Consider the following 72089-nt stretch of genomic DNA (forward strand, 5'->3'; position numbering starts at 1 on the left):
TGCTTTTACGGTCACTACTAATAATTTGACCAGCTAAAACAGTACAGATTTGGTTGAATAGAAATGTCAGGCCTATTTTTTACGCGCTGTGTGACAGATATACCTTTAATCACAGAATTACACTTGTATCTGCACGGTAGCGTGTGTGTTAAGTTTTTCAGAATGACACTATCAGCACCTTGAATCTAAGATATCCTTTTTGGGATAGATTTAAAGTAGGCCTGATATAGCAGAAACTACTTAGTTATGAGAATGGCAAATTTGGGAATAGTTTTTCAACCCAGAACAAAAAACGTGCTTTTACGGTCACTACAAATAATTTGACCAGCTAAAACAGTACAGATTTGGTTGAATATAAATGTCAGGCCTATTTTTTAGGCGCTGGGTGACAGGCTCAACTTGCTTCTGATGTAGTATATGGCCAAAAAATAACCACACTATTGATGGTTAAATGCACTTGGGTGACACAGGCTCAGCCTGCACCTGATGTAGTATATGGCCAAAAAATAACCACACTGTTGATGGTTAAATGCACTTGGGTGACACAGGCTCAGCCTGCACCTGATGTAGTATATGGCCAAAAAATAACCACACTGTTGATGGTTAAATGCACTTGTGTGACACAGGCTCAGCCTGCACCTGATGTAGTATATGGCCAAAAAATAACCACACTGTTGATGGTTAAATGCACTTGGGTGACACAGGCTCAGCCTGCACCTGATGTAGTATATGGCCAAAAAATATCCACACTGTTGATGGTTAAATGCACTTGGGTGACACAGGCTCAGCCTGCACCTGATGTAGGATATAGCACAAAATAACCACACTATTGATGGTTAAATGCACTTGGTGATAGCTTGTGCTGGCGCACCACAAGCCACAAAATGGCCGCCGATCACCCCAGAAAAAAGTGATATAAAAACGCTCTGGGCAGCCTAAAAAAAGTGAGCAATTGAATATCAGCACTTCAATGATCCACAGCTGGAGATCGATCACTGAATTAAGTCTTTTGGAGGAGTTAATCTGCCTAATCTCGCCCTAACGTCGCAGCAGCAACCTCTCCCTATGCTTGAATCAGCAGAGTGACGTGCAGCGCTACGTGACCCAAGCTTATATAGAGGCTGGGTCACATGCTGCACTGGCCAATCACAGCCATGCCAATAGTAGGCAAGGCTGTGATGGCCTCTTGGGGCAAGTAGTATGACGCTTGTTGATTGGCTGCTTTGCAGCCTTTCAAAAAGCGCCAAGAAAGCGCCGAACACCGAACCCGAACCCGGACTTTTACGAAAATGTTCGGGTTCGGGTCCGTGTCACGGACACCCCAAAATTCGGTACGAACCCGAACTATACAGTTCGGGTTCGCTCATCCCTAGTGGCGATCTCCATGCAGTCATGCACACCTGACCAGTCAATCTGTCCTGGAGGCTGGTTTTAAAGTCAGTATAAAACTGAGTCTGCATATATAGCACCTACCAGTAGCCATTTGGCTCCAGGAGAAGTATATAGTGGGCTCAGCATGCATGTTGGTACTTGCATCCCTGGATCCGATGAAAGCTGTAATGGCACCGGACGGGGTTAAAAGCAGAGTGTGCTTGGCGTGCATGCTGCACCTGCATTCCCTGGACTTTGTGTGGCTGTCATGGCCCACAAACAGGTAGGAACTAGTGTTAGGGACCACTCCATAGAGGCGACCTTGACGTGGTGAGTGGCTTATTACGCTTTGGCCAAAATGTACACCAATGCCTCATCCAGCATAGAGGCAGGGCAGAATGCTGGTTGCAGAGTGCTATTGCATTTGTGTCTTTTTCTTTGTATATGTATTTCGCCATAGCGATGTGCACCTGCATATAGGGTTGTGCTGATTGAATCCCCCACATTTTATTATTTTCCCTTCTAACATGGTTATAAGGGAAAATAATAGCATTCTTAATACAGAATGCTAACTAAATTGTCCATTGAGGGGTTAAAAAATAAACTCACCTCATCCACTTGATCGCGCAGCCGGCATCGTCTTCTTTCTTCTTCCTGCAGGACCTGCAAAAGGACCTTTGATGGCGTAATCGCGCTCACCACGTGATGACATCATCGAAGGTCCTTTTATTTTATTTATTTTTCAGTGAAGAAGTCCGGGTTCGGGTCTGGGTGCCACATTCAGTTTTTTATCACGCGCTTACAAAACGCATTGCACTCACGTGGAAAAAAATGAATGACAACGCAATCGCAGACAAAACTGACTGAAATTGCGTGCCTACTCCCGCGGGTTTGCCATAATGCACCCGCAATGCATCCGGAAAAAATCTATGACGCCCGCATGAAAGAGGTCTTACAGTAGGTGATACTGGCCTAAAAGAAGTCTGGTGAGAGCAGTAATCCCTCTACTGTCTCTGGAAAGAAACCCTCCTTCTTGGCAGGAAGCAGGACTAGCCTACTCCTATTAAAAGGGGAGGAACAAGGTCATTAACTCTGTCCCTTGCCAACCATTCCATGGGAACTACAGCCAGAAGCAAATAGTAAAATATATAACTATGCAAACTACAGGTTTGTCTAGGAAAAAGTAGCCCACCTCTAATATCTCCTAATCAAACTGCCTAATAGTAAATCTGTCTTAGCTGCCCATAGCAACTAGGGTTGAGCGAACCCGAACGGTAAAGTTCGGGTTCGTACCGAACTTTAGGATTTTTGGACCCGAACCCGAACATTACAGTAAAAGTTCGAGTTCAGTGTTCGGCGAGTTAATGGCGCTATTTGAAAGGCTACAGAGCAGCCAATCAACTAGCGTTTAACTCTGTGCCCTTAGAAGCGATCACAGCCATGCCTACTAATGGCATGGCTGTAATTGGCCAGTGTAGCATGTGACCCAGCCTCTATATAAGCTGTAGTCAAGTAGCGCTGCACGTCACTCTGCTCTTAGTAGTGTAGGGAGAGGATTCTGATGCTGTGAGAGAGAGAATAGGACTGCAATTGAACTCAGCAATCTACATAGATTTTGTTGTGTGGGTGCAGTGCACAATCTTTTTACCCTGCCCTGAGCCCAGTGACAGAGAAAAATAACTTATATCCATCTGTTAGTTAGGTAGACGGCGGCGGCCATTTTATGCAAGCTCAGTGCACCAGCACTGCATATGTGCTTTTGTGACATTCAAATCCAAGCTTGAAATACTGAAATAATAATCTGGGTTTAAAAAAACACCCATTTTTGGCAATATCCTACATCTGGTGCCTTTGCAGCTTTTGTCAGTGTGCAATTTAAGCTAGAAATACAGCAATAATTTTCTGGTTTTTAAAAAACACCCTTTTTGGGCAAAATTCTCAATTTTACAGCCCTTGCTGCATCTGTCAGTGTGAAATTCAAGCGTTATATACTGCTGTCATATTCTGTTAGTAAAAAAAAAAACACCCATTTTGGGCAAAGTACTTAATATTGCAGCCTTTGCTGCATTTGTGATTGTTAAAAACAAAAACAAGCTTGAAATACTTAAATAATTTTCTGGCTTTGAAAAAACACCCATTTTTGGCAATACCCTCCATCTGGGGCCTCTGCCGCATTAGTCAGTGTGCAATTTAAGCTAGAAATATAGCTATAATTTTCTTGGTTTTAAAAAACACCCTTTTTGGGCAAAATACTAAATTTTACAGCCCTTGCTGCATCTGTCAGTGTGAAATTCAAGCGCTATATACTGCTGTCATATTCTGTTAGTAAAAAAAACACCCATTTTGGGCAAAAATCTTAATTTGCGGCCTTGTCTGCATCTGTACGTGTGAAATACACGCTTTAGATACTGCTGTGCTATTCTGGTATTTAAAAAACACCCATTTGAGGCAAAAATCTTAATTTGCGGCCTTGTCTGCATCTGTACGTGTGAAATACACCCTTTAGATACTGTTGTTCTATTCCACTATTAAAAAATAAGATCCTAAATTTGAGAAATATGAGGAGAGCGTCAAATAAGGGACGTGGCCTCGGTCGTGTTGCTGCTGGTGGAGCTTCTGTTGCAGGGAGAGGACGTGGTCGATCTGTGCCAGCTTTACTGTGCTGGCGATGATGGAAGAGGATGTGGCACAGGAGGAGGAGGAAGAGGGATAATTTCATAGGGTTTCCGGCCAGTCATTCACAAGTGGATCCGAGGGTGGGTTCCTGCACCCACAAACGCCAGGTACACAATTGTCCAGACAGAGCACAGTTCTGGAGAATGATGATGAGGAGGAACCATGTTCACAGCAGGGTGGCACCCAGACCAGCTCATAGCCATCACTGGTGCATGGCTGGGGGGATACAGATGATACACCTCCCACAGAGGACAGCTTATTATTGCCTCTGGGCAGCCTGGCACACGAGCGATTACATGCTGCAGTGTCTCTGCAATGACCGCCGAGTTGCCCACATTCTAACTTGTGCTGATTACTGGGTGGCCACACTGCTGGATCCCCGTTACAAGGACAATGTACCGTCCTTAATTCCCTCACTGGAGCGTGATCGTAAGACGTGCGACTACAATCGCACACTGGTAGACGCGCTGCTGGTGGCATTCCCACCTGACAGCGAGGGCACAGTGGAAGCACAAGGCGAAGGCAGAGGAGGAGGAAGAGGTCGCCAACGCAGCTGGGGCACCGCCAGCACCTCAGAAGGCAGGGTTAGCATGGCCGAAATGTGGAAAAGCTTTGTCAGCACGCCACAACAACCAGCACCACCAACTGATATGGAACGTCTTAGCAGGAGGCAGCATTTCAGCAAACATGGTGGAGCAGTATGTGTGCACACTCCTACACGTACTGAATGACGGGTCTGCCCCCTTCAACTTCTGGGTCTCCAAATTGGGCACATGGCCTGAGCTTGCCCATTACGCCTTGGAGGTGCTGGCCTGCACTGCAGCCAGTGTATTGTCTGAACGTGTGTTTAGCACGACTGGAGGGGGTTATTACAGGTTATGTTTCCCAATGTTTTGGGGTGTACCCTAATTTTAAAATAAATTAATTAATTTAAGACCAAAAAACAGTGTAACCTACCTCCTCCTCCTCCACCGCCGCTTACACCTACACCGCCACATCCACCGCCTCCTCAGCCTCCTACTCCATATGGACCTTGTCCTCCTCGCCTTGGAGGTGCTGGCCTGCCCTGCAGCCAGTGTATTATCTGAACGTGTGTTTAGCACGGCAGGGGGCGTCATCACAGACAAGCGCAGCCACCTGTCCACAGCCAATGTGGACAAGCTTACGTTCATTAAAATGAACCAGGCATGGATCCCACAGGACTTGTTCGTACCTTGTGCAGAATAGACATGTATTAACCAGCCATTGCTATACTACAGCGCAATTGCTCATTCTTGTATTTTGGATATTTCACACTCTTTTGGAGTGTACACTAATTTAAAAATAAATAAATAATTAAAACCGAAAACCAGTGTTGGCTACCTCGTCCTCCTCCACCGCCACTTTCATCTACACCGCTATGTCTACCGCAAACTTCTACTCCATATGGACCTCCACCTCATTTTTTGTACGTATTTTATTTTAGGTAATTTCACTAATTTGTCTGTTACATTTTCGGGTGAAATTTCCCAATTTTTGGGTGTGATATACCACTGCTCTACCTAGTAGACAGGTAAAAATAAAAATCACTAATTTGTCTGTTACATTTTTGAGTGAAATTCACCAATTTTTGGGTGTGATATACCACTGCTATACCTAGTAGACAGGTTAATAAATTTCACTAATTTTTCTGTTTCATTGTCGGGTGACATTCACCAATTTTTGGGTGTGATATACCTCTGCTCTACATAGTAGACAGGTAAAAAACAAATCACAAATTTGTCTTAAATTTTCGGGTGAAACTCACCAATTTTTAGGTGTGATATACCCCTGCTATACCTAGTAGACAGGTAAAAAAAAGGTCACTAATTTGTCTGTTACATTTTCGGGTGAAATTCACAAATTTTTGGGTGTGATATACCACTGCTCTACCTAGTAGAAAGGTAAACAAATTTCACTAATTTGTCTGTTACATTTTCGGGTGACATTCAACAATTTTTGGCTGTGATATACCCCTGCTCTACCTAGTAGACAGGTTAATAAATTTCACTAATTTTTCTGTTACATTCTTGGGTGACATTTTACAATTTTTGCCGTGAATAAACCCCTGCTCTGCATAGGTGACAGGGACCGAAATTTTTAAAAATAATCTGTTCCATTGGTGGGTGACATTAACCTATTTCTGGTGATGAAAAACCCCTGCTCTGCATAGGTGACAGGGACTTAAATTTCTAAAATTCGTCTTTAATTGGCCCTTTCATTCGATCCTTCTGCTTTAATAACTTGTCCCACATTTCCGCTCCATCCCATTGCAGCCATTGAACTCCCTTGGATGAGGTCTCCCTTTCTCACGCTCCCTCTCCGGCGTGGAACCCTGATTCGCCGATAACCGTGATCAACATGGTAAGCTCAGAAAAGAACATCGAAAGTTGATAGAGAAGATATCCAAATGGATGGTGGACGTCACAGGGACGTGCGATCAGGCAGAAGTTATCTAGAGTCAACAAAACGTTTCCAAATCCTAAATACCCCAGTGAAATTCCCTATCATTTTTTTATTAATCATTCCAATAACAGGGCATCTTAAGAGTCCTGTATTATTATTTATTGTCACTATCTCCCCGAGTTGGAAGTCGGTAATTGCAGCGTGCCTCCTCCTTTCCTTCAATTCTTCCGTTTTAATAACTTCTCCCACATTTCCGCTCGATCACAATTAAATTTCATCCATTGATCTCCCTTGGTTGTGCTATCCCTTTCTCACCCCTCCCTCTCCTTTGTGGAACCCTGATTCGCTGCTAACCGTGATCAACATGGTAGGCGCAGAAAAGAACATCGAAAGTTGATAGAGCAGATATCCAATTGGATCGTAAACATCACGGGGACGTGCGACATGGTGGGGCAGTATGTGTGCACACGCCTACATGTACTGACTGATGGCTCTGCCCCCTGCAACTTCTGGGTCTCCAAATTGGGCACATGGCCTGAGCTTGCCCTTTACACCTTGGAGGTGCTGGCCTGCCCTGCAGCCAGTATATTGTCTGAACGTGTGTTTAGCACGACTGGAGGGGGTTATCACAGGTTATATTTCCCAATGTTTTACCAAATTTAACAAAAAATAAAAATTAAAAATTAAATAAAAAACAAAACCAAAAACCAGTGTAGGCCACCTCCTCCTCCTCCACCGCTGCTTCCACCTACACCGCCACATCCACTGCCTCCTCAACCTCCTACTCCATATTGGCCTCGTCCTCCTAGATCAAGATTATTATTTTTTATTTTTATGTATTTTATGTTATTTAAAGTCCTTTCCCTATCCACATTTGTTTGCAGAGCACTTGCCATGCTCTTAACCACATTTTGCTAGCATTTGTAGCCCTCTAGCCCTTTCCATTACATTTTTAGAGCAATTTTAGTGCTCAAAAGTTCCCGGTCCCCATTGACTTCAATGGGGTTCGGTTCGGGGTCAAGTTCGGGTGCCGAACTCAAACTTTTTTGTGAAGTTCGGCCGAACCGGTCGAACCCGAACATCCAGGTGTCCGCTCAACTCTAATAGCAACCAATCAGAGCTCAGTTTTCAGCTCGTACAGTGCTGCTGCAAGTGGAGGCGGGCTACTTTTTTGTTGTCCACCCTGTATATAGAAATTGTAGTACCCCCAAGTCTACATGTCTTTCTTCACCAATATTCATCAAAAAGTGAAGAGTATCCCACAAAAAAGTGCACAAATATGTGGTCTGTCATAAGCTCTCTCCATAAGAGAAGGGTGCCCGTAAACCATTCCCATCCCTCTAAGCCGGAAGGTTCTGTGACAGAGACGTTTGGCCAACCTCAGCCAAAGGCGTCATGACCGTTGTTCTGGTCCGCAGTTTTTGCAGCTCGGGTGCGGACCTATTCACTTCAATGGGGCCGCAAAAGATGCGGACAGCACTCCGTGTGCTGTCCGTATTCGTTGCTCCGTTCCGTAGCCCCGCAAAAAAAATATAACATGTCCTATTCTTGTCCGTTTTGCGGACAAGAATAGGCATTTCTACAATGGGCCGCCTGTTCCGTTTCGCAAATTACGGAAGGCACACAGGCGGCTTCCATGTTTTGCGGATTCGCAATTTGCGGACCGCCAAAAACGGAACGGTCGTGTGCATGAGTCCAAAGACAAAGAAGAGTCTGTTATGCTCCAGCTTCCATCTAGTAGCCTTAGGCCTCATGCACACGACCGTTGTGTGTTTTGCGGTCCGCAAATTGCAGATCCGCAAAACACGGATGGTGTCTGTGTGCGTTCCGAAATTTGCGGAACGGCGTGGAAAGCCATTAATGTAACTTTTTGCGGACCACGGAACGGAGCAATGGATGCGTACAGAACACGGACTGCTGTCTGCATCTTTTGCGGCCCCATTAAAGTGAATGGGTCTGCTTCCAAGCCATAAATACTGCGGCTCGGGCCAAAACTACGGTCGTGTGCATGAGTCCTGCCTCTCCTCCCTGGAAGAGGAAGACAAGGATTTGCATAGGAGTGAGGAACCTGATGGCTACTACACATATTACCGCCTAAACCTTATGGTATCCCTTAAGGGAGATGCTTCCTGAAAGTGAACACCAAGTAAAACACAAAAAAATAAATAAAGTGAATGTGTGCCATTACAGCCAGTAGTGTTGAGCGAAGCAAGCTTCAGATGATTCATCCGAAGTTGCTTCATTCAAAACTTTGGAATAATACTGTATGGAGATTCGTCTCTGTACAGTATTAGAATATATGGGCTCCGATGAACCGAAGTAAGTTATTTGCAAAGTCAAGCGTGACTTCATTGAATAACTTCGGTAGTTGATTTTTTAAAGTGGAAAACCACTTGAAAACTTGAAACTGAACTTGGCTTTGGTTCCGACTAGTACCTTGGAACCGAAGCCTCCAGACACTAGCTGGATCATTTCTGTTAGAATCTGTAACTCCCCATGAGGGCTTGTTTTTTGTGGAACAAGTTGTAGTTTTTCATAACACCAGTTATGATTACATACAATGCATTACAAAACTGAAATAATTTTCATGGTAAAAATGATGCTGTGAAAATAGCATGGCAGCCTTATTCTGGTCAGTGCAATTAGAACAACACCAAACTCATGTAGTTTTTATTATGTTTTATGACTTTTAAACAATTAAAAACCCAGGGGGACGTTTATCAAGAATGTTTTCTGGTGTGAAAAATTTGCAAGTGATCTTACGCGTGACTTTTCCTGAAAAATCTTGTGACTTTTTGTGAGCTCCGCCACCCCATGCCACTTTGAAAAGTAGCGTGGAAAGTAGGGCTGTTTCGGCAAGTGGATAACATAAAAATGACTTTAACATGACAATAAATGATAAATTTCGGCAAGTGGATAATTTTTATGAAGAATTTATGATGTGCAACATTTTCAAATTTTTAAATGTCGCCCTAAATGTAGCAGCCAGTCACAGTGAATGGCCGGTAACCTCCTGGTGTACAATCACTAAAAATGTTCAGCCACATTGCTCTCGTGCCGAATTTAGAGCCAGCACGTGCCAATTCAGAAACGCCAGAAAAAAAATATATATATATATATATATTAAAATGACTTTAACATGACAATAAATGATAAATTCCCCCCAGTCTTTTTTCTATTTTAACTGAATAGGGCGATGCTAGGCATTGTAACTTGGTATCTCTTTGCCAGTATACTGTATATGTAGCATATACATTGTTTTTCCGTCTTTTCACTTCTCTTTAACTTTTTTTTAAAGGGCATCTGTCAGCAGATTCGTACCTATCAAACTGGCTGATCTGTTGCATGTGCACTTGGCAGTTGAAGGCAGTATTGGACTGGAGTACCTAGGGCCCACCAGTAAAATCTATTTTGGGGGCCAACTGTACGGATACATTCCAATATAATAAATAATCTAACAAGTTTTTTATATGAACATAGGCTGGTTGAGGTGCAGTAAATTGAATATATACAGTACAGACCAAAAGTTTGGACACACCTTCTCATTCAAAGAGTTTTCTTTATTTTCATGACTATGAAAATTGTAGATTCACACTGAAGGCATCAAAACTATGAATTAACACATGTGGAATTATATACATAACAAACAAGTGTGAAACAACTGAAAATATGTCATATTCTAGGTTCTTCAAAGTTGCCACCTTTTGCTTTGATTACTGCTTTGCACACTCTTGGCATTCTCTTGATGAGCTTCAAGAGGTAGTCCCCTGAAATGATTTTCACTTCACAGGTGTGCCCTGTCAGGTTTAATAAGTGGGATTTCTTGCCTTATAAATGGGGTTGGGACCATCAGTGGCGTTGAGGAGAAGTCAGGTGGATACACAGCTGATAGTCCTACTGAATAGACTGTTAGAATTTGTATTATGGCAAGAAAAAAGCAGCTAAGTAAAGAAAAACGAGTGGCCATCATTACTTTAAGAAATTAAGGTCAGTCAGTCAGCCGAAAAATTGGGAAAACTTTGAAAGTAAGGGCTATTTGACCATGAAGGAGAGTGATGGGGTGCTGCGCCAGATGACCTGGCCTCCACAGTCACCGGACCTGAACCCAATCGAGATGGTTTGGGGTGAGCTGGACCGCAGAGTGAAGGCAAAAGGGCCAACAAGTGCTAAGCATCTCTGGGAACTCCTTCAAGACTGTTGGAAGACCATTTCAGGGGACTACCTCTTGAAGCTCATCAAGAGAATGCCAAGAGTGTGCAAAGCAGTAATCAAAGCAAAAGGTGGCTACTTTGAAGAACCTAGAATATGACATATTTTCAGTTGTTTCACACTTGTTTGTTATGTATATAATTCCATATGTGTTAATTCATAGTTTTGATGCCTTCATAGTCATGAAAATAAAGAAAACTCTTTGAATGCGAAGGTGTGTCCAAACTTTTGGTCTGTACTGTATATATATATATATATATATATATATATATATATATATAGTACAGTAAATCTAATGTGTTATGTGCCACTTGTGCAGGGGGTGGGAGACTAGGGGCCCACCTTGCTCAGGGGCCCACCCGGGGATTCCCCTGTACCTCTGTGGGCCAGTCCGAGCCTGGTTGAAGGCATCTGTGTTGGTTCAGTATTCAAGTGTGTCTGTGAGCCTCTAGGCGTAATCAGAAAAAAAAAAATCATCAAACCTCCAAATTTGACCCCTAATCTTCATCAGACCTCAGATGAGGCCACCATATCAGACCCTCATATGGGACCTCGGATTAAACCCCCATATTAGACCTTAGATCAGACCCCCATATCAGACCTCAATTCAGACCCCAATATCAGACCTTAGATTAGACCTCAAATCAGACCCAGATATTAGATCCCAATATCAGACCTCAGATCAGACCCTCAATATCAGACCCCAGATCAGACCAAAAAACTCCCTGCCAGAAGGAGGCTGTACTAGGATTGAAAACATGGCATTGTCTGGAGGACTTCAGAAGGCCCCCAGCTGCAATAGTAACATCATATTGGCACCCTGTAATTGTGTTGCAGGGGCACCTATCGGTGCCCAGAGGGAGCCCTCTCACTCTGTCTAACTAACCTCTCAGATTATGTGGTCCCTATTAACTGTGGCATCTGAGGGTTTAAATGACTGGGATTTGAGTCATCTCCAATCCGTTGCTGCTGTAATACAGCTGACACCCACTATGTATGGTTGAGCCCACTCTATGCACTTCTTGAGTACCTAGTATATTCACACATTGATTTGTTATAGAAATTTCTATGGCTGAATATCTGTTCCAGACAGGAGGATTATGCGTACAGCTAGTGCATGGATTACTACAAGATTTTGATTAATTCAGATGTACTGCATGGCACAGTGGCAAAACGTACTGCAACAAATCTGATGTCTGTTATTATGCTGCAACAGAACTTCTTTTCCAGTAAAATCCTCTATTGTCTTTACCTTGGGAGTAGTTTGGATAATTAAATAGCAATTTAGATTTGATATCACATTTGTAATAATCTTTATTCACAGGCATCCCATGGTATTGTTTATTAGTTTACTTACAGTGACTCAGATTTGTCTGTAGTAAAGTGCGGATGGAAATGGTCTCTGAAGTCAGAGATGTAAGCACGGCGCCATCTGCTGGAAGCTGAACTGCATTGTTCATCTACAGAAACTGCATCCACTGAGCCTGTAGACAGTGTATGGGTAAATACAGTCCTAATCAAAAGTTTAAGACCACTTGAAAAATGGCAAAAAATCATATTTTACATTGTTGGATCTTAACAAGGTTCCAAGTAGAGCTTCAACATGCAACAAGAAGAAATGAGAGTGAGACAAAACATTTTTTGAGCATTCAATTAATTAAAGATAATGATTAAACTGAAACAGGCTGTTTTTCAGCTGATCCAAATTTTAGGACCACATGCCTTTAAAGGGATTCTGTCGCCAGGTTTCACCCCTGTCAGCTAAACATATGCTGATGTTCAGAGCCTCATCAGGATTCCTAATGTGGGCTTCTAAATGTGATCCGTAGCCTTATTTTGCTAAAAAACTGGTTTTACTAACCTGTCACTCAAAGAAATAAGGTGCCCAAGGGGATGTCAAGGGATGCAAGGTGCCGGCCGCACCCACCGCCGTTCGTGCCCAGCGCCGCCTTTCCAGACTTCTGCACCGCCTCCTAATCCTCTGTGCCGCCTCTCGCTCTCCCTCCACCCCCCCTCCTCCCTCCTCCTGCTGTATAATCTCACACGTGCGCACAGGGCTCTGCCTGATGCGCCTGTGCAGACTTCTCGATTTGGCTTCTTAAAACGAAGTGCGCATGCGCCGGCACTTCGCTCAACCCAGGTATGACCTGCGCGATATCCAGGAGGAGGGGGGATGGAGGGAGAGCGAGAGGCGGCACAGAGGATTAGGAGGCGGTGCAGAAGTCTGGAAAGGCGGCGCTGGGCACGAACGGCGGTGGGTGCGGCCGGCACCTTGCATCCCTTGACATCCCCTTGGGCACCTTATTTCTTTGAGTGACAGGTTAGTAAAACCTGTTTTTTAGCAAAATAAGGCTACAGATCACATTTAGAAGCCCACATTAGGAATCGTGATGAGGCCCTGAACATCAGCATATGTTTAGCTGACAGGGGTGAAACCTGGTGACAGAATCCCTTTAAAAGGCCAAATCTGTGAAAAGATGTGGATTCATTGTCATTTTCTGTCAGGTAGTCACACGTTGTAATGGCAAAGGCAAAGAAACTCTCCCTTTTTGAACGTGGTCGGGTTGTTGAACTGCATAAGCAGGGTCTCTCACAGCGAGCCATCGCTGCTGAGGTGGGGCGCAGTAGGACAGTCATTTGGAATTTCTTAAATGATCCTGAGGGTTATGGAACAAAAAAGTCAAAATTTCATCAGCACTGAGCCGGAGGATCCAATTGGCTGTCCGTCAAGACACTGGACGATCCTCGACCCAAATTAAGGCCCTTACTGGTGCTGACTGCAGCCCCATAACCATCAGACGGCATCTGAGGCTGAAGGGCTTCAAAAACAAAAAACTTCTTCAGACCTCGTCTCCTTGAACGCCACAGAACTGCTCGTTTGGACTTTGCAAGAAAGCACCAAACATGGGACATTCAAAGGTGGAAGAAAGTTTTATTCTCTGATGAGAAAAAATTGAACCTTTATGGTCCTTATGGTTTCCAACATTACTGGCATGACAAGCAAATCCCACCTGAGATGGTTTTATGAAGTTATCTATGCTATAATTTACATGTAATATATCCTGTAACTCCTCCTCCTCACAGAGCTCACATCCTGTGTCCTTCAGAATTTCCTGTTTGTCAGACATTCATCATAGAGCTGGATGAGGATTTTCCTTTGACCTACAGTGGATATAAAAAGTCTACACACCCCTGTTAAAATGTCAGGTTTCTGTAATGTAAAAAAAATGAGACAAAGATAAATCATTTCAGAACTTTTTCCACCTTTAATGTGACCTATAAACTGTACCACTCAATTGAAAAACAAACTGAAATCTTTTAGGTAGAGGGAAGAAAAAATATAAAAATAAAATAATATGGTTGCATAAGTGTGCACACCCTTAAACTAATACTTTGTTGAAGCACCTTTTTATTTTATTACAGCACTCAGTCTTTTTGGGTATGAGTCAGTCTTCTTTGCAAAAACACTCCAAATCTGTCAGATTGCGAGGGCATCTCCTGTGCACAGCCCTCTTCAGATCACCCCACAGATTTTCAATCGGATTTAGGTCTGGGCTCTGGCTGGGCCATTCCAAAACTTTAATCTTCTTCTGGTGAAGCCATTCCTTTGTTGATTTGGATGTATGCTTTGGGTTGTTGTCATGCTGAAAGATGAAGTTCCTCTTCATGTTCAGCTTTCTAGCAGAAGCCTGAAGGTTTTGTGCCAATATTGACAGGTATTTGGAACTGTCCATAATGCCCTCTAGCTTAACTAAGGCCCCAGTTCCAGCTGAAGAAAAACAGGCTCAAAGCATGATGCTGCCACCACCATACTTCACTGTGGGTATGGTGTTCTTTTGGTGATGTGCAGTGTTGTTTTTGCACCAAACATATCTTTTGGAATTATGGCCAAAAAGTTCAACCTTGGTTTCGTTAGACCATAACACCTTTTCCCACATGCTTTTGGGAGACTTCAGATGTGTTTTTGCAAAATATAGCCTGGCTTGGATGTTTTTCTTCGTAAGAAAAGGCTTTCGTCTTGCCACTCTACCCCATAGCCAAGACATATGAAGAATACGGGAGATTGTTGTCACATGTACCACACAGCCAGTACTTGCCAGATATTCCTGCAGCTCCTTTAATGTTGCTGTAGGCCTCTTGGTAGCCTCCCAGACCATTTTTCTTCTCGTCTTTTCATCAATTTTGGAGGGACGTCCAGTTCTTGGTAATGTCACTTTTGTGCCATATTTTGTCCACTTGATGACTGTCTTCACTGTGTTCCATGGTATATCTAATGCCTTGGAAATTCTTTTGTACCCTTCTCCTGACTGATACCTTTTAACAATGAGATACCTCTGATGCTTTGGAAGCTCTCTGTGGACCATGGCTTTTGCTGTGGGATGTGACTAAGAAAATTTCAGGAAAGACCAACTAGAGCAGCTGAACTTTATTTGGGGATAATCAGAGGCACTTTAAATGATGGCAGGTGTATGCTGACTCCTATTTAACATGATTTTGAATGTGATTGCTTAATTCTGAACACAGATACATCCCCAGTTATTAAAGGATGTGCACACTTAGGGCTGTTTCACACGAGCGAGTCCATTGCGGGAATCACGCTCCGTGTGTGAGTGTGATTCTCCGCTCTGGACTTGCAGGAGCGCACGGCATTATCATGATTTATAATGCTATGTGTCTCTGCTTGACCTTATTTCTACAGAATCATACTGACAGCTTTATGTCACTATGATTCTGTGGAAAAAAGGCCATGCAGAAACACATAGCATTATAAATCATGATAATGCCGTGCGCTCCTGCAAGTCCAGAGCGGAGCTTCACACTCACACACGGAGAGTGATTCCCGCAATGGACTCGCTCGTGTGAAACAGCCCTTATGCAACCAAATTATTTTAGTTTTTTTTTGTTTTCTTCCCTACACCTAAAATATTTCAGTTTGTTTTTCAATTGGGTGGTACAGTTTATAGGTCACATTAAAGGGTTTCTTTCACCCCACAAAACTCTTTTTTTTTTTTTTGGATAGTTATATTCCTTATAGCGCGATATAGGAGAATATAAGGGTCTTACTTACTTTCATGCGGCCGATTCTTTAGAAAACGAAGTTTTATAATATGTAAATCCGGGCTCTACCAGCAAGTAGGGAGTCTACTTGCTAGTAGCCGCAGCAGAAATCCGCCCCCTCCTCTTGTTGATTGACAGGGCCAGCCGTGATCTCCTCCTCCGGCCGGCCCTGTCAGTATTTCAAAAATCGCGCGCCTCTGTTCATTCGGCGCAGGCGCTCTGAGATGAGGAGGCTCGTCTCCTCAGAACTCCCTCAGTGCGCCTGCGCCGATGACATCACCGAAAGAGAAGACGTCATCGGCGCAGGCGCACTGAGGGAGTGCTGAGGAGACGAGCCTCCTCATCTCAGAGCGCCTGCGCCGAATGAACAGAGGCGCGCGATTTTTGAAATACTGACAGGGCCGGCCGGAGGAGGAGATCCCGGCTGGCCCTGTCAATCAACAAGAGGAGGGGGCGGATTTCTGCTGCGGCTACCAGCAAGTAGACGCCCTACTTGCTGGTAGAGCCCTGATTTACATATTATAAAACTTCGTTTTCTAAAGAATCGGCCGCATGAAAGTAAGTAAGACCATTATATTCTCCTATATCGCGCTATAAGGAATATAACTATCCAAAAAAAAAAAAAAGAGTTTTGTGGGGTGACAGAAACCCTTTAAAGGTGAAAAAATTTCTGAAATGATTTATCTTTGTCTCATTTTTTTACATCACAGAAACCTGACATTTTAACAGGGGGGTGTAGACTTTTTATATCCACTGTATTGCACTGTGTTGCATATTTATTAGGGTTGAGCGAACCCGAACTGTAAAGTTTGGGTTCGTAACGAACTTTAGGATTTTTGGACCCCGGACCCGAACCCGAACAATTCAGTAAAAGTTCGGGTTCGGTGTTGGCGCTTTTTGAAAGGCTGCAGAGCCAAGCTTTTTGAAAGGCTGCAGAGGCTGCACAGCCAATCAACAAGCGGTTAACTGTCTGACCTTAGAAGACATCACAGCCATGCCTACTAATGGCATGGCTGTGATTGGCCAGTGTAGCATGTGACCTAGCCTCTATATAAGCTGGAGTCATGTAGTGCTGCACGTCACTCTGCTGTGCTTAGGGGAGAGGATGCTGCTGGTGATTTCAGGGAGAGAATAGGACTGAATCTTTGCTCAAAATCTGAATCTAACTCAGCGATCTACATACACTGTGTTTTGTGGGTGCCGGGCACAACTTTTTTATCCTGCCCTGACCGAAAAAAAAAACTTTAATAAGTCAGTTAGGTGGGCGGCTGCGGCGGCCATTTTATGCAAGTTCAGTGCACTAGCACTGCATCTGAGCTTTTGGGACATTGAAAATCCCAATTTTTAGGGCAATTTACAACATCTGGTGCATTTGCAGGCTTAGTCAGTGTGCAATTTAAGCTAGAAATACAGCCATAATTTTCTGGGTTTTTAAAAAAACACACTTTTTGTGCCCAAAACCACTATTTTCCAGATCTGCAAGTGTTAAATTCAAGTTTAATATTTACAGCTTTCATATTCTGTTACAAAAAAAAACACTTTTTTGGGCAATATACAACATCTGGATTAGTCAGTGTGCAATTTAAGCTAGAAATACAGCCATCATTTTCTGGGGTTTTAAAAACACACTTTTTTGCCAAAAAACACAATTTTCCTGATCTGCAAATGTTAAATTCAAGTTTAATATATACAGCTTTCATATTCTGTTACCAAAAAAACACTTTTTTGGCAATATACAACATCTGGATTAGTCAGTGTGCAATTTAAGCTAGAAATACAGCCATCATTTTCTGGGGTTTTAAAAACACACTATTTTGCCAAAAAACACTATTTTCAGGCCTTGCAGCATCAGCACGTGTGAAATTACAGGGTTATATACTGCTGTCAAATTCAGTTATTAAACAAACACCCGTTTGGGCAAAAAAAAATTAGTTGGCAGCCTTTGCTGCAGATGTCATTGTGAGATACCGCCTTTACATACTGTCTTTCTATTCAGTTATTTGAAATAAAGCCATTTTGGGCACAATTCTTTGATAGCGTCCTAGTGTGGATCAGGGCGTGTGAGATACACCCTTTAAATATAGGGGTTCTATTCAGGTATTTGAAATACAGCTATTTTGGACCAACAAATTTAATTGCGGCCTAGTGTGGATCAGGGCGTGTGAGATACACCCTTTATATACAGGGGTTATAGTCAGATATTTAAAATACCGCCATTTGGTGCACAAATCTTTAATTGAGGCCTACTGTGGGTCAGGCCGTGTGAGATACACCCTGTATATACAGGGCTTATATTCTTTCATTAATAAAACACCCTTTTTGGGGCAAAATACACAATATTTCAGGCCTTGCAGCATCTTGACATTTGAAATTCCTGGGTTATATACTGCTGCCATATTCAGTTATTAAACAAACACCTGTTTGGGCAAAAAAGTTTATTTGGCAGTCTTTGCTGCATATGTCATTGTGAGATACACCCTTCATACATTTGGGTTATATTCAGATATTTGAAATACCACCATTTGGTGCACAAATCTTTAATTCAGGCCTACTGTGGGTCAGGCTGTGTGAGATACACCTTTTAAATACTGTCATTATTTTCTACTATTAATTAAACACCCATTTAGGGCAAGATCCTAAATTCGAGAAATATGCAGAGAGCGTCAAATAAGGGACGTGGCCCCGGTCGTGGTGCTGCTGGTGGAGCTCCTGTTGCAGGGAGAGGACGTGGTCGATCTGTACCAGCTACACGCACAAGTGAAAACCCTTCCTCAGGTGCGAGTAGGCGACAGAACCTGCAGCGGTATTTGGTCGGGCCTAAAGCGGCTCTACGAATGGTGAGGCCTGAACAAGTACAGGCGATAGTAGATTGGGTTGCTGACAGTGGATCCAGTTCCTTCAAATTGTCTTCCAGCCAGTCTCCTGCTGAAAGACCACAGTTGGCACCTGCAGCCGATGTCCATCAGTCTTTCACCTCACCCCTTGCAAATCAGCCAAGCAGTCTGAGCCCCAAGTCATGCAGCAGTCTCTTCTGCTTTTTGATGACTCTGTTAGCAGGGTTTCCCAGGGCCATACACATAGCCCTGCCCCAGAAGTGGAAGAGATTGAGTGCACCAATGCCCAACCACTTATCTTTCAAGATGAGTACATGGGAGGACCATCGCAGCACGTCTCGGATGATGACGAAACACAGGTGCCAACTGCTGGGGCTTTCGAAAGTGTGCAGACCGACAAGAAAGGCAGGGGTGAAGACTCGGTGGAAGATGATGTGGAGGACGATGAGGTCCTCGACCCCACATGGAATCAAGGTCATGCGAGTGACCTATGTAGTTCGGAGGAAGAGGCGGTGGTCGCACAGAGCCACCAGCACAGCAGAAGAGGGAACAGGGTGCAAAAGCGGAGTGGCCGTCCTCTAGACAGTACGCCTGCTACTGCCCACCGCAGCAAGAGACCGAGCACACCAAAGCCAGCTCCAAGGAGTTCCCTGGCGTGGCAGTTCTTCAGACAATGTGCTGACGACAAGACACGAATGGTTTGCACGCTGTGCAATCAGAGCCTGAAGCGAGGCATAAAGGTTCTCAACCTGAGCACACCCTGCATGACCAGACATTTAAGTGCAAAGCACGAGCTGCAGTGGAGTACACACCTCAAAAACCAAGAAAGGTCTCTGGCTCCTCCTACTTCCTCTTGTGCTGCAGTCTCGGCCTCTTCATCCACCTCTGGAGTGACAGTGCCACCTGCCACCCCGCAAACAGAGGATCTGCCAGCAACACCAACACCTGGGTCACCAAGCATCTCCACATTGTCCCACGGAAGCGTTCAGCTCTCCATCTCCCAAACGCTGGAGAGGAAGAGGAAGTACCCCGCTACCCACCCGCGATCCCTAGCCCTGAATGCCAGCATTTCTAAATTACTGGCCTTTGAAATGCTGTCATTCCGTCTGGTAGAGACGGATCGTTTTAAAGGACTTATGGCGGTGGCTGTCCCACAGTATGTCGTGCCTAGCCGCCACTACTTTCCCAGGAGAGCCATCTCTTCCTTGCACAACCAAATAGGGGACAAAATCAGGTGTGCACTGTGCAACGCCATCTGTGGCAAGGTGCACCTGACCACGGATACGTGGACCAGTAAGCACGGTCAGGGACATTATATCTCCATAACAGCACACTGGGTAAATGCAGTGGCGGCTGAGCCTGAGGCGGATAGCAGTTTGGCGCATGTCCTTCCACCACCGAGGATTGCAGGGTGCTTCAGTTTGTCTCCTGTTGCTTCCTCCTCCTACTCTGCTTCCTCATCCTCTACCAGCTCCTCATCCGGTCAGCGTAACACCTTTACCACCAATTGCAGCACAGCCAGGGGTAAACGACAGCAGGCAGTTTTAAAACTTATCTGTTTGGGGGACAAACCCCACACCGTGCAGGAGCTGTGGAGGGCCTTGAACAACAGACCGATGAGTGGTTTGTGCCAGTCAGCCTCAAGCCCGGCCTGGTGGTGTGCGATAATGGGCGAAATCTCGTAGCAGCTCTGGGACTAGCCGGTTTGACGCACATCCCTTGCCTGGCGCATGTGCTGAATTTGGTGGTGCAGAGATTCCTTAAAAATTACCCCAATATGTCAGAGCTGCTGCATAAAGTGCGGGCCGTCTGTGCGTGCTTTCGGTGTTCTCACCCTGCTGCTGCTCGCCTGTCAGCGCTGCAGCGTAACTTCGGCCTTCTTGTTCACCGCCTTATATGCGACGTGCCCACAAGGTGGAACTCCACCTTGCACATGCTGGCCAGACAGTGCGACCAGCAGCAGGCGATAGTGGAGTTTCAGCTGCAGCACGCACGGGTGAGTCGCTCTGCGGAACAGCACCACTTCACCACCAATGACTGGGCCTCCATGCGAGATCTGTGTTCCTTGTTGCGCTGTTTCGAGTACTCCACCAACATAGCCAGTGCCGATAACGCCGTTCTCAGCGTTACTATCCCACTTCTATGCCTCCTTGAAAAAACGCTCCTGGTGATGATGGAAGAGGATGTGGCACAGGAGGAGGAGGAGGATGAAGAGGGATCATTTCATAGGGTTTCCGGCCAGTCATTCACAAGTGGCTCCGAGGGTGGGTTCCTGCACCCACAAACGCCAGGTACACAATTGTCCAGCCAGGGCACAGTTCTGGAGGATGACGAGGTGGAGGATGAGGAGATGGAGGAGGAGGAACCATGTTCACAGCAGGGTGGCACCCAGACCAGCTCATGGCCATCACTGGTGCGTGGCTGGGGGAATACAGAGGACACAGACGATACACCTCCTACAGAGGACATCTTTTCGTTGCCTCTGGGCAGCCTGGCACAGATGAGCGATTACATGCTGCAGTGTCTCCGCAACGACCGCCGAATTGACCACATTCTAACTTGTGCTGATTACTGGGTGGCCATTACTGGGTTCCCTCACTGGAGCGTGATCGTAAGATGCGCAAGTACAAGCGCACGCTGGTAAACGCGCTGCTGGTGGCAATCCCACCTGACAGCGGGGGCACAGTGGAAGCACAAGGCGAAGACAGAGGACGAGGAAGAGGTCGCCAACGCAGCTGGGGCACCGCCAGCACCTCAGAAGGCAGGGTTAGCATGGCCGAAATGTGGAAAAGCTTTGTCAGAACGCCACAACAACTAGCACCACCAGCTGATATGGAACGTCTTAGCAGGAGGCAGCATTTCACCAACATGGTGGACCAGTATGTGTGCACACGCCTACACGTACTGAATGACGGGTCTGCCCCCTTCAACTTCTGGGTCTCCAAATTGGGCACATGGCCTGAGCTTGCCCTTTACGCCTTGGAGGTGCTGGCCTGCCCTGCAGCCAGTGTATTATCTGAACGTGTTTTTAGCACGGCAGGGGGCGTCATCACAGACAAGCGCAGCCGCCTGTCCACAGCCAATGTGGACAAGCTCACGTTCATTAAAATGAACCAGGCATGGATCCCTCAGGACTTGTCCGTACCTTGTGCAGAATAGACATGTATACCGGCACTAACCAGCCATTGTTATACTGCAGCGCAATTGCTCATTCTTGTATTTTGGATATTTCACTCTTTTAGAGTGTACCCTAATTTAAAAAAATAAAATTAAAACAAAAAATCTGTGTTGGCTACCTCGTCCTCCTCCACCGCCGATTCGACCTACACCGCTATGTCCACCGCCTCCTCAAACTTCTACTCCATATGGAACTCCACCTCATAAATCAATTTTTTTTTTTTTATTTGTACGTATTTTATTTTATATCATTTCACTACTTTGTCAGTTACATTTTCTGGTGAAATTCACCAATTTTTAAATGTATAGTACCACTGCTATACCTAGTAGACAGGTAAAAAAATAAAAAATAAATTGTCAGTTACATTTTCTGGTGAAATTCACCAATTTTTGGGTGTATAGTACTACTGCTATACCTAGTAGACAGGTTAAAAAAAAACAATTGTCATTAACATTTTCTGGTGAATTTCACAAATTTTTTGGTGTATAGAACCACCTAGTAGACCGTTAAAAAAAAAAAATTGTCAGCTACATTTTCTGGTGAAATTCACCAATTTGTGGGTGTATAGTACCACTGCTATACCTAGTAGACAGGTAAAAAAAAAAATCTATAATTTGTCTGTTTCATTTTCGGGTTAAAATTACCAATTTTTGGGTGTGATGTACCACTGCTATACCTAGTAGACAGGTAAAAAAACATCTATAATTTGTCTGTTACATTTTAGGGTGAAATTCACCAATTTTTGGGTGTGATGTACCACTGCTATACCTAGTAGGCCTTTTAAAAAAAATAAAATTATCTGTTACATTTTCAGTTGAAATTCAACAATTTTTTGGTGTGAAGTACCACTGGTATACCTAGTAGATCGGTAAAAAAAAATAAAAAATTGTCAGTTACATTTTCTGGTGAAATTCAACAATTTTTGGGTCTGAAGTATCACTGCTATACCTAGTAGACCAGTTAAAAAAAAAAAAAACATTTGTCAGTTACTTTTTAGTGTCAAATTCACCAATTTTTGGGTGTAATATACCCTTCCTCTACCAAGTTGACAGCTTAATAAATTTTAATCATTTTTATTTTACATTTTCGGGTGACAATAAACAATTTTCTTCTGTCATAGACCCCTGCTCTACCAAGTAGACAGGTTAATACATTTCTGTAATTTTTCTGTTACATTATTGGGTTGACATTATACAATTTTAGATTGAATAAACCCCTGCTCTGCATAGGTGACAGGGAATAAAATTTCTGAAATGCTTCTTTAATTGAAGCAGTTTTACCACATTTGCACTTCAATAATTTGTCCCACTTTTCCGATATACTCTTTTGGCCAACATTTTCGCCTCAATAGCTTTTCCCACATTTCCGCTTGACTCTTTTGGCCCACATTTGGGCTTCTGTAATTTGCACAACATTTGCGCCTTAATTGCTTTTCCCACATTTCCGCTTGACTCTTTTGGCCCACATTTGGGCTTCTGTAATTTGTCCCACATTTGCGCCTCAATAGCTTTTCCCGCATCTCTGCTCGATCCCAATTTTTTTAAATAAATCTATCTCCCTTAAATTTGGTCTCTTTTTCTCACGCTCCCTCTCTGCCTTGGAACCCTGATTCCCCGCCACCCGTGATCACTATGGTAGGCGCATAAAAGAACATCGAAAGTTTATAGAGCAGATATCAAATTGAACATCACGGGGATATGCGACATGGTGGGGCAGTAAGTATTGTGACAGGACCAGGGGGAAAGTAGTAGAAGGAGTCTACATTTCACCTAGGTTCCTCTCCTATACGTTCTAAAAAGCAGCCAGGGAATTGACAGCAAGGAAAACTAGGTTTTCTCTTTGCAAGGGTTTTGTTATAAAACCTGGTTAGAAGGGCCTGGCTGCTTGGAGCAGGGAGAGTTGGGTGGGTCCCTGCTCCAATTAGCCACTCCAGGTATTCAGGGTAACTGTGGCTAATCACCTTGGAACCTGAGTGTGCTATAAAAGGGCAAACAGCTCACTAGCTGATCTCTCTGCTCCTGGGAAGAACCCTGCTGGGTGAGTGAAAAACAACTGTGTGTTTTGTTGATGGAGCTGGGCACAAGGCTCAGTTTCATGTAGTTAGGGACTACTGCCTGTTTAGAAGTAGTGGCCAGACGGCCAGGTATTTCATTTGTTTTGAACTGTTTTGTTTAATTCTTTTTTGGCAAAAATCAATAAAACTGGCTGAGGCCAGTTGCACCATACTTGCTTGGACTGGACTGTGTTTTATGTGCCTATAGCACCCGTCTATCCCAGGAGACGGCGGTCCTGTGAGCTAATCCCGCTACATATGGTGGAGGCTGCGCTGGCTCAAAAATCCAGCAAGTTTTATGTCCTGGGTTAAGTCTGCTGTTCTGAAAAAAAACTAACAGTGCAGATATGGAGGAAGTGCTGAAACAGCTGATCCAGGCTAACATCCAGGCTAACCAGCAGGAAACCAATCGGTTGTTCATAGAGACTATGCAAGCTGGTTTCAGAGAACAGCAATCGCCTAATAAAAGTCTGGTGGAGCAGATAGCGGTGCTGGCTGAAAGGCCCCATGTCCAGGAGGAATCCATCTCTGTGGGGAGGAGAGTGAAAGCTTCCCTTCAAAAAATGGTAGCAGGGGATGATGTGGAGACCTACCTCACCATTTTTGAAAGAGCCGCTGAAAGAGAGAAACTCCCAGCCGAACAGTGGGTAGACACCCTTGCTCCTTTTCTGAGTGGGGAGCCACAGAAAGCCTACTATGATTTGAGTGAGCAGGATGCCAGACAGTACCCAAAACTGAAAGCAGAAATTCTCGCTCGCTTGGGTGTAACATCTGCAGTCAGAGCCCAGCGGGTGCACAACTGGACTTTCCAATTGGATAAACCAGCAAGGTCGCAAATGTATGATCTTTTTCATCTGGCTAAAAAATGGCTACAGCCAGAGGTATCTACAGCCACTCAGGTGGTGGAAAGAGTGGTCCTGGACCGGTTTGTTCGTGCTCTACCAGTTCGGATACAGCGCTGTGTGGGACAAGCAGACCCCAGGGATGTGGATCAACTCGTCGCCCTAGTGGAGCGGTATCTGAACACAGAGGAGTATCTCCAAGACCTCTCTCCTACTTGGCCGGCCCCAGGGAGCCAGAAGTCTACTGATCGCGGTAAGACTGTTCCTAATCTAAAGGGGGCGAGGGAGGGCCGTAAAGTAGGAACTGAGACTGACCTATTAGCCAGACCTCTTAAGCCAGTTAGCCCTAGACAGCCTTGGGCGATCAAAAACATTGTTTGCTGGCGATGTCAAGGACTGGGCCACGTGGCTGCCAACTGTCCTTTGGCTGATGAGCCTATGGAGTGTGACAGTGGGCGGAGGAGGTCATTGTTTGCGGGACCTGCCTACTCTGCCTTGCCGACCCCAGATATGGAGCGACAAACTTGCAGCTTGGTGATTGAAGGACACTCAGTTCAAGCTCTGTTGGACTCTGGTAGTCTAGTGACTCTTGTGCATGGCAGCCTGGTGGACACTAGGAAGCTGCAAAAGAGACAGATGGGGGTCATCTGCATACATGGGGATACAAAAGAGTACCCCACTGCTATAGTCTCTTTTGAAACCCCGTGCGGGAAAGTAACCCATGAAGTGGGGGTTGTAAACAGTCTGTTGCATACTGTCATTGTGGGGTGTGATTTTCCTCTGTTTTGGAAAATGTGGAATATGCTTGATAAGTGTTTAAGTGGGTCTGCTGTAGATCCTATTCCCCTGGCTGAGACTGAAAATGTGCAAACAGTAGGGGTGACCCAGAGTAATACCGAGAATTTTCCCTTAGCAGTGTTTGCAGGTGATACCGATGATGTCCCGGAAATTGGTCTCCCTGACTTGCCAGTCTCCAATGATAACTTTGGGACAGCTCAACTCAGGGACCCTACATTAACCCACGCATGGCAAAATGTGAAAGTGGTCAATGGGGTACCTCAAGATACTGGGGTAGAGAAAATATTTCCCCATTTTTCTGTAGAGCAAAATGGACAAGTTGTGGAGCAACTTGTGGTCCCAAAATCGCATCGCCAAAAGGTGATGGATCTAGCCCATTCACATGTGCTAGGAGGGCACTTGGCTTATGGAAAAACCAAAGACCGGATTTTGCAGAGGTTTTATTGGCCCGGGGTACATAAAGAGATAAAAGAATACTGTGATTCATGCCCAGAGTGTCAATTACACAACCCGGTAGCGACCTTTAGGAGTCCGTTAGTGCCACTCCCGATTATTGAAACTCCCTTTGAGAGGATTGCAATGGATTTGGTGGGACCTCTTGTTAAGTCTGCCAGAGGTCACCAATACATTTTGGTTGTCCTTGATTATGCTACCCGCTATCCTGAAGCAATACCTCTAAGGAAAACCTCTGCAAAAGTGATAGCCAAGGAGTTGTTCCAGATGTTTACTAGAGTGGGCATACCTAAAGAAGTACTCACTGACCAGGGGACGCCCTTTATGTCAAAGGTTACAAAAGAGTTGTGTAAACTGTTGAAAATAACTCACTTGCGTACCTCAGTTTATCACCCCCAAACGGATGGATTAGTCGAAAGGTTCAACAAAACCTTAAAAGGGATGCTCAGAAAAGTGGTGGCACAGGATGGGAAAGACTGGGATTGTCTTTTACCATATCTTATGTTTTCTGTACGGGAGGTGCCTCAAGCATCTACCGGATTTTCTCCGTTCGAGTTAGTGTATGGTGGGCACCCTCGGGGTCTTTTGGATATTGCCAAAGAGACCTGGGAGAGTGAGGCTACACCCTACAAAAGTGTGATTGAACACTTGTCCCAAATGCAGGAAAGGATTGGAAAAGTAATGCCCATTGTAAAAGAACACTTGCTGCAGGCCCAGGAGAGTCAGTCCCGGGTTTACAACAGGTCGGCTAAAGTAAGAAACTTCAACCCTGGGGATAGGGTATTAATCCTTGTCCCCACAGTAGAAAGTAAATTTTTGGCCAAATGGCAAGGACCTTATGAAATAGTTGAGAAGGTTGGAGAGGTGAATTACCGGGTTCACCAACCAGGTAGACGTAAGCCATACCAAATTTATCATGTGAACCTAATCAAACCCTGGAAGGACCGAGAGGTGTTAGCAGCTTACAGCAGTGGGAAAAAGGAATGTAGCGTTGAGATACCAGAGGTAAAAATTGCAGAAACTTTGTCGGGATCTCAAACCCAAGAGGCAAAGGAGTTTGTACAGAAAAATAAAGATGTATTTTCTGAGCTACCTGGTCGAACAGATATAATTAAACATGATATTGTAACCGAAGCAGGGGTCAGAGTCAACCAAAAGCCTTATAGAATACCTGAGGCTAGACGTAAAGCTGTCTCCCAAGAAGTCCAAACAATGCTTCAGTTAGGGGTTAGAGGAGTCCCATAGTGACTGGTCTAGTCCTATAGTCTTGGTTCCCAAACCTGATGGCACCATACGTTTCTGTAATGACTTCAGGAAACTGAACACTGTCTCAAAGTTTGATGCTTACCCAATGCCTCGAGTGGATGAGCTGATTGATAGGCTCGGTAATGCTAGGTTCTTTACCACATTAGATCTTACAAAAGGTTACTGGCAAGTACCGTTGACTGAGGGGGCCAAAGAAAAAACTGATTTTAGTGTCCCTGATGGCCATTTTCAGTATGTAGTCCTTCCCTTTGGTTTGCATGGGGCCCCGGCCACATTTCAGAGGATGATGGACAAAATTTTAAGACCACATTGTAGATACGCAGCTGCCTATTTAGACGATGTGATAATCCATAGCACGAATTGGGAAAGTCATCTACCCAGGGTAGAAGCCGTCCTGAATTCTATTAGGGAAGCAGGGTTGACAGCGAATCCCAAAAAATGTGCCATTGGGCAAGAAGAGGCAAAGTACTTGGGGTACATGATTGGGCGAGGAGTTATAAAACCTCAAATAAACAAAGTGGAAGCCATCCAGAGCTGGCCAAGGCCTTTGAACAAAAAACAAGTCAGAGCATTCCTAGGTTTAACTGGTTATTATAGGCGTTTTATTGAAAATTTTGCCAGCATTGCGAGCCCTTTAACAGACCTTACAAAAGGGAAGGATTCAACCATGGTCAAATGGACCACGGAAGCGGAACAGGCCTTTCAGAACCTGAAGCAGGCTCTATGTGCCCACCCAGTGTTAGTCACACCAGATTTTAAAAAGGAGTTCATTGTGCAAACAGATGCCTCGGATGTTGGTATAGGGGCTGTGTTGTCGCAAGTAAGGGCTGGGGAAGAGCATCCTGTAGTGTACTTGAGTAAAAAATTAAATGAACATGAAAAGAAATACTCCATTGTAGAAAAGGAGTGTTTGGCAGTTAAGTGGGCCATAGAAGCTCTCAGGTATTATTTGGTAGGGAGAACATTCAAACTGGTAACTGACCATGCCCCCCTTAAATGGATGTGCCAAAACCGTGAGGAAAAACAGGCGAGTGACCCGATGGTTCATGTCTCCAAGATTCTAGTTTTACAGTTGAACATAGGCCCGGGCGTCAGCTTGGAAACGCTGATGCCCTGTCCAGGATGTACTGTTTAAGGGCACAGAGTGTTCCTACCCCAGGTCGAAACAGGGGGGGAGGATATGTGACAGGACCAGGGGGAAAGTAGTAGAAGGAGTCTACATTTCACCTAGGTTCCTCTCCTATACGTTCTAAAAAGCAGCCAGGGAATTGACAGCAAGGAAAACTAGGTTTTCTCTTTGCAAGGGTTTTGTTATAAAACCTGGTTAGAAGGGCCTGGCTGCTTGAAGCAGGGAGAGTTGGGTGGGTCCCTGCTCCAATTAGCCACTCCAGGTATTCAGGGTAACTGTGGCTAATCACCTTGGAACCTGAGTGTGCTATAAAAGGGCAAACAGCTCACTAGCTGATCTCTCTGCTCCTGGGAAGAACCCTGCTGGGTGAGTGAAAAACAACTGTGTGTTTTGTTGATGGAGCTGGGCACAAGGCTCAGTTTCATGTAGTTAGGGACTACTGCCTGTTTAGAAGTAGTGGCCAGACGGCCAGGTATTTCATTTGTTTTGAACTGTTTTGTTTAATTCTTTTTTGGCAAAAATCAATAAAACTGGCTGAGGCCAGTTGCACCATACTTGCTTGGACTGGACTGTGTTTTATGTGCCTATAGTGCCCGTCTATCCCAGGAGACGGCGGTCCTGTGAGCTAATCCCGCTACAGTATGCACACGCCTACTGACTGACAGGGGTTAGCCCCTGCAACTTCTGGGTCTCCAAATTTGGCACATGGCCTGAGCTTGCCCTTTACCCCTTGGAGGTGCTGGCCTGCCCTGCAGCCAGTGTATTGTCTGAACGTGTGTGCACGACTGGAGGGTTATATTTCCCAATGTTTTTGGGTGTACCCTAATTTAAAAAAATAAAAATAAATTTTAAACCAAAAAGCAATGTAGGCTCCTCCACCGCCACTTCCACCTACACCGCCACATCCACCGCCTCCTCAACCTCCTACTCCATATGTCCATATACGTCCTCCTAGATCAAGATTATTTTTTATTTTTACATATTTTATGTTATTTAAAGTCATTTCCCTATCCACATTTGTTTGCAGAGCACTTGCCATGCTCTTATCCACATTTTGACGACATTTGCAGCCCCCCAGCGCTTTCCATGACATTTTTACAGCCATTTTAGTGCTCAAAAGTTTGGGTCCCTATTGACTTCAATGGGGTTCAGGGTCAAGTTCGGATCAAGTTCGTGTCCCGAACTCGAACTTTTTTCTGAAGTTCAGTCGAACCCGAACATCCAGGTGACGCTCAACTCTAATATTTATAGCTATACCTGTGAACCTGAGCCTTTGATATGTAGTGCCCTGGAGAAGGCTACTTTTGACTATGGACATTTGATTTACTGCTACTATGCAAAGCCATCAACTCCCTACTTTATTGCACTTCGAAGGGGTAACTTGCACTGTGATTTATGCTGTTGTGTGCAATTATACTGTTTCATATTGTCAAACTACATGTTATATGTTCCTTTTAATATCTTCTGTTCATTTGCACTGTTATTAAACTATATCTGCACTGTGGAAAGGGTTAATGCACAGCCAGCTAATACTGAGAGACTTTTTGACCTATGCAACATTTTGGAGAGGGAAAAAAAACAGACACACTGACCTTCTGACTGTCTGGTCTAGCTTTGTTATTTATGTCTGGAAAAACTGCTTATTCATTCCCATAGACTTGCATTGAAGCTCTATACAAGTCTATGATAGACAGAAATTGTAGCACTGTTTCTGTTTAATCTGTGCCTCTCCAGTCCACCCCTCCCACTAGAAAGTTCTAGTTCAGCTAGAAACTGCATATCAGTAGAGCAGTCAGAGATTTCTGTAAATAGGGACCAGTTTTCAGTAATAGAGACTCTATCAGGCTGCAAGATTGACCAGAAGAATATGCTGAGATTAGGATGCTGAGTCACAGAATCTGGGTTACCAGCCCGTTGACCAGGGAACCAGCCGGGCGACTGGTCCACAGACTCTGGGCCACAATACTTTGGCCAGGCTACAAGCCTTCTGAGAGAGAGAGGGACAGCTAGCTCAGTCTTTCCTCAGCACAAAACCTTATTTTGCCCGATAGGATACTGGAAAAGCCAGCCTGTATTGTTTTTCACTTGAGTTCCTTCAGTAAAGAAACACTCTGGTTAATGCAGACCCTGACTCTCTAGACTTATTTCCCATTGGAGAGCACCACACCTTACCATCCCTTCTCGAGGGCAGCAACATGTGGTGGCAACTGAAGGTGTCCAGGGTACTCAGTGTAGCATTGGGCCTCCCCCCAAACCTGGCCACTGCAGATACAATTTTCCACATGCTCCTTTTAAAAAAGAAAGGAAAGAGGATAATTCTTCTGTGTATAATATCTGAAGTTTTATTATTAATATGACGGACTACATTAGTAAAAGTGTGATTATTTATAATGGTAAACTATTGTTGTTGCAATGTACTCTGTGTGGCCACCCAGTGGTTGTCTTGTGGAATGCAGCCTGTTGAAAGATATGTATTTTGCAAGGTGTTTCATGAGAGTCCTTAAATTTGATCTAAGGTAATTATGATGATGCCCTTTGACTATTATGGAACATGCCCCAATCAGATATAAAATGCTTGAAATATTTCTTGATGATCTGTAAAAAAATATTCTGTCGTCACCTGGATAAGCTGCTACTGACAACTGATTGACAAGAAAGTTGCTAATAATATATTACAAACAATCTAGACTGAAGAGCCAAAATCTTCAATGTATTTTTTCTATTTGTAGTGAGCGACTGTTGGTGTGTGAGGTATAAGGGTCGTCCTTATGTATTGTCCATTTGCTATGGTATAGGGATTTCATTCCTTTCTTCTGGAACTGAGGCAAGAGAGGGAAGTTTGTGAGTGCTCTGGGCGACAGTGAATCTACTCATGCGCAGGGCCTCCTCGTAACATGGTGGGGTCTCCGGTCCAGTAGAATGGAACTGAGGTGGAGGACCATGGGAGTGAGACACAGCGAATATCCTCCGTGCAGCCGGGCCAAGCACTGACTGAAGAGCTGTTAGGAGAAGAATAGAATATTGACTTAAGAGTTCAGGAAAGAACATTATGCATTTATCATGTTACAATCAATGGGATTTCAATTGTGCTTCTGTATTTTTTATAGAAGTTCCTGCCAAAAAACTGCATATAGATTTCTATTTAAGATGACGGAGCCAGGCATTTATAAGAAGTCCAAGCCTATGAGAAAATAACTGAATTACTGACCCATTACTTTTGTATCTTTCTCTCTCTAAAATGTTACAATTCACACTAAAAATGCTAAGCAGTTTTACAATATTAAGGGCTCTTTCACACTTGCGTTATTGTCTTCCGGCATAGAGTTCCGTCGTCGGGGCTCTATGCCGGAAGAATCCTGTTCAGGATTATCCTAATGCATTCTGAATGGAGAGAAATCCGTTCAGGATGCATCAGGATGTCTTCAGTTCCGGAACGGAACGTTTGTTGGCCGGAGAAAATACTGCAGCATGCTGCGCTTTTTGCTCCGGCCAAAAATCCTGAAGACTTGCCGCAAGGCCGGATCCGGAATTAATGCCCATTGGAAGGCATTGATCCGGATCCGGCCTTAAGCTAAACGTCGTTTCGGCGCAATGCCGGAGCCGACATTTAGCTTTTTCTGAATGGTTACCATGGCTGCCGGGACGCTAAAGTCCTGACAGCCATGGTAAAGTGTAGCGGGGAGCGGGGGAGCAGCATACTTACCGTCCGTGCGGCTCCCCGGGCGCTTCAGAGTGACGTCAGGGCGCCCCAAGCGCATGGATCATGTGATCGCATGGATCACGTCATCCATGCGCATGGGGCGCTCTGACGTCATTCTGGAGCGCCCCGGGAGCCGCACGGACTGTAAGTATACCGCTCCCCTGCTCCCCTGCTCCCCCGCTCCCTGCTCCTACTATGGCAACCAGGACTTTAATAGCGTCCTGGGTGCCATAGTAACACTGAAAGCATTTGGAAGACGGTTCCGTCTTCAAATGCTTTCAGTACACTTGCGTTTTTCCGGATCCGGCGGGCACCTCCGGCAACGGAAGTGCATGCCGGATCCCAACAACGCAAGTGTGAAAGAGGCCTAAGCCCCATGCACACGAGCGTTGTTTGGGTCCGCATCTGAGCCACATTTTTTGCAGCTCGGATGGAGTACCAATCACACTTTAATAGGGCCGCAAAAGATGCGCAGCACTCTGTGTGCTGTCCCCATCCGTTGCTCCGTTCCGTGGCCCTGCAAAAAAAAAAAAAAAAATAGAACATGTGCTATTCTTGTCTGTTTTGCGGACAAGAATAGGCATTTCTATAATGGGCCACCTCACTATCTTGTGAAAAGTCCAGAACAAAATGTTTGCACTCCTGCTTCCATATCTCCTGCAACTTAAGTTGCGACTAGACAGTGGATGCAGCTGTGTGATTCCAGCGCAGACTACCAGTGCTGGAGCCACAAGGTATTAGTTGATTGGTGGGTATGCAGGGTGTCAGATCCTGAGAATAAGTCATCAATATCAAAATCCTGCAATACCCCTTAAGGGGCATCTGTCAGCAGATTTGTACCCATAAGACTGGCTGACCTGTTGGATGCATGCTCAGCAGCTGAAGACATCTGTGTTGGTCCCATGTTCATATGTGTCCGCATTGCTGAGAAAAATAATGTTTTAATATATGCAAATGAGCCTCTAGGAGCAACGGGGGCATTGCTGTTACACCTAGTGGCTCAGCTCTCTCTGCAACTACCATTCCTTCTCTACTTTACTTGGCAGGGCTAAGTAGTTAGAACATTTTTACTTCCTGGCCCTGTCAATCAAAGTGCAGAGGGTGCAGCACAGGTTTCATAGGTACAAATCTGCTGACAGATAAACCCTTAAAGAGGTTTGGCAATAAGGAAGGAAACAAAATTATCTTGTATGTATCTGTACACCCATTTATTTAGTTCTGAAGAACAGAGTTGTAATACAGTGCCTATAGAAGTGTATGTTGTCATCAGAAACTCTAACTTCATGAACAGTTTTTTACTGTACGAACATAACAGGAAAGAAAAATCCCATATTAATTATTATGTTATAATTTCCGAATAAAAAATAAATAAAAATATATATATCTATTAAGCACATATATAACACTACTATATTCTGCAGCTCTTTACAGACATTAGCATCAAACCTTCCTCAGTGGGGCTCACAATCTAAGTTCCCTATCAGTATGTTTTTGAAATGTGGGAGGAAAGCCACGCAAAAACACGAAGAGAACATACTAACTCCATGCAGATGTTGTCCTTGGTCAGATTCGAACCTAGGACCTCAGTGCTGCAAGGCACCTGTGCTAGCCACTAAGCTGCATATACCGGATTTTTTTATTTTTTATTTTTTACTATAAGATGCACCGGACCATAAGACGCACCTATGTTTTGGAAGAGGAAAAATCAGGCACAATAGAAGAGGAAGGCCTGTCTCCCTCTAGCTCCAGAGCAACGCCTGCTGTCTCCCTCCAACAGCAGCACAGCGCAGACAGGAAGCCGGCGATCCTCCAGCGCTGCCCATTGTCTCCCTTCTGCGCACAGGGCACGTTCTCCCTTCAGCAGCAGCAGCACCAGCCAGGTTGGGAAGCATCGCCTGTTGCCATCATGTACATGTCGGACTGTAGCCCGACACCATACTGCAATTTACATTGCCGGCAAGTGTACATCACAGTGTGCAGGCATCACTGCAAGTGTGCAGGCAGCTGTTGGGCCAACAGTCGGGCTACATTGTGTCTTGTAGTCCAAAAATACGGTGTGTATGTGTATACATACATATGCTCACTCCACAGTCACCACCACACAACTGTGCCATTCAGCTGCTGGCCCAGCCGCAAAAAACGGAAGAGAACGGGCGGGCGGCATGTGAGCAGGGCACAATGATAGGTAGCGAGTGGAGCGGCAGCAGAGCGCCGAGTACGGCGTCAGCTTGCTCAAGTTCTCTGCTAAGCCTCAGCGTTCTCTCGGAGGAGCCAGTAGAGTCAGAGCAGAGGCAGTGCATGACAGGATCACTACAGCCCAACCATATCTGGCTGGGACTGCACTCCTGGACACACTCACAGCATCACCTACCTAACCAAGCTCGCAGCATCATGTCAGGAGAAGTTGAGAAACAGGAGTCAAGTGCCGAGCAGCAGTACAGGAGGAACTGAGGGGTAAGAATGTGCACTGAAGCACCGTGGGGCAGGTATCAATTTTGTTTTTAAATAAATCAATATATACAATGGCCTAGCTGCCCTAAGAAAAAAACCTATATGTAGCTGCCCTTAACCCCATATGTACGGAAGTTAGGGTGGCCACTCAGGCCAACCTCAAAATACAGACTGTAAAACCTCGTCCCCTGGCTCAGCTAAGCCACGCCCTGATCCAGTTAGGTCACGTTCCCTCCCATTCAGTAGCCGGAGCGGATTAAAAAAATTTAAGCAAAATGAACCTCAGGTCAGCTGCAGTGGTGGTAGGGAGGGTGACGTTCCCCCTGCAACTATAAATATAGACAACCTCACAGCACATGTTGACGTTTACTAATTTAGCAAGCTAACAGGTGGTCCAACCGGACCCATATACGTCTGTTAATCCTGTGCTGTTGATTATATCTAAAACTTTACTTTTATTTGTTATTTACTTTTAAAATCTTTATTTTTGGAACCTAACTGTACACAAACAGATTAAAACTATCAGTGGGTGTGGGCCGCTCCGTCTTTTTTAATATAATTAGTATTATTGCTGTTACTTCACAGCAAGTGTTTGATGCCAATATGGGTTTCAGCCTGTATTTGTTTTGAAAGTATCCTCCTCTTGTCGCCTACTGTATACTAGCTGTATATTAACTCCTGTTAGGGAGCTCCCTCACTACCACTGAGCCTAAAAACGCACACACTCATACGCCCTGCATCCCGACATGTTTCGCTGGACACCCAGTGTCTTCAGGGGATCGTGCAGGTATGAGTGTTGGGGGCGGGGACCATCCCCGGTTCCCCCTGCAGCTCACGTTCAGACAGCACAGTGAGAGTGAGCTGTTCAAAAGGAAGTCCCTGCGTCCGTCCAGTCCCTGCGCTCGCTGGACGGAGGACAGAGAGTCTGAAAGCCGGACTGTCCAGCCTAAAACCGGACCTCTGGCCACCCTAACGGCAGTTGTCAGTTCTTTGAAGATGGCGCCCGCTCAGGAGCTGAGCCGGCGTCATAACCACGGAGCGCCTGCTGTTTTATACAACAAACACCTGGTAGAAGAGTCTGTTCACAAACCGTTAACCTCTTAGATACTGTGGTCAATTGTGACCACAGCATCTAAGCAGCCAAATTCTGGGAGCGCTGCATTCCGGTAACCAAATGGCTCTCCACGATGTGATCGCAGGAGCTGCTAGGTTGCTATGGCAACCTCAGACTTCTGTGTCTGGCAGGGCTCCATAGGAACATGGGGCAGTCATTAACCAACCAGAAATACGCCTATAGTGGGCGCATTCCTGGCACAGATTGTGGCGCAATATGCGACTTTTCCCAGCTCACGCCAGGTCTAAAAAAGAGGGGATCGGGAAGAAGCTGTCTTACATTTAGAAGCAGAGGTGGATTCGCTGAAATTATGTAGAGGCCGGCGTCTCTACATAACTCTAGAAGATCCACCGCCAGTTATAGGAGATATTAAGGTCGGCGTCTCAAATGCCGGCATTAATAAATGACCCCCATGGTGAATCTCCCATAAACTGCAATGGTAAATTATTGCAGTCTATGGGAGAAGCTATCAGACAATTGCATGATAAAAAACCCTTTTTAAAGTATAATAAACAAGAATACAATAAAAAAAATAAAGATCATTAGTATCACACGTCCCATGCCTGAACTATTAATGTATAAAATAATTTATCCTGAACGGCATAATGAAAAAAAACTAAATGGGCAATTTGCTGTTTATTGGTCACTTCACCTCCCCAAAAAATAGAATAAAAATTAATCAAAAAGGCATACACACATGGTATACAAAAATGGTATCCAAAAAAAGCCCTACACATCACTGCACAAAAAAAGAGCCCTAAGGCCTTTTTCATTCAAACGATATGGATTGTGTCCGGATCTGTTCAGGAAAAAGCTGATGGTTTTGTACACAAGTACAGTCAGTTTTGTCTGCAATTGCATTCAGTGGATCCGTTTTTTTCACACGGATGCTATCAGTTGTGATGAGTTTTTCATGCGCATGAAAAAAAAACCTGAAGAATAACCATCTACATTTCCTAGCAACCATCATATATTTTTCTAAATTAACTGAATGCGATGGATAGTGCAATACTTCAAAATTTTGTCTAAAACGGGCCCTGTATATATCTATATAAAAAAGCATGATACATCCATATGTATTCATAGGCACCCTGCAGTTAAGACAAATGAATCACGTCACTAAAGCAATTACTACATATATTAACACAAGTGGAATTACTGTAATGGACTGATAAGAGATTATTATGTGTCAGGTAAGTGACTCACAGGTCAGAGTACTTTGGATGGTACTGTCATGGTCGATGGCGATGACTGTGACTTCACAAGGCTGCTCTCCTGCCCTCTCTGGGCACTGCTGTTGTTGTCGGAGGTACCAGCAACGTAGACAGGCACAGGTGACTCCCAACATTAGCATCAATACTCCCGCAGTAACCACAAGCCTAAGATAGAAGAGAGAAATGACAAGGAATTGATAGCTGATATTTTCTATATTTACAGGGTATTATATTGCTGTGCTTGAACATTATTATTATTATTAATAATAATAATAATAATAATTTGACTTATGGAGTTTATTGCACTGTTCCAAAGGTAGAAAAAGTAGTAAAAATGGACCCTTAGGATATATGCTAATGCATTTTATTGCCGTGTACTGTATGTGTATTCAAAAAAAATGACCCCTTATTAAGAGGATATGCATTATGGTTCTTACCATATGTACCACTGGCTCATCCATTCTGTCTTGGGGCAGCTGTTTATAAAAGCAGAATAAACTATTAAACTATAGAGAAAATATTCAGTAGTAGTAGCTCTCCTGAAAAAATTATCCTGGGATTTCTATGGTATACACATATATGCTCATGTAGTTGCTTACCTCGTGTTTATCCTCCCAATGTTTTTTTTCTTTTAATTTTCACAAATGACTTTTTTTTCCATCCTGTACATAGCACTTCCTGTTGCTGCATCCAACCAAACCCATTGATGCACTTCTCCTTTCTCTGCCACAGCTCCAGCACTGCCCCTAACAACCCCCAGCTAGTTTATAGCTCCTCCCACCAGCTAGTACACTCCCCTATCACTGCCCCTAACAATCCCCAGCTAGTTTATAGCTCCTCCCACCAGCTAGTTACATAGACACTCCCCTATTACTGCCCTTAACAACCAGCTGGTTTATAGCTCCTCCCACCCAGATATTTGCATAGACACTCCCCTATCATTGCCCCACCCATGGACATAACATTAGAGGAAATAAGAAAGAGCTGCGTGGACATGGATATTTGTCCACAGCCCAGAATGGAAGGTAGGAACAATACAAAAAAAATTGAAATACATTACAAAATTACAGCTTCCTTCACAAATTTTTATTTTAAACATGTCAATGCAAACCAGAAACCCTCTTTAATGAGACCATCTCTGTATAGAGACTTAGGGGGTAATTTATTAAGCTGAAATACACCTATATTAGGTGTATTTCAGGTGCAAATTGGCAATTTCTCCCCGCTCACGCCAGGTCTAAAAAAGTGGTTATGCTTCATGGGAAAATGATATTCAAAGACTGTACTTCCCAGAGAAAGAGAACCACCTTACTAGTGCCACCTAGGTACAGTACGATATTATGCCTCTGTACAAGCTCTGAATTATATGGCTCCATAATATCGCACCTGTAGAAATGTATTGACCCTACTGTAACTCTGTAAGCCTCTCATAAATAGATAAATATTTCAGAATTGTTCAACTAAATATCATAATACCGCATTATATATATGAGCAACACAGAGCGTGCCTGTGGTACCGCAGTATAGAGCCTTAGAGACCTAGTTCAGGTTTTATATTTAACTATTGTAGGGGGTTAGCTCTTCACCGGGGCTCATTCTCACAGATACGCCTTTAGGACACCAGGTTTCAGGTCCAAACAGTGTATTTATTGTGCACACTCCAACCAATACAGGTTATCATGAAGTCGCAGCTTCACCTAACACATGTGACATCCACATAAAATAATAAACACTCGCCCGTCCAGGCTCTAACTAAACATAAAGTTTCCTGACTCACCTAGGTCCCAGTTCACACCCTGTGAACTCATGCGGCTTTTGTCAGCCAATGTCCCACAGCCTCCTGGCTGTACAGAGCACAGTACGCCAACTGTCTCCAGTTCAGTATTTCTTGTGGGGGATTGGGGCTCAGTAGTCTGCCTGACTATGGCCCTGCGACCCTCCCAGGCGTCGCTGCGTCCCCCAACTCCAGGCTATCTCCCAGCCTTGTGGTCCCTCAGCCTTGCCCAGCTGAGAACACACAGACAGAGCCTCCAGGCCTCTGTCCACAGGTAACACACTACCCCTTTCTGACACTCTGGGAGGTGCCTTATGCCAGGCTGATTACCTCCAGCTTCTCTCACCTGTGGTGGAACAGGGGTGTGGACCACACTATCCACCCCTTCCTTGCCTTTAACCTGAGTGAGACCTGTCACTGTCTCACACTATAGAAAAAAATATATCTTTAGAATAGATTAAAATGAGAATCATTAAATGTAACTTTCTGTAGCAAAGCATAAAAGTGTTGGAAAACACTGATTCACGTTTAAGAGCAGACGGTAAATTAGCATGCAGTTACTGCTCATTGCAAAGGTTAGGACTAGATGAGTTGTGTGAATTGATTCATTCATCATAACGAGTTATTGACCAATAAGGGGCTGTCCCCGCGGCTGACAAAGGTCCCCGCTGCCGCTTGATTACCAGGACCAGACATCTCGCTGGCCCCTGACAATCTCGCACCTGCTCTGCTGCTTCGGGTAATGCACAACAGCTTGCAGTATTTGCCTTTGGGCTTTTTATCAAGCAAAGGAAATACTGTGGCGAATGATAAATAGTGCAGATTACAATAGCCCTTTATTGGTAGGGTATTGAATCAAATTAATGGAATTGTTCTACTCTAGCTCCATATCTGTATTTTAGTCCTGCACTATTGATCAATATTTGTAGAACCATTTAGTACATTCCCTCCTGATTTTAAAATTTAAATATAATTAATAAAGACTTTTTTGTTTTTGTTTTTTGCGTCCCAGTTTCAGGTAAAAATATAAAATTCATAGGTGACATAAACCAATCTTGGGCACAATTAGCCTTCTGTGAGCTTCCACAATGCACATTACTCTATTACAAGGAGTAAAAAAAATTGTTGATCATGCTTATTTGTATCAGCCTATTACACAGATCAATACAAATCAAATGTGGAAGAATGATCGCTACCACAGTCTTTCCTTCCCCATTCAGTTCTATTGATTAGAATTAGATAGATTTTTTTTTTTTTTCAATTCTTTTATTTGTATTTTATATATATATATATTTTTTTCTTAATGATTTTTTAACTTACTTTTTTAGTACATTTTTACCACATAATAGGTCCCCTAAGAGGTCATTAAAAACTCTCTAGGGGACACTGTGCCCCAGTTACATGGGAAAAACAGCTCTCTTTGGGGGCTTTGTACAAGGCAGAGCCGATCAGGGTCTGCTAAGACCCTGTTGCTCTGTCCCTGAGACTGTCAGCGGGAGCTGCTTCCTCTGTTCTTCACTGCATAGCGCTCATTGAGTTCTATTCACCTACCCAAGGAGAAGGCAGAAGCGGTAATAAACCGCTTCTCTCTTATCCTCAGGTCCCGGACAGGTCCCTGACTTATTCCTGCTAGAGTGCGGGAGCAGGGCAATCAGCTGTCTTTCTGTCCAGCAGGATGAGGGCTACAGGCACAAACCATGAGTCTCTGAGGGCCACAGGCCATGAGTTCTATACCCTTAGTATCAGTGCAATATCTGCTTCCAGAGCAGTGACTGTTCATGCACTGCTCTCCTGAAAGATAGAGCATCAATATTAAACTCATGAAAAACCCCTTTCCTTTACAGGGAATTTTGAAAATTATTAACAAGTAACTGCCACACAAGTACTAAGGCAAATGATTCTGAGAAAAATGAAGCTCAGAGGGTCATTTTTATTTCAAATGTGACCATAAAGGAACATCTAAGATCCTGGTTTTTAATCTGATCTGGAGGAACATCTGCTTTGGATTTTGATGTTCTTCTCGTGCTTCCCTGCATGATAATGAATTATAATGCTGCCACTCTACAATGAGCCCCTAGTCCTGGCCAAATATTACATACTGTTTTGAGTTTTCACAGTCCACCTCACAATCTCCCGTGGACACCTAGAATATCAAAATATACATAATAAGTGCAGAGTATATTCAGCCTTAAAAAGTAGCTATAATGAAGTTTTAAATACCTTATTGCATTACAGTATAACTTTTATGTACAGTATATTTGATTTTAAGTTTAAAAACAGGAAATGCAGAAAGAAACCTATCTGAAAAAAAGAATACACGTATTCACTAAAATGTTTAACTTTTATATTTTATTACTCTGCTACCTTATGGTACAGCAATTTAGACCCATCTTGGCAAGTCCCTGCACCAGAATCTACTATTCAGGTTATTCAGGTTATTCAGGTTACATGCACCAGAAAACTGTTATAAGTAATCTTAAATGTGTGGGACTGCATAGGCTCCATCCTCTCATGCCCACAAAAGTGCAGAGCGTGGGGCTTGTGGTAAAATTCCCAGTTAAGCCTCATGCAGACGTCAGTGTTTCACGGACGTGTGCTGTACGTGTTCTCTACGGACAGCACACGTCCCTATTAATTTTAATGTGTGTATTCACACATCAGTGTTTCAGCACGGTCCGTGCGTGGGTCAGTTTTTTTTTTACCACGGATGCATGCTCTATTTTGTCCGTGTTCACGGATCCATCACGCCCATTATAGTCTATGGGTCCGTGAAAACTACGGATGCCATCCGTGTTGCATCCGTGTTTCACGGATCGTTAACAAGAGATTCATTGAAAATTATTTTTCAGCTGTTGAGTGTTAGTGAAACACGAATGCAACACGGACAGCAAAAAACGGACCCACGGACCCAACATGGGAGAAAACACGGATTGAACACCGTCCGTGTTACCACTGATCCAAAACTGACACGGACGTCTACATGAGGCATTAGGATGTATTATAAGTATTTATAGAACATTTTTCTGCTAGGTCTCCAAGATGGCTCCATTAAAATTAAAGTGTCAGCTTCCTGTGGATATGTCAGAAATGTCAAAGATGGTAATATGTCCTTAAATAACAAGATGTCAACTATATCTTAGTCCTGTCCTACTGATCCTGTTAAAATGGGTCTAAGAAAAGATTTCCTCAAAATTTAAAGGAGTTGAGTTGACCCATCTAAGATATGCCATCAATGTCAGATAGGTGCGGGGCACACTTCTTGAACCAGCTCCTATCTCCAGAACATGTTCTACATTGATCGCTATGAGAGTTCTGAAAATAGCTATGCTCGCCGCACTATGCTCCCCGCGTTCAACTGTTTTTAAAAGTCCCATAGCAGTAAATGGAGAGCACACTGTCTAAGTTTGGCCACTTCTCCGTTCACCATTATGGGACTGCCAGAAATAGTTTAACTTCACAAAAGAACACTGGCATGTATATCAACACGTAAAGGGTTAACTGCCTGAAAAAATACGCTAAAATAAAGAAAAAAAGCTTTATTATTGCTGCCAATAAAATAAGTGGCTAGCCACCTTAAATGTCTATTTTTAGGCTCGGTATGAGGAACAAAGAGCATATTAGGAAAAATATATATCTTTATGCTATTCTATATCCTCTACCACGAAACGTTGTTGTTAATGTGCAACAAACTGATGATTGGTCATAAGTCTTATTTTTAGACCACGATTTAAAAGATAGGGCTGGGTTATATATATATATATATAAGGACAATAGCAGAAGGACCCGGCTTCGCACGGGTATATTTCATCTATTTCATTTAATGTTTCTGTGTGTCGTTAAAAGATATTGACAGTATCCACTATAACAGTGACATCTACAGTACTCCGTCCCTTTAACAGTGACCTCCACAGCAGCCTACCCCTTATTAGTAACATCCACAGTGCCCTCCCCTTTAACAGTGACCTCCACAGTGGCCGCCCCTTTATTAGTGACCTCCACAGTACCCTGTCTTGTTAACAGTGATTTCCACAATAACCTGCCCCCTTAACAGTGACCTCCACAGAGCTCCATTCCCTTAAAATGTGGCCTTCACAACACTCCGCTGTGGTGATAGCGGGATCCAGATATCAAAATTATTGTTAGGAGTAGGCAACCCCTCCTTTTAAATTCCTATAGGGGGTCATCACCTCTTTTATGTCCGTCCAGGCCGGAGATTGCAGCAATAAAAATCAATAAGAAATCAGACCCCTAGCATAAAGTGTGAAGATGTTGGATACCAGCGTTAATAAAAATCAGTAATGGAACAACTACACAGAAACCACACCTCTATCATAAAGTGTGAAGATGTCAGATACCAGCGTAATACAGACCAGAACCATTAGAGGGGTTAGGAGAAGGCTAGTGTCCTTTCCACAGAGGTCACACATGAAACCCCTATCTGGCAATATACAGTACAGACCAAAAGTTTGGACACACCTTCTCATTCAAAGAGTTTTCTTTATTTTCATGACTATGAAAATTGTAGATTCACACTGAAGGCATCAAAATGATGAATTAACACATGTGGAATTATATACATAACAAACAAATGTGAAACAACTGAAAATATGTCATATTCTAGGTTCTTCAAAGTAGCCACCTTTTGATTTGATTACTGCTTTGCACACTCTTGGCATTCTCTTGATGAGCTTCAAGAGGTAGTCCCCTGAAATGGTTTTCACTTCACAGGTGTGCCCTGTCAGGTTTAATAAGTGGGATTTCTTGCCTTATAAATGGGGTTGGGACCATCAGTTGCGTTGAGGAGAAGTCAGGTGGATACACAGCTGATAGTCCTACTGAATAGACTGTTCGAATTTGTATTATGGCAAGAAAAAAGCAGCTAAGTAAAGAAAAACGAGTGGCCATCATTACTTTAAGAAATGAAGGTCAGTCAGTCAGCCGAAAAATTGGGAAAACTTTGAAAGTAAGGGCTATTTGACCATGAAGGAGAGTGATGGGGTGCTGCGCCAGATGACCTGGCCTCCACAGTCACCGGACCTGAACCCAATCGAGATGGTTTGGGGTGAGCTGGACCGCAGAGTGAAGGCAAAAGGGCCAACAAGTGCTAAGCATCTCTGGGAACTCCTTCAAGACTGTTAGAAGACCATTTCAGGGGACTACCTCTTGAAGCTCATCAAGAGAATGCCAAGAGTGTGCAAAGCAGTAATCAAAGCAAAAGGTGGCTACTTTGAAGAACCTAGACTATGACATATTTTCAGTTGTTTCACACTTGTTTGTTACGTATATAATTCCACATGTGTTGAGGGCGCATGCGCGAGGCTCACGAGGAAGACATGATTCTGTGAGCTCCGCACCGCACGCCGACTTACCCTCACTTCAGCGCCTGAACCAGGCTCCTATACGCCTGCAAGTATATGCATCAGACCCCTAAGATGCCCCGCTCCAAGGGGAGGTCGAAAATACCCGGTACACCCGCTCCTTCACAGACCTTACCGGAACTCTTCCGGCAGACAAGGCACACTGCCATGGCGGACGCCGCCGCTGATCCACCGAGCCCCGTCTCCTCTTCTGAAGGTGAGCCAACTCCGGACATCAGCGACCATAATGTGGGTCAAGAAGACCTTTACAAGAACATTGCAGCATTGTTCCGGTCTGAATTGTCCCAGGCGGTCACGGAATTTTCCCGCCAGATCCACGATCTAGGGAACAGAGTCTCTGACCTAGAGACACGCACGGATGACATCTCAGACGCCATAGGCCGCAATAGGGATGATGTTAATTCACATGAGGCCCAACTGGCGGATTTGGAGCTAAAAATTGAAGACCTAGAGAATAGGTCCAGGAGAGGAAATCTACGGGTCAGGGGTCTCCCTGAATCTTATCAAGACCTTCAAGCCACCCTCTCCTCCCTGTTTTCAACGCTCCTACCACAGGAAGAACTCAACTATTTAAAGATGGATCGGGTCCACAGAGCATTAGGGAAACCACGCAGCTCGGACTTACCTCGAGACGTTATCCTTAAATTTCACCATCCTGGGACCCGAGATAAAATATTATTTGCAGCCAGAGGCAACCCGACCCTTCCGGGTCTGCCTCCATCTGTCCACCTATATGCAGACCTTGCTCCATCCACGCTCCGACGAAGGCGGGAAATGAGACCGGTTACTCAAGCTCTCCAAAAGGCCCAGATCAGGTATAGATGGGGCTTCCCTTTTAGCCTGACTTTTCAAGTGAACTCTCGCTCACATACGGTGCGTTCACCGTCTGAAGGGCTGGAAGCACTACAGCGGGCCGGAGTGCAGTGTGAGATAGCATCGCCTCCCAGCCCCGCTCCGCTACCGCAGCGACCAGCAAGAGTTTGGACCTTGGTCACTCCAACATCCTCTAGATCGGGCAGACAGAAGACCTCTTGATTTTTATATCTTCTCCTCATACCTAGCACACTGATGAGGTCTCTAGATCCACTTGGATCCGTTTTCTTATTTGTCTATCGACATCTGTTAAGTTTATACAGTTTAGGCTAACCTTTTTTCTTATAGGGTATCGGCATGTGGACTTTCATGTTGACCTTAACCATGTGTTTATGTGGAGGGATGAGGCAGACCAAAGTTTGGCTGTTTCCCCTACCGCATCTACCAACCAAACAGGTTGTAAGTTATGGGCCCCAAAGCCCTTTATGTTACTTTTTGCTGTTTTATACCCATTTTTATGTTGTTCACCATTTTGAGGCATTGCATATGTACACGACTAAGGCGGATGTTGTTGTTCGGACAACTGGGGGGGCGGTGTGGCTGGAGGCGGATGAGGTATGGCGCGTTCAGGCTTCTCCTCTAACCTTTCAAGATGTATAAAATATTAACCCATAACGTTAGGGGATTTAATTCTCCTAGGAAGAGGAAAACCGCATTTTCTTCATATCTTAAACACGCGCCAGATGTCATCTGCCTTCAGGAGACTCATTTCTCACACACCTCCCACCCTAAATATCTTCATGCTCAGTACTCGAGATATTACTCGTCCACTTACCTCTCTAAAAGCAGGGGTGCGGTAATACTTTTGAGAAATTCATTCCCCATGACTGTTACCTATACCAATATTGACCTGGAGGGAAGGTTTGTTATCTTGATGGGGATATACAGAGAAGAAACTGTATGTTTGGTCAATACTTACGCCCCTAATGTTAGACCTATTTCATTCCTAGAGGAAGTAAGTAAAATAGTTGAATCCCTTTCCTACCATAAAATAATTTGGTGCGGTGATTTTAATATTACCATTCACCCTACTTTAGACCGCTCAGTCCCGCAACCTATTCCACGCTCTAAAACTTTATCCGGCAGAATAAACCAACTCCTGCAATCCCTTTCTTTGGCCGACACATGGAGGGAACATAACGGCTCTCAAAGGAGCTATACATATTACTCCCCTGCTCATCAGGTATACTCCCGTATTGACTTGATCCTTGCCTCTTCATCCAGTCTCCCTAACCTATCTTATTCCAGGCATATTATATCACCCTGGTCAGACCACGATATGGTCCTTACAGCTTTCTCAGCATCCCACCAAAACTTTACCAGAGCAGTATGGAGACTCAATGAATCCATTTTGACACAACCTACAATTCTTTCCCAATTGCAAGAGGATGTTTCCCACTTCTTTGCGGACAATGCTACCCCTGATATGGACCCCATGAATCTTTGGCTTACACATAAAGCTTTTATGAGGGGTAAGTTGATCAGTATAGCATCCAGACGTAAAAAAGAACGTACACAGACTCAAACTAACCTGGAGTTTAAACTTAATAGACTTGTATGGGCACACCAAAAGAACCCATCTTTATACCTCCTAAAAGCCATTAAAGATGTGAAACAGCAGCTAAATATGATACTTACTAATAATACTGAGAAAGCCCTCCGCTGGACAAGTTCTTTTTATTATAGGTACGCTAACAAACCTGACAGACTACTTGCCAGTCAACTAAAAGCGAGACAAAAAACTAATCAGGTTTTTCAGATCCGTACTAGGCCTGACCATGTAACTTCCCACCCAGATATTATTTATAAAACTTTCCATAAATATTATGAGCTTCTCTATACTCCACCAGGGGGGGATACTGTTCCTCAGATAGATGAATTTATGTCATCGACTAGACTTCCTATTCTATCCCCAGAGGCGCAGTCTGAATTAAGCAAGCCAATTTCGACAGACGAGGTGACATTTGCCATTAAGTCCCTTAAACTTGGAAAAGCCCCAGGCCCCGACGGGTATACTGCTCTTTATTATAAAAAATTGGCTCCACTACTTATCCCTCACATTACTAACATATGCAACCAGCTTATGCAGGGAGCCCCACCCCCGGAAGAGTTTCTTAAAGCGTCCATTACGGTCATCCCCAAGCCTAATAAGGACCCTTTGCTTACAACTAACTTCAGACCAATTTCTCTACTGAATATTGACAACAAGCTCTTTACATCAATATTAGCTAACAGACTTAACAGGTTCATTCCAGACCTCATACATAGAGACCAAGTGGGATTCATCCCTGGGAGGGAAGCCCCTGACAACATAAGAAAAATATTGAACATAATACACTCATCTCAGAAGCAAAAGATCCCGCTTGCGCTCCTGGCACTGGATATTGAAAAGGCCTTTGACACAGTTACCTGGCCATACTTATATAAGGTCCTTACAGTAATAGGTGTTAGGGGACCCTTTCTTAGGGCTATCCAAGCTCTCTACTCCAACCCTAAAGCCAATCTCAAACTCCCGACCACTCTATCCCAACCCATTCATATAGGGAGGGGAACGCGTCAAGGTTGCCCCCTATCCCCAGCACTTTTTGCCTTGGCCATTGAACCCTTAGCGGCCCGTATTAGAGCACACAAAGACATTACAGGCTTCTCGATTGGGGCCACTGAGCACAAGTTGAGTCTGTTCGCTGATGACTTAATGCTATCAATTACTAACCCTATTATTTCCTTCCCTTCACTACTAAAACTGCTTGACTCTTTTTCCAAAGCATCGGGCCTAACAATAAACCACACCAAATCTGAACTAATGCTTTGTAATACACCAGAAACAACAAAAACCTTACTTTTACAAAAATTCCCTTTTCAGTGCAGACCAAGGCACGTCTCCTACCTGGGGGTCTCGATACCGAGTTCACTAGAAGAAACATATAAAATAAATTATCTACCAATGTATCGTAAGATTCGCCAGGATCTAGCGTCATGGCAGAAACTTCCAGTATCATGGGTGGGGAGGATTAACATAATTAGGATGGTTACGCTTCCAAGGTTATTGTACTTATTTAGAGCTCTCCCAGTACCCATCCCACTATCGGACCTGAGATCCCTTCAGGGAGACGTGCTTAGGTTTATATGGGCGAATAAACGTCCTCGAATTGCCAAATCAATTATGTGTAGGCACAAGTCAGTCGGGGGACTATCTGTCCCAGATATGTCGAAGTATTATAAAGCAGCCAGACTGGCACAAATGTTCTTAACCCACCTAGATCCAAAACTACATCCCCTGTGGATTGAAATGGAGGCCTCCAGTCTCTCTCCATATTCCTGGAGAGCTTTGATCTGGAATGTTGGTAGTATCCCGCGTACTATTAAGTCTATTTCACCTTTAACATACTACTCATTACTCCTGTGGAGATCGGTTAGATTCAAGAGTAATCTTCAATCCAAACCCACCCCTCTAGCTCACTTACTAGGGAACCCGCAGTTCACCCCGGGTCTCCAACATCGCAACTTTTCATGGTGGATGAGCAATCAATTATGTATACTTCATAAATTCTTATCTAGAGGTAAATTGTTAACAATTGACAGCTTCAAGGAGATGCACTCCCCCCCACCCGAAGAGAATTTGCGTTTGAACCAAGTATTCTCCTTCTTGAAGTCATTGCAAATAGCGGATAGGAATATCTCATTCTCCCCATTTGAAAGATCAGTCACATATTCCCTTTATAGGCAGGGGCTATTATCTCGTATCTATGGCTTACTCTGTCAAAAACCCGAAGAGGTTAAACTACCTTACATGAAGGCCTGGGAGGAGGACATGCAACTGGAATCCTCGTTCCCCAAATGGTATCAGAGATCGCAGACCCTTACAAAAGGATCATGGCAGGTCACACTAGCTGAAACCTCAATTAAAATACTCCACAGAACCTATATGGTTCCTACTAGACTCAATCGTATGTACCCAGAGGTTTCCCCAAATTGCTTTAGAGGTTGTGAAGAAGAGGGGTCTATGATCCACATTTGGTGGACTTGCCCAATCGTTAGAAGGCTATGGGCCCAAACAACTGCACTATTGTCTACAGTTTTACAATGTGATTACCCTACATCACTTCCCTTATGCTTATTGGGCGATAAACCACATTGGCTGACATTCGCCAAGTTTAAACTTTCCCAACACATATTGATGGCCACCAGGATCCACATAGCTTTTAAGTGGCGTACTGATGTACTTTGCTTTCAGATGGTCCTTGATAGGATTAACAAAATTCTTCAAGGTGAAAAATTATCTGCCATACGTACTGATACATTCTGTTCATTTGAAAGGGTTTGGGAGCCTTGGCTGTCCTCCTCCTATGCCCCAGATATACGCTATAGTATTTCTTTATAAACCCCCGTGTCAAACATTACTCGATGTATGGACCTTTATCTGTTACATGATGCCCTCAATAGGGCCTGATAGAACTTCATCTGCGATGAATATATCGAATCTTGAACAAACATGTATATGCCTTAAACATTAATTATTGTTTCTGTACTTTATTTAAAAGACTTTGTTTTGTATGTCTTTTTTCTGTTTAAATTTCTCAAAAACCAAATAAATGATTTTTGAAACTAATTCCACATGTGTTAATTCATAGTTTTGATGCCTTCATAGTCATGAAAATAAAGAAAACTCTTTGAATGAGAAGGTGTGTCCAAACTTTTGGTCTGTACTGTACATCAAAGAAATAAGTGGACACATCCATATTTGAGACACTTGCTTCCTCTTGAGAACTCAGACCATGTATATGCTTCCATGGTATTAAAACCAAATTGATCTCCGCTCAGTTACAGGGAGCAATTAGATAACTACAGCTATCCTGCCATTACCTCCGCCATGTTTAGTACGCACATGTGCGGGACATTCAGACGGAGTGGATGGAGGTAAGATTAAATTGCTATGGTGAATATCCAAAAAGATATTTCCATACAAAGATTTTGAGGCAGACTTGGTTTCCAGCAAGTGGTAGTAAACACTGTCATAAAAGGTCATTACCATATTCCCTGGCCTCCTCTGAGATCACAGGTAGGGAAGGGGGGAGTGATGAGGTGGATGATACTGACCTTTTTTAACACGTCCAGGAAGAAAAGCAGACCGTTGATTTTTACCTTCATTTTTTCAATCCCTGTTGGCTGCGGAGTGGGAGAGGGCGTAGCCTAGCCAGTGAGGGGCGTTGCTTAGCATGATCTGGGGGCAGGGTTTTTAAGTCCGTCTTTTGAGGGTGACCTGAATGGCCGCCCTACCTGCCCCCTGAACTGTGACCTCCACAGCACTCTGCTCCCTTAACAGTGTCATCCACAGCGCTACCCTACTAATGTACATTCATTGCTTTGCTCGATGCATTTCTACAATGGGGTCACACCCATGTTTCCTCAGGACCAGTGGCGTAGGGATCGCCATAGCAACCATAGCAGTGGTCCGACCACATTAAGGTTTTTTTTTTGTTTTTTTTATTATTAACACACGCAGACACTGCACACAGGCAGCCAGGAGGTGGCGTAACTACCGGGGAAGCAGCTGCTTCGGGGCCCGACAGTTTATTTTCAAGTTAGTTAAATATCGATGTCTTAATGTTCAGGGCCCCCTTCACAGCAGCAGTCTTAATGTTCAGGCCCCCTCGCTAATGTGATCTAATCTTACTGTATTCTAAAGTCTCCTGATGTGTCTGGGATTCGAACCCACAACCTCCAATGTATCAGTGTATCAGAGGCAAAGCATTTACCCTCACAACCATAAAGGAGGCATTGCAACTGATTGAAAAAATTTGACACTTCTACTGTTATAGCTGGCTAAGTGTACATCTATACATATGACAGCTGCCCCAACACACCCAGCACTGCTATATCTCTATATGACAACTATCCCAGCACACTCAGCTCTGCTATATCTCTATATATGAGCAGCTGTCATGTGTATAGATGTACACTTTGCCAGCTATAACAGTAGAAGTCTCATATTTTTTCAGTCAGCAGCAACGCAGCTCTTATGGTCTTGTGGTTAGATGCTTTGCCTCTGATACAGAAGGTCGTGGGTTCGAATCCCAGCAGAAACCTTTTCTGAAATACAAGCACTGACTCCATATATGGACATACAGGGCGGGACACAGGAAGAGGCTGCATCGCATCGCTGACATGGAGGTAAGTAGAAGTGTTTATTTTTATTTTTTTAATACCCGACTGTTACTGCCATGGGGGGAGCATGGGGCACTTGATACTGGCACATGGGGGGAGGGGGGTTGGTACCTGACCTGATACTGGCACCTGGGGGGGGGGGGTTGGCACCTGATACTGACTGGCACATGGGGGGGGGAGAGAGGCACCTGATACTGTGGATGGCACTGTTTAGGGGAGGGGGATCTGTGTATGGCACTATTTAGGGGAGGGGGGGATCTGTTAATGGCACTATTTAGGGGAGGGGGATCTGTGGATGGCACTATTTAGGGGAGGGGGATCTGTTGATGGCACTATTTAGGGGAGAGGGATCTGTGGATGGCACTATTTAGGGGAGGGGGATCTGTGTATGGCACTGTTTAGGGGAGGGGGGATCTGTTGATGGCACTGTTTAGGGGAGGAGGATCTGTGGATGGCACTGTTTAGGGGAGGAGGATCTGTGGATGGCACTATTTAGGGGAGGGGGATCTGTGGATGGCACTATTTAGGGGAGGGGGATATGTGGATGGCACTATTTAGGGGAGGGGGATCTGTGGATGGCACTATTTAGGGGAGGAGGATCTGTAGATGGCACTATTTAGGGGAGGGGGATCTGTGGATGGCACTATTTAGGGGAGGGGGATCTGTGGATGGCACTATTTAGGGGAGGGGGATCTGTGGATGGCACTATTTAGGGTAGGGGGATCTGTGGATGGCACTATTTAGGGGAGGGGGATCTGTGGATGGCACTATTTAGGGGAGGGGGATCTGTGGATGGCACGGGGGGGGCCCATAATTTTTTTTGCTATGGGGCCCATGCATTTCTAGCTACGCCCCTGCTCAGGACTGCCAGAAATAGCAGAGCCAGTGCTAGGCAATTTTTGGAATTCCCATAGAGGTGAACAGAAGGTGGCCCAGCATGTGTAGCTGCTCTTTCTTCACTCTGGGGCCCTGTTCTGGAAAAATGAGTCCAAGAGGTGGGACCAGCACCAATGTCCCACATAGGCTTGTTGTTATTTATGGCAGGATCTTCAACCTGTTCAGTTCTATTTGGTGACTGATAACTAACTCCAACAAGAATACAGATATCACCCTTTCTGTCATTGCCATCACCAATTTCTCGCCTTGGATTCACACCTTGTTTTGATAGCGTTTTAGGCACATGGGGGCCATTTATTATAGCGCCATTTTTGTGGTGTAAAAAAGCTGCAAATTTTGCAACAAGTGCTGGTTTACAACAACATTTTCCACTTTTCCGAGGTGGGACTTGGTTAGGATCATCCACTGAATGTCAGGGGGTTAAATATTGCTCGGGCACTGAGCCTGTATTATAGCTGGGAGGTGACAGCTGACACCCGCAGGCAGTGTCCGTGATCGAAGATAACTCCAGTCACGGACACTTGATCCCTCAGATGCCACGATCAATGGCAATTACAGCATCTGAGCAGCTAGTCAGAAGGAGGGGCTCCCTTTGACACCCAATCACCAATTGGGGTGCCATTTGGTTGTCATGACACCCTGTAACAGGGCTTTTTTCTCTTTTTTTTTTATGTCTGTTGCACAGTTAAGCTTTCCACATATGTTATCCAGTCATGTGTCTATTAGTCTTTGTGCATTTTCCAGTGTATATGTGATGGTAAGATTGCTGATGGCCATTTTCAATTATTTATCCACTTGTTTCAGTATTTTATACCTTTATGCTTCATGCATACAACCACATGTATTTTGAGGTACGCAAACTGCGGATCCACAAAATACCGACGCTAGCCATGTGCATGCTGCATTTTCCTAATAGAACTGCCTATTTTTGTCTGCAAAACGGACACAAATAGGACATTTTTTATAATTTGCAAAATGGCTGCAGGAATGCAGACAGAACACAGAATGCATTATTTCCGGACACATTATATCCGGTCTCTGTGCGATCCACAAAAAATGTGGATTGGACAAGTACCCAAATAATGGCCCTGTGCATGAGGCCCTATTAAGTAACCATTTACATTTTATTAAGTGGACGGAAATAAAATGATGATACTGTACAATATACTCTTGTCATTTTACATTACAGATAGTACTTTTTGCGGTCAGTCCTTACCAGGATGAGTCCTATGGCTACAGATAGAAATATGTGTCTTCTCATGCTACTGCACCACCCAGTACCTGAAAAGAAGATATAAAATATAGGGGTATTCTGTAGGCTAGCTCAAGATGACAAGATTAAGAAGACCCTCAAGACACTACTAGTGACTGAGATACTCGTCAATTACTGTGCATCAGACGTTTTGGACAATACATTTTTGCTGAGAGAGTCCTTCAATGATACGAAGGTCACCCCTGACAATCAGCTGAAATCTATGATCAATTTTCCTACTGCACCACCAGAGGGGTAATTTACAGTGATAGCATATTGATAGGTTATGCCATCAATGTCAGATAGGTGCAGGACTGGATCCTATCTAGAGAATGGGGCCCAGAAGTGAAGGAGAGAGCACTGTGCATGCACGGCATGCTCTCTATCCACCATTATGGCGGTTCTTAAAATAGCGCCGCTTGTGTGCTTGGCAATTTTCTGAAGTCCCATAGCTGTGAACAGAGAGCACACCACGCAAATTTGGTTACTGCTCCATTCACTTTTGAACGACTACTGAAAGTAGCAGAGTGAGCCCTCAGCTATTTTTGGAACTCCTATAGTGGTGAACGGAGGGTGGCTGCGCATGCTCGGCTGCTCTATGTTGAGTGCCCCATTCTCACACCTATCCGACGTTGATGGCATATCCTAGCAGTGGCGTAGCTATCAGGGAAGCAGGGGAAGCAGCTGCTTCGGGGCCCGAGCTCAGAAGGGGCCCGGGAGCAGTCACTGTACTTCGTCACCCCGGGCCCCTGTCAGAGCAGCTGACTTCTCCTGCACCAGGTCCAGAGTCCTGCACTTGCACCTCTGTCACTGACCTGACATCAGTGACATTGCTCCGCCTCTCCCCTCCTCAGTTCTGATGATGGACAGTGACCAGCATCAGGACGGTCCGATGTGGGTGGAGCTAGAATAGCCCCGCCCCCTTTCCTACCCGTGATTCCTGCAGCCTGAACCTTCCCTGCCCAGCATGCTGAACATCAGTTGCATTGCCACAACTGCACCAGTGATGTGAGTAGAAGTGAAACTGCGGTTATATTCAGCTTTCCCAGAATGTGCACATGTGACCTGCAGTACAGTAGGAAAGCTGGCTGAATTATAGCGTGAGATGTCATCCAGCTTCCCTGCTATCCTGCATGGCACAAGTGCAGAGGCATTAGAGTATGGGGTAGAGGCACAGCAGGAAAGCTAGGTGTCTATATATGTGTATTGTATATGTGTGCGTCCATGTATGTGGTGACTGTGTGTATGAGTGCGCCCCTGTCTGTGAAGAGTGCTTCCATGTATGTGGTGAGTGTGTATATGAGTGCATCTATGTATATGTTGGGTGCGTGTATGAGTGCGCCCCTGTATGTGAAGAGTGTGTGTATGAGTGCATCTATGTATATGGTGAGCACATGTATGAGTGCATCTATGTATATGTTGAGTGCGTGTATGAGTGTGTCCATGTATGTGGAGAGTGTGTCTATATATGTGAAAAGTGCGTGTATGAGTGTGTCCATGTATGTGGAGAGTGTGTGTATGAGTGCGTCCATGTATGTGGTGAGTGTGTGTATGAGTGCATCTATGTATATGTTCAGTGCGTGTATGAGTGCGCCCCTGTATGTGAAGAGTGTGTGTATGAGTGCATCTATGTATATGGTGAGCACATGTATGAGTGCATCTATGTATATGTTGAGTGCGTGTATGAGTTTGTCCATGTATGTGGAGAGTAACATAGTAACATAGTAACATAGTACATAAGGCCGAAAAAAGACATTTGTCCATCCAGTTCGGCCTGTTATCCTGCAAGTTGATCCAGAGGAAGGCAAAAAACCCTGTGAGGTAGAAGCCAATTTTCTCCACTTTAGGGGAATAAAAAATTTCTTCCCGACTCCAATCAGAATAACTCCCTGGATCAACGACCCCTCTCTAGTAGCTATAGCCTGTAATATTATTACACTCCAGAAATACATCCAGGCCCCTCTTGAATTCCTTTATTGTACTTTATTGAATTCCTTTATTGGAGTGCGTCCATATGTGTGTCCATGTAGGTGGGAATACCCCTTTAATAATTACACAGATCCCATTTAGTACCCATTTACATTAAATAGCTGTCTATGTAAAGCAATGTATAATTGTGCTGGACCATTGAGAGAAAGGCACTCTTTACAGCTGATCCCCATGCTGGCTAATAGGTGAAGGACCTAAATAGGGTCCTAAATTTGGTGTTACCTACTTTATCTTAATGACATTTGTTATCCTGTCTATTGAGCTAAAAAATAATATCTACTATGTAAGTAAATAAACTAAGAAATGCTTTGTTCTTACACTTATCCAACTATCCTCTCAATGGGTTCTGAGAAGGACCTGTCGGCACATGGAACATACATACATGAGTGCCAATATATTACATTTCCTCTTACCTGTAACCTTGGAGTCGTTTTCTCCCTCTTTCAGGTACTATCGGCAGTGCCTGCAATCATTGCTTTAGTGTGGAAGGTGCTTATTCTTTGTGCGTCCCCTCCCTCTCACCCTCCATTGTGAGACCCAAGTCATTGCCTTGTATTAATGGACATGTGGGAGGGTTTAGATTGTAAAACTCCGATAAAGCTTTAAACCTTTAATTAACAATATAGGAATTTCATTATCCATAGTGTGCTTGTTTTCCTTCTCTTAGGGTCTTTTATTGCATGTTTTACATGGTTCTTCATGTGGTTAAGAGCCCTGAGGGCCGTGGAGTAGTTGATGTCTAATGGAAATGTCCAATCGGTTATAATTACAAATGTTAATATTAACAGGAGACACATTAAGTCTAGCTATGTGGAACCGTTGTAGAGTAGAAAAAAGAAGGGAGGAAGGAGAATAAAATATACAGAGGTCACAGGAAAACAATGAACTGACCGGCTCCATACAAAGCTTAGCTACCTAAATAATGATATTAATAAATCAACAGTTGGAATGAGCAAATTTCCCAAATTTCATTTCGGTCCTGATTCTGATGAATCTGCTAAATCAGATTTTATTTGTTAGAATAAATTCAGTTGAAATCAGAAGGAAGGAGGAAATGCTCAGAAACCCCAAACACTGTAGCGTGTTTATAACCGAGGGAGAAATTCCTCCGCATGTGATCCGTTGCTAGCGGCAATCCCCAGCAAGAATGCATACAATGGAGGATGTCGGCATCGGACCACATGCACCACAGAGGCATCCTACACAAGATGGAGTAGTGTGTGGATGAAAATATACAAATGGCTGTGAGTTAGATCTTAGCACCATTCAGACCGTGTTCACACACCATAGATAGTCTAGTGGTAAGACCCATGCCACACTGAGATACCTTGACGGTGGTTCAAAAGGGCTCCGTTGTGTTCCTGACAGGAATACATTGGCTAAAGTCTCCGTTTTTAACATCAGCCTGAGGGATAAGCCAGTATTGTCAGTTGCATATCATTGTGGTGCACCTTTTGCAGAGATTTATGAAATCAAAACTGCCCCAATTTCCCTGAAACGTGATGCATGGTACCCTGAGGTCTCCTAGGGCTGTATCCAACCGACCTCTTTAACGCCAAGACATCATTAGTAATGTGAAAGTGACAGTGACTTATATGGCTTTGGGTAAATGCAAGGTAGCAGGTTTTAATCTGATCTGTAAAATGGCAGTCGTCATTTTGAGCGATTTGTGTTTTTCCCATTACAAAAGTTTGGGATTTCCCAGAATTAGCATTTATTGGGAAATTAGTAACAAATTGAATTAATGTAGATTTTAAAATCGTACTTTCATCAGCAGTTTAGTATTTGTGACATTAAGAAATCCTGTCCAAAGAAGAAGAAAGACAAGTTTCTGCCATTGTTCTGTTGGCACCAATGTTTGCAAGCTATCTAGCAAAATGTGGGTGGGATTTGAATGTGATTGACAGGTCTACCGATATCAGATTCTGACACAGACCTGAAAGATCAGTTCACATAGTGTACAGTCTCATCTTCACACCCACAGTATAATGTTTGTCAAGATGACAAGAAACTTGACGCTGATCCGAAACACAAGTCCATCAATACATTTTTATATTTTTGCTTGCTCACTTTTGGTCTTAAAGTGCCTCTGTCACCAGGATCAATCCTATTAAACCAGACATACTGCCTGGTAGGGCTCATTGTGTTGATAAAAGGCCTATTACACCTGCAGATAATCGCTAAAATCATCACTAACAAGCGTTTGTACGAACGTCTTTCAACACAGAGTATAGAGATAGGTAGATGCTAGGACACAGCTCTGCCCTCACCATGGTGGTGTCTAGCCCTGTTAATCAAGGGAGTGGGGAGTGTCCAGAGGACCGTGGTTGTTACAAAGCAAAAATGATTTGGCGCCGCCTCCTGGTGCTCCAATGTTCTCATTTGCATATGAATAAAAACACAGATTTCTCTGTAGCTGTTTAGCATACAGACAAAAGAAAGGTATAACATTAATGAACATGATGAGCCCTATCAGGCAGTATGGCTGGTTTAGTAGGGTTGATGGTGACAGAGGTGCTTTAAACTGGCCATATACTCTCATGTACTTACTGGTACTCTCTGCCTCACTGTGGCAATGCCGCCAGCGTTGTGTGGTTGCTGCAGTAACCAACTCTGCTGATAGCTGGGCTGATTGGCCTATCAGGCTCGGTGCCATTGTCCCGTGTGTACTGACATCTGTGTTACCTGACCTATCAGGTTGCAGGACCAATCAGGCTCAATCCTGATGTCCCATGCTTCCTTCAAGTGGGAGATTTAAACAGATGACTGCTGACCACAGTCGACTGGGATTAGTCTGCTGTAATTCACTAGCATTTTTGTGACTTTTTGGATACCTGGAAAGCTTCCCTGAAACCTTTGACGTATTCTCCTGGTGTTGACCTGGTCTAGACTGTGGACTCTGGCCTGGATTTGGTTCTGCTTTTGCATTCTGATTTGGACTGGTTGGACTGGTTTAGGGTGGATCGTCTAACTAGGTAGGGACAGTGCTGTAGGTGGAGTCTAGAGGTCACAATGTTCCCTACCGGTTGTGACATATACATTACATAAATGGGTGCTGAACCAACAGATTTTGTTGGAACAGGTTAAACATCAAATGAGCACAGGGGAATTGTCCAGGACTTTAATATTGATGGTCTATCCTCAGGATAGGCGACCAATATCTGATCAGCAGGGGTCTGACAACCCACACGTCTGTCAATGAGTTCTTTCAGAGTAGCTCCATTGGCAGAAGTGAGGTAGTGGACTTTGCTTGTAACTGCAACAATGCTTCAGTTCACTTCAATGGGAGCAGCCCTGCAGTTACCAGCATCATCCACTACACAATAGTGTTACTGGCAATGGAACTACTCTAAAACAGCTGATCAGCAGGGGTGCGGGGTGTCGGAACCATGACCATTAGATAATGATGGCCTAGCCTGAGGATAGGCTATCAGTATTAAACCCTGGATAACCTCTTTAATCTACTAGAAACCTGACAACTAGGGTTGAGCGAACCCGAACTGTAAAGTACCGAACTTTAGGATTTTTGGACCCCGGACCCGAACCCAAACTTTTCAGTAAAAGTTTGGGTTTGGGTTCGGTATTCGGCGAGTTAATGGCGCTTTTTGAAAGGTTGCAGAGCAGCCAATCAACAAGCGTTTAACTCGTGTGCCCTTAGAAGCCATCACAGCCATGCCTACTAATGGCATGGCTATGATTGGCCAGTGCAGCATTTGACCCAGCCTCTATATAAGCTGGAGTCACGTAGCGCTGCACGTAACTCTGCTCTTATTTGTGTAGGGATACGATGCTGCTGCTGTGAAGGAGAGAATAGGAAAGAATCTTTTATCAGAAGCGCTTGTTAACTCAGCGAACTACCAGGATTTTGTTTTGTGGGTGCAGTGCACAAAATTTTTACCCTGCCCTGAGCCCAGTGACACAGAAAAATAACTTTTATCCATCTGTTAGTTAGGTGGGCGTCGGTGGCCATTTTATGCAAGTTCTGTGCACCAGCACAGCATATGTGCTTTTGTGACAGTCAAGTACAAGCTTGAAATACTGCAATAATATTCTGGGTTTAAAAAAACACCCATTTTTGGCAATACCCTACATCTGGGTCCTTTGCTGCATTTGTCACTGTGAAATACAAGCTTTAAATACTGCAATAATATTCTGGGTTTAAAAAAACACCCATTTTAGGCAATACTTTACATCTAGGGCCTTTACTGCATTTGTTACTGTGAAATACAAGCTTGAAACACTGCAATAACATTCAGGGTTTAAAAAAAACACCAATTTTTGGCAATGCCCTACATCTATGTCCTTTGCTGCATTTGTTACAGTGAAATCCAACCTTGAAATACTGCAATAATATTCTGGGTTTAAAAAAACACCCATTTTTGGCAATATCCTACATCTGGGTCCTTTGCTGCATTTGTCACTTTTAAAATACAAGCTTGAAATACTGCAATAATATTCTGGGTTTTAAAAAAAACACCCATTTATGGCAATACTCTACATCTGGGGCCTTTGCTGCATTTGTCACTGTGAAATACAAGCTTGAAATACTGCAATAATATTCTGGATCTAAAAAAACACAAATTTTTGGCAATACCCTACATCTGGGGCCTTTGCTGCATTTGTCACAATCAAATAAAAGCTTGAAATACTGCAATAATATTCTGAGTTTTAAAAACACCAATTTTTTGCAATACCCTACATCTGGGGCCTTAGCTGCATTTGTCACAGTGAAATACAATCTTGAAATACTGCAATTATATTCTGGTTTTAAAAAACACCCATTTTTTTAAATACCCTACATGTGGGGCCTTTGCTGCATTTGTCACAGTGAAATACAAGCGTTAGATAGTGCTGTTATATTCTGGTATTAAAAAAAACACCCATTTTGGGCAAGATAATAAATTTGCGGCCTTTGCTGCATTTGTCACTATGAAATACAAGCATTACATACTACTGTTATATTCTGTTATTAAAAAAACACAAATTTTGGGCAAGTTAATAAATTTGCGGCCTTTTGTGCATTTGTCGCATTTGTCACAGTGAAATACAAGCGTGAAATACTGCAATTATATTCTGGGTTTAAAAAAGCACCCATTTTTTGCAATACACTACATGTGGGGCCTTTGCTGCATTTGTCACTGTGAAATACAAGCTTTAGATAGTGCTGTTATATTCTGGGTTAAAAAAACACCCATTTTGGACAAGTTACGGTAATAAATTAGCGGCCTTTGCTGCATTTGTCACAGTAAAATACAAGCGTTAGATACTGCTGTTATATTCTGTTATTAAAAAAACACCCATTTTGGGCAAGATAATAAATTAGCGGCCTTTGCTGCATTTGTCACAGTAAAATACAAGCGTTAGATAGTGCTGTTATATTCTGTTATTAAAAAAACACCCATTTTGAGCAAGATACTAAATTTGCAGCCTTTGCTGCATTTGTCCCAATGAAATACAAGCTGGAAATACTGAAATTATATTCTGGTTTTTAATAAAAAAAAAAAAAATTTGCAATACCCTACATCGAGTGCCTTTGCTGCATTTGTCACAGTGAAATACAAGCTTAAAATACTGCAATTATATTCTGGGTTTAAAAAAACACCAATTTTTTGCAATTCCCTACATCTGGTGGCTTTGCTGCATTTGTCACAGTGAAATGCAAGCTTGAAATACTGCAATTATATTCTGGTTTTAAAAAAACACCAATTTTTTGCAATACGCTACATGTGGGGCCTTTGCTGCATTTGTCACAGTGAAATACAATCGTTAGTGCTGTTATATTCTGCTATTTAACCCCTTGAGGACACATGACGTACCGGTACGGCATGTTTCTCAAGTCCTTAAGGACACATGACGTACCGGTACGTCATGGGTTTAAAACGCGATTGCGGCGCTGCGGGGGTTAATCGGAACAGGCGAAAAAAATAGATTGTCCAGCTTCACCTCGCAGTGCGTGTTTTATTAGGAAACGTGCTTAAAAACTAAACATCAGGCTCATTTCATCAACATGTTTCGGATCAACATATATTACAGATCCTTCCTCATAATACAGAGAATAAGACTGACAAATCTTATATACAGAGTTAGGCTACATTCACACGTCAGTATTTTTCTATAATCCGATTTTCTGTCCGTTTTTTGCGGATCCGTTGTTCCTGAAAATGTTTCCGTATGTCATCCGTATGTCATCCGTTTTTTGCGGATCCGCAAAAAACGGAAACATGTATAAATTTCAATAAGCAAATAAAGTTGTTTGGATTTCTTTAAAAAAAAAAAAATAATAAATTAAAATGTAATTTCCAGGAACGGATTCCGTATAAAACGGATGACATACGGAATGACATCCGTATGTCATCCGTTTTTTGCGGATCCATTGACTTTGTATTGTACCAGGATCCGATTTTTCAGGAAAAGAATACGACATGTTTTATATTTAAACGGACATGCGGAACGGAACAACGGAAACGGACAGCACACATTGTGTTGTCCGTTTTTTTCCAGGACCCATTGAAAATGAATGGGTCCAGATCTGGTCCAGATCTGTTCCTGAAAAAACGGAACAGATCAGGAAAGAAAAAACGGATGTGTGAATGGACCCTAAAAGCAGTGATTCAGCTGTGGATTATTGATTGGCAATTAGACTGCTTTCACCCCACCCACAGCATATACCACTGAGACACAGGAACAGAACTGCATGAGAAGAAGAGAGAGGAAAAAAAAATAAATAATAATAATCTTTTAATTCTCTCTTCCTCCCACGCAAGAACCGCCCCTAAAGGACAAGAGAAGAAGATACATCTAAGGCTACTTTCACACTAGCGTTCAGAGCGGATCCGTCTGGGGTCTGCCCAGACGGATCCGCTCATATAATGCAGACTTGGGATCCGTTCAGAACGGATCCGTCTGCATTATATTGTAGAAAAAATTCTAAGTCTAAAAGTAGCTTTAGACGGATCCGTCCAGACTTTACATTGAAAGTCAATGGGGGACGGATCAGTTTGAAAATTGAGCCATACTGTGTCAACTTCAAACGGATCCGTCCCCATTGACTTACATTGTAAGTCTGGACGGATCCGCTTGCCTCCGCACGGCCAGGCGGACACCCGAACGCTGCAAGCAGCGTTCAGGTGTTCGCTTGCTGAGCGGAGCGGAGGCTGAATGGTGCCAGACTGATGCATTCTGAGCGGATCCGCGTCCACTCAGAATGCATTAGGGCAGTACGGATGCGTTCGGGGCCGCTTGTGAGCCCCTTCAAACGGAGCTCACAAGCGGACACCCGAACGCTAGTGTGAAAGTAGCCTAATAAGGCAATATTAAATCTTGTCTTTGATTAAGGCCCAAAGGCATACAGGACTGAAATCTAAAAATCCCATAGGCTTCTCTATTGAGAAGAGCTTTCCTATGGTCTCCGCCCCGTTTAGGAAAATTAACTCGTTCAATGCCCTGAACTTTCATGCCAGCAATATTGCCCTGGTGGCAGGAGGCAAAATGCTGGCTGACTGCTGACACATTTTTTACAAAAGCATGAGATATATCTGAGATATGTCTGCATATCCGAACTTTGAGGGCATTGGACGTACATCCCACATATTGCGATTGACATGTAGAACAAGACACACAATACACCACATGTGTGGTATTGCAGTTAATGTATTGTTGTATCTCAAATGACTGCTGGGCTGCAACAGAGGCCACGTACTGTCCTGTTTGTATGACACTGCAACACGTACAAATGCGGTGCCCGCATTTGAACATCCCTTTGGACCTAAGCCAACATTGTTGTGATACCGCACCATCTGAAAACCGACTCGGACTGAGTTTTTGAGAAAGTGTTGGCGCCTTGCAGGCAACACATTTTATTCCCTTGTCCACAATCGGTTTCCAGGCGGCATTTGTGCGCAAAACTGTCAGATTCTTTCTGACAATCTTGCAGACATCCAGATACTCAAGACTATAGTTAGTTATAAAGAATGGCATTGCAGTCTGGCCTCCTTGTTTTAAACCTTTGTATTTTTTATATTTAGGAAAAACCAGGTCTCGCCTGGGTAATGCAAGAGCTGTTTTTTTAGCTGTGTCTATTAAAGACTGGCCGTAACCTCTGATCTGCAGCCGAGCAGTCAACTTTTCTGCCTCTCTGAAGAAGGTGGAATCATCTGAGCAGTTCCTCCTTAATCTGATAAATTCACCCCTAGGGATGTTTTTAACCACGTGTTTCGGATGATAGGACAGGGCTAATAAAGTGGTATTGCCAGCTGTCTCTTTTCTGTAAGTACAAGTGGTTATCTCAGATTTTTCCACATCACCATGGAGAGTAAGATCCAAAAATGAAATAGTGTGCACATGAAAATCAACCGTAAAGCTCAGATTCATTTGATTATTATTGAGATATCTCTCAAACAGTGGTATGGCCGTCACATCTGACGACCAGATGAACAACAGGTCATCTATGTAACGGCCATACCACTGCAGGGAGGAAGACCACGGGTTATCACAGAAAAACAAAAAACGAGACTCCCACCAAGACATGTATATGTTCGCCAGTGAGGGCGAAAATTTTGCGCCCATCGAAACTCCAGTACATTGTAAGTATAGCTTCTGGTCGAACATAAACACATTGTGTTTGAACAGGATGCCCGCTGAAATCATTCAGCGGGCATCCTGTCACAACGCCGGGGGGGGTCATGTGACCCCCACGTATCGGCGATCGCAGCAAACCGCAGGTCAATTTAGACCTGCGGTTTGCAGCGCTTTCTGCAGTTTCTGATCCCCGCGGTCCCTGACCGCGGGGATCAGAAACTTTAAATTGCCCAAAATAAAGATTGCGGTGCGGGAGGCGGGCGGAGCGGGAGGCGGGATCGCGATCCCCCGCCCGCCTCCTCTTGAATATTCATTGGCGTCCAGTGGGTATACCAAAGTGTCAGCACATTGCTGACACTCTGGTATAAACGGCTGACATCTGTGCTGTGATGTCAGCCGTTTAACCCTTTCCATACCGCGGTCCGGACCGCTGTATGGAAAAGGTTAACAGTCAGGAAGCTCCCTCCCTCTCCCATCGGGGGCTGCTGTGCCTTTGCAGCCCCCAGACAGGATGGTGTCACAGAGGGAGGGAGCCCCCCTCCTTCCCCTTCCCCGTCTGCTCAGTTGTGGCACACGGGGAAGATTCCCATGGAAGGTTCCCTTCTCAGGCATCCTGCTGTCCATGGTGCTGAACAGATCTGTGCTAAAGGCATAGATCTGTTCAGACAAAGTGTAAGTAAAATACAGTACAATACACTATATAGTGTACTGTACTGTATTATACAGACATCAGACCCACTGGATCTTCAAGAACCAAGTGGGTCTGGGTAAAAAAAAAAATGTAAAAAAAGTGAAAAAAGTAAAGATAAAAAAAACAAATTTATCACTGAATAAAAATAAAATAAAAAAAATACACTACACATATTAGGCATCGCCGCGTCCGTAACGACCTGATCTATAAAACGGTCATGTTACTTTCCCCGCACAGTAAACGCCATAAAAATAAAAACTATGAGGAAATTGAAATTTTGCCCACCTTACTTCCCAAAAAAGGTAATAAAAGTGATCAAAAAAGTCGCATGTACGCCAAAATAGTACCAATCAAACCGTCATCTCATCCCGCAAAAATCATACCCTACCCAAGATAATCGCCCAAAAACTGAAAAAACTATGGCTCTTAGACTATGGAAACACTAAAACATGATTTTTTTTTGTTTCAAAAATGAAATTATTGTGTAAAACTTACATAATTAAAAAAAAAGCATACATATTAGGTATCTCCGCGTCCGTATTGACCGGCTCTATAAAAATAAAAAATAAAAATAAAAACGGTGTAAAAAAAGCCATTTTTTGTCATCTTACGTCACAAAAAGTGTAATAGCAAGCGATCAAAATGTCATATGCACCCCAAAATAGTGCCAATCAAACCGTCATCTCATCCCGCAAAAATCATACCGTTAAACTGAAAAAATTATGGCTCTCAGGCTATGGAGACACTAGAACATGATTTTTTTTGTTTCAAAAATGAAATCATTTTGTAAAACTTACATAAATAAAAAAATTGTACACATATTAGGTATCGCCGCGTCCGTAACAACCTGCTTTATAAAAATACCACATTATCTAACCTGTCAGATGAATTTTGTAAATAACAAAAAAAAAAAACGGTGCCAAAAAAGATATTTCTTGTTACCTTGCCTCACAAAAAGTGTAATATAGAGCAACCAAAAATCATATGTACCCTAAACTAGTACCAAAAAAACTTCCACCCTATCCCGTAGTTTCTAAAATGGGGTCACTTTTTTGGAGTTTCTACTCTAGGGGTGCATCAGGGGGGCTTTAAATGGGACATGGTGTCCAAAAAAACAGTCTAGCAAAATCTGCATTCCAAAAACCGCATGGCATTCCTTTCCTTCTGCGCCCTGCCGTGTGCCCGTACAGCAGTTTACGACCACATATGGGGTGTTTCTGTAAACTACAGAATTAGGGCCATAAATAATGAGTTTTGTTTGGCTGTTAACCCTTGCTTTGTAACTGGAAAAAAAAAATTTGATGGAAAATCTGCCAAAAATGTGAAATTTTGAAATTTTCCATTAATTCTTGTGGAACACTTAAAGAGTTAACAACGTTTGTAAAATCAGTTTTGAATACCTTGAGGGGTTTAGTTTCTAGAATGGGGTCATTTTTGGGTGGTTTCTATCATGTAAGTTTCACAAAGTGACTTCAGACCTGAACTGGTCCTTAAAAAGTTGTTTTTTGAAAATTTCTTAGAAATTTCAAGATTTACTTCTAAACTTCTAAGCCTTGTAACGTCCCCTAAAAATAAAATGTCATTCCCAAAATGATCCTAACATGTAGAAGTCATATGGGAAATGTAAAGTAATAACTATTTTTGTAGGTATTAATATGTATTATAGAAGTAGAGAAATTGAAACTTGGAAATTTGGTATTTTTTTATAAATAAAAATGATTTTTTTTTACTCCATTTTACCAGTGTCATGTAGTACAATATGTGACGAAAAAAAAATCTCTGAATGGCCTGGATAAGTCAAAGCGTTTTAAAGTTATCACCACATAAAGTGACACTGGTCAGATTTGTAGAAAATTGCCTGGTCCTGAAGGTGAAAATGAGCCCGGTCATTAAGGGGTTAAGAAACACCCATTTTGGGCAAGATAATACATTTGCGGCCTTTGCTGCATTTGTGACAGTGAAATACAAGCTAGAAATACTGCAAATATATTCTGGGTTTAAAAAAACACCCATTTTTTGCAATAACCTACATCTGGGGCCTTTGCTGCATTTGTTACAGTGAAATACAAGGATTAGATAGTGCTGTTATATTCTGTTATAAAAAAAAAACACCCATTTTGGGCAAGATAAATTTGCGGCCTTTGCTGCATTTGTCACAGTGAAATACAAGCTTGAAATACTGCAATTATATTCTGGGTTTAAAAAAACACCAATTTTTGGCAATGCCCTACATCTGGGGCCTTTGCTGCATTTGTCACAGTCAAATGCAACCAGTCAATAGTGCAGTTACATTGTTGGTTGACAAATTAACATTCGCCTGTCACACTCTTGTGTGACCTCATGAAATTTTTCCTCTTTATGACACCGGCACTGCCTTACTCTCAGTGAACTTAATTGTTGACTATTGGCGGTTACATTGTCGCCTGACAAAAAACATTTGTTACCTGGGTGGGTGGGTGAATGCAAAGAATGAGGAGAGTGTCAAATAAGGGACGTGGTGCTGCTGGTGGATCTCCTGTTGCAGGGAGAGGACGTGGTCGATCTGTGCCAGCTACACGCACAAGTGAAACACCTTCCTCAGGTGCGAGTAGGCGACAGAACCTTCAGCGTTATTTGGTAGGGCCGAAAGGGGCTCTACGAATGGTGAGGCCAGAACAAGTACAGGTGATAGTAGATTGGGTGGCTGACAGTGCCTCCAGTTCCTTCACATTGTCTCCCACCCAGTCTCCTGCTGAAATATCAGAGTTGGCACCTGCAGCCCATGTCAATCAGTCCTTCACCTCACCCCCTTGCAAATCAGCCAAGCAGTCTGAGCCCTAAGTCATGGAGCGGTCTCTTCTGCTTTTTGATGACTCTGCTAGAAGGGTTTTCCAGGGCCATCCCCATAGCCCTGCCCCATTCCCAACCACTTATGTTTCAGGATGAGTACATGGGAGGACCACAGCAGCACGTTTCGGATGATGACGAAACACAGGTGCCAACTGCTGGGGCTTTCGAAAGTGTGCAGACTGACAAGGAAGTCAGGGGTGAAGACTGGGTGGAAGATGATGTGGAGGACGATGAGGTCCTCGACCCCACATGGAATGAAGGTCATGCGAGTGACCTATGTAGTTCGGAGGAAGAGGCGGTTGTCACACAGAGCCACCAGCACAGCAGAAGAGGGAGCAGGGTGCAAAAGCGGAGCGGCTGTCCTCTAGACAGTACGCCTCCTACTGCTCACCGCAGCAAGGGACCGAGCACACCAAAGCCAGCTTCAAGGAGTTCCCTGGCATGGCAGTTCTTCAGACAATGTGCTGACGACAAGACACGAGTGGTTTGCATGCTGTGCAATCAGAGCCTGAAGCGAGGCATAAGCGTTCTCAATCTGAGCACAACCTGTATGACCAGGCATTTAAGTGCAAAGCACGAGCTGCAGTGGAGTAGACACCTCAAAAACCAAGAAAGATCTCTGGCTCCTCCTACTTCCTCTTCTGCTGCAGTCGCGACCTCTTCATCCACCTCTGGAGTGACAGTGCCACCTGGCACTCCGCAAACAGAGGATCTGCCAGCAACACCAACACCTGGGTCACCAAGCATCTCCACAATGTCCCACGGAAGTGTTCAGCTCTCCATATCCCAACTGCTGGAGAGGAAGAGGAAGTACCCCCCTACCCACCCGCTATCCCTAGCCCTGAATGCCAGCATTTCTAAATTACTTGCCTTTGAAATGCTGTCATTCCGTCTGGTGGAGACGGATAGTTTTAAAAGCCTTATGGCGGTGGCTGTCCCACAGTACGTCGAGCCCAGCCGCCACTACTTTTCAAGACGAGCCATCCCTTCCCTGCACAACCAAGTAGGGGACAAAATCAGGTGTGCACTGCACAACGCCATCTGTGGCAAGGTGCACCTGACTACGAATACGTGGACCAGTAAGCACGGTCAGGGCCGTTATATCTCCATAACAGCACACTGGGTAAATGCAGTGGCGGCTGGTCCTGAGGCGGATAGCAGTTTGGCGCATGTCCTTCAACCACCGAGGATTGCAGGGCGCTTCAGTTTGCCTCCTGTTGCTTCCTCCTCCTACTCTGCTTCCTCATCCTCTACCTCTACCAGCTCCTCATCCGGTCAGCGTAACACCTTCACCACCAACCTCAGCACAGCCAGGGGTAAACGACAGCAGGCAGTTTTAAAACTTATCTGTTTGGGGGACAAACCCCACATTGCGCAGGAGCTGTGGACGGGCCTTGAACAAAAGACCGATGAGTTGTTTGTGCCAGTCAGCCTCAAGCCCGGCCTGGTGGTGTGCGATAATGGGCGAAATCTCGTAGAAGCTCTGGGACTAGCCGGTTTGACGCACATCTCTTGCCTGGCGCATGTGCTGAATTTGGTGGTGCAGAGATTCCTTAAAAATTACCCCAACATGTCAGAGCTGCTGCATAAAGTGCGGGCCGTCTGTGCGCGCTTTCGGGGTTCTCACCCTGCTGCTGCTCGCCTGTCAGCGTTGCAGCGTAACTTCGGCCTTCCCGCTCACCGCCTCATATGCGACGTGCCCACAAGGTGGAACTCCTCCTTGCACATGCTGGCCAGACAGTGCGAGCAGCAGCAGGCGATAGAGGAGTTTCAGCTGCAGCACGCACGGTTGAGTCGCTCGGCGGAACAGCACCACTTCACCACCAATGACTGGGCCTCCATGCGAGACCTGTGTTCCTTGTTGCGCTGTTTCGAGTACTCCACCAACATGGCCAGTGCCGATAACGCAGTTCTCAGCGTTACTATCCCACTTCTATGCCTCCTTGAAAAAACGCTCCTGGCGATGATGGAAGAGGATGTGGCACAGGAGGAGGAGGAGGAAGAGGGATCATTTCGTAGGGTTTCCGGCCAGTCATTCACAAGTGGCTCCGAGGGTGGGTTCCTGCACCCACAAACCCAAGGTACACAATTGTCCAGCCAGGGCACAGTTCTGGAGGAGGTGGAGGATGAGGAGGAGGAGATGGAGGAGGAGGAACCATGTTCACAGCAGGGTGGCTGATAGAGTTGAGGGAACCCGAACTTTAGGGTTTTCGGCACCCGGACCCGAACATTTACGTAAAAGTTCAGGTTCGGTGTTCGGCGCTTTTTATGGCGCTTTTTGAAAGGCTGCAAAGCAGCCAATCAAAAAGCGTCATACTACTTGCCCCAAAAGGCCATCACAGCCATGCCTACTATTGGCATGGCTGTGATTGGCCAACTGCAGCATGTGACCCAGCCTCTATTTAAGCTGGAGTCACGTAGCGCCGCCCGTCACTCTGCTCGGATTAGTGTAGGGAGAGGCTGCAGCTGCTGTGAGGGAGCGATCAGGGAGAAATCTTATGAAGATTCAGAACTGCTTCTTTACTCAGCGATCTACAGCAAATGTGTTTTGTGGGTGCAGTGCACAATTTTTTTAAGCCTGCCCTGAACCAACTACTACTGAAAACAAACTTTTTTTCCTTCAGTTAGTCAATATCAATACATAATCGGCAGCCATTTTATGCAACGATAGTGCACCAGCACAGGCTATCTGCATGTCTGAAAGTTCAGAAATACAGCTTTTTGCTTACTGGGGTGAAAAAAATACATCTGTTTCATATAGTGCACATCTGGGATTAGACATGCATTAGTGATTGTCACATTTAGGCCAGAAATACAGCTTTTTGTTTAGTGGGGCGAAAAAAATACATCTGTTTCATATAGTGCACATCTGGGATTAGACGTGCATAAGTGAGTGTCACATTTAGGCCAGAAATATGGCTTTTTGGTTACTGGGGCGATAAAAACCCTCTTATATACTGCACATCTAGGATTAGACGTGCATAAGTGAGTGTCACATTTAGGCCAGAAATACGGCTTTGTGCTTACTGGGGTGAAAAAACCCTCTGATATACTGCACATCTGGGATTAGACGTGCATAAGTGAGTGTCACATTTAGGCCAGAAATACGGCTTTTTGGTTACTGGGGTTATAAAAACCCTCTGATATACTGGACATCTGGGATTAGACGTGCATAAGTGACTGTCACATTTAGGCCAGAAATACAGCTTTTTGCTTACTGGGGTGAAAAAACCCTCTAATATACTGCACATCTGGGATTAGACATTGTAGGAGAGTACCTGGGGTGGTCGTAAACGGGAGGTACGTGCCAGCGGGGGTCCTGGCCCCACTGGAGTAACAGCCGGAAAAGTGCATTTTGCAGCGGTTACGCTGTTAACAACGGATCCGGGCCGGCTCTTATTGGGAGCAGGCAGATATGCGGGCGGGTGCCTGTCTCCCCACGGTCCAGGCCAGGTTTTGCAGGGAAGGGTTAAAACCTGACCAGCAACAAGGGTGTGGTGCACAGTGTGGAGCTTGTGGGTTCTCTGGCTGTGAGAGTGAGGAGTGGAGGTGAGCTGGGCTGCGTGCTGAGGCCTGTAAAAGAGTGTGCAGGGACCCGCAGCTGAACCCAGAAGGGATCCATGTCCTGTGGCTAGGAGCCGGACCGATGGACTTACTTCACCAAGGAGAAAAGGTGACATTACTCCTGGCTTTAAATAGACTTTGCTTTATGTGACTGAAACAGGCCTCAAGTAGCCTGCAGCAGGGACTTGCTGTGTTTGAACTGTTATTTTTGCTGTGTGTGACCACCCTCCCTATGATCTGCACCGTCTTTCACAAATATGCACCGTGTGAATAAACAAAGCATTGTGTTTTACACCAAGACCGGTCTGTGTTGCCTCTATACTGCACTCGCTACCACTGCCTACCAGAGCGGATCCCCACAATTGGTGGCTTCAGCGGACAAACAGCAGTGAGGCCGTAAAATTGTGTTGTTTGGACTGTATGTCATATATTAAACCGGCAAGTTTTGTGGCTCCAGATAAGATGGAGGAAGCCATTAGACACTTGGTGCAAAGTAATGAGGAGGCTACTCGGAGACATGAGGAAGCCCTGAGAGACCAGAGGCAGTTGAATAGTCTACTGGCCCAGCAACTGGCGACTATGCAGGAGTCCATGCGTGTGTTACAACAACAAGCCGTCCCAGGGGGAACCGCAGTCCTACCTGCTGCCCGGGATAAGGTGCGCTCAGCGTTAAGAAAGATGGGCCCCGAGGATGATATCGAGGCGTTCCTGATGGTCTTCGAACGCACTGCGGAACAGGAAAGGTTACCTGCAGAACAGTGGGCCGAAGTAGTAGCACCATTTTTAGTGGGAGACGCACAAAAGGCCTACTTCGACCTCAGTCAGGAGGAAGCCAAGAGCTATAAGAGGCTGAAGGGGGAGGTGTTGGCTCGTCTTGGGGTTAATACCTATGTGCGTGCACATCGAGTCTACCAGTGGGCCTTCTCTGAGTCCCGGCCTGCTCGGTCCCAGGCCTATGACCTGTTACACCTAGTAAAAAAATGGCTGCAGCCTGAGACATTGAGCCCCTCGCAGATGGTGGAACGGGTGGTGGTCGATCGTTTGGTGCGGACCCTGCCAAGGGCCATACAGCGCTGGGTTGGTCAGGGAGACCCCGGCAACCTGGATCAGTTAGTAAGCCTAGTCGAGAGGTATGTGGCGACCCAGGACTTGGTGCGGGACTCAACGCAGGTACGGGAATCCCGTCAGGCTCCCTCTCAGGCTAGGTATCCGGGAAAAGGGTCCCAACCACAAAGGGGGGGGGGGGAAGGCTAGTCCTACTCCAGGGAAGAGAGACCGGGGAGGGACCACGGGGATTCAATGTTGGCACTGACACGGCCTGGGACATAGG

At 44.3% G+C, this 72089-nt stretch overlaps 1 protein-coding gene across 1 annotated transcript; it reads right to left on the bottom strand.

The window, feature by feature from the left end:
- Positions 1–30610: 30610 nt before the first annotated feature.
- TMEM52B (transmembrane protein 52B) lies at positions 30611–55658 on the bottom strand. Its single transcript, XM_040437902.1, has 6 exons — positions 55512–55658; positions 53074–53138; positions 40644–40687; positions 37208–37246; positions 36763–36935; positions 30611–31290 (listed from the first exon to the last, which is right to left on the bottom strand). The coding sequence occupies exons 2-6, from the start codon at positions 53116–53118 to the stop codon at positions 31076–31078; spliced, it is 516 nt and encodes a 171-aa protein (XP_040293836.1). The 5' UTR covers positions 53119–53138; positions 55512–55658; the 3' UTR covers positions 30611–31075.
- Positions 55659–72089: the final 16431 nt, after the last annotated feature.

Source organism: Bufo bufo, chromosome 6, assembly GCF_905171765.1.
Source record: "Bufo bufo chromosome 6, aBufBuf1.1, whole genome shotgun sequence".
Classification (NCBI taxonomy): Eukaryota; Metazoa; Chordata; class Amphibia; order Anura; family Bufonidae; genus Bufo; species Bufo bufo.

Excerpts from the sequence above, each read along its gene's own strand:
- TMEM52B (XM_040437902.1), bottom strand. The coding sequence starts at position 53,118 with ATGAGAAGACACATATTTCTATCTGTAGCCATAGGACTCATCCTG. Across the intron at positions 40,688-53,073 it reads TAGCCATAGGACTCATCCTG|GTGTCCACGGGAGATTGTGA; the intron begins GTAAGGACTGAC and ends TTGATATTCTAG. Across the intron at positions 36,936-37,207 it reads ATGAGCCAGTGGTACATATG|GCTTGTGGTTACTGCGGGAG; the intron begins GTAAGAACCATA and ends CTTCTATCTTAG.